The sequence below is a fragment of the Zea mays genome, chromosome 3 (genome assembly GCF_902167145.1).
Source record: "Zea mays cultivar B73 chromosome 3, Zm-B73-REFERENCE-NAM-5.0, whole genome shotgun sequence".
Taxonomy (NCBI): Eukaryota; Viridiplantae; Streptophyta; class Magnoliopsida; order Poales; family Poaceae; genus Zea; species Zea mays.
In genome coordinates, this window is record NC_050098.1 from 52,965,663 (window position 1) to 53,037,751 (window position 72,089).

The 72,089-nt window shown below is 43.0% G+C and overlaps 1 long non-coding RNA gene across 1 annotated transcript; it reads left to right on the forward strand.

The window, feature by feature from the left end:
- The first annotated feature begins 15,079 nt into the window (after positions 1-15,079).
- On the forward strand, positions 15,080-26,292 carry LOC118476660 (uncharacterized). The gene is made up of 2 exons (XR_004857135.1): positions 15,080-17,511; positions 18,628-26,292. It is a non-coding gene; the product is annotated as an uncharacterized lncRNA (long non-coding RNA).
- The last annotated feature ends 45,797 nt before the right edge of the window (positions 26,293-72,089 follow it).

Below are 72,089 nucleotides of genomic sequence, written 5' to 3' on the forward strand. Positions count from 1 at the left end.
GGTCTATCTTTTTCGAATTGCACGTTAGTCAAACCTATCACGTGTTCTCCCTTTAGAAGCTTGTGAAGGTTCTTCATCCCCACATGTGCTAAGCGGCGATGCCACAGCCAGCCCATGCTAGTCTTAGCTATTAAGCATGCACTAGACCGGCCTCTTCTTTTGCAAAATCAACTAAATAAAGTTTGCCGTCTAATACACCCTTAAAAGCTAGTGAACCATCACTTCTTCTAAAGACAGACACGTCTACATTTGTAAATAGACAGTTATATCCCATATGACATAATTGACTAACAGATAGCAAATTATATCCAAGACTCTCCACTAAAAGCACATTAGAGATAGAATGCTCATTAGAAATTGCAATTTTACCTAACTTTTTTACCTTGCCTTGATTCCCATCACCGAATATAATTGAATCTTGGGAATCCTTATTCTTGACGTAGGAGGTGAACATCTTCTTCTCCCCCGTCATATGGTTTGTGCATCCGCTGTCGATAATCCAGCTTGAACCCCCGGATGCATAAACCTGCAAGGCAAATTTAGGCTTGGGACTTAGGTACCCAACTCTTGTTGGGTCCTACAAGGTTAGTCACAATTGTCTTAGGGACCCAAATGCAAGTTTTATCATCCTTGCATTTTGCCCCTAATTTCCTAGCAATCACCTTTCTATCCTTTCTACAAATTGCAAAGGAAGCATTCAAAGCATGATATATTGTAGAAGGTTCATTTACTTTCCTAGGAACATTAACAACATTTCTTCTAGGCATATTATGAACAGCATTTCTCCTACCAACATTTCTATCATGCACATAAGAAGAGCTAGAAGCAAACATGGCATGAGAATCAAAGGCATTATATGCATAACAACTCCTATAAGCATTTCTAGGTTGTCTTCTATCATAGTACATAAAGGCATGGTTCTTTTGCACACTACTAGCCATAGAGGCCTTCCCTTTCTCCTTGGCGGAGATGGGAGCCTTATGGCTTGTCAAGTTCTTGGCTTCCCTTTTGTAGCCAAGTCCATCCTTAATTGAGGGATGTCTACCAATCGTATAGGCATCCCTTGCAAATTTTAGCTTATCAAATTCGCTTTTGCTAGCCTTAAGTTGAGCATTAAGACTAGCCACTTCATCATTCAATTTAGAAATTGAAACTAGATGTTTACTACAAGCATCAACATTAAGATCTTTACACCTAGTGCACGTTTCAACAATTTCTACACAAGATGTTGATTTACTAGCTACTTCTAGTTTAGCATTTAAGTCATCATTAACACTCTTTAAAGTAGCAATGTTTTCATGACAAGAAGATAATTCGCTAGAAAGCACTTCATTTCTTTTAACTTCTAAAGCATAGGATTTTTGTGCCTCTATAAACTTATCATGTTCATCATACAACAAATCCTCTTGCTTTTCTAAAAGCCTATCCTTTTCATTCAAGGCATCAATCAATTCATTGATTTTATCAATTTTATTTCTATCCAATCCCTTGAACAAACTAGAGTAATCTATTTCATCATCACTAGACTCATCGTCACTAGAAGAATCATAAGTGATATCATTACGAGTGATTACCTTCTTCTCTCTTGCCATGAGGCAAGTGTGACGCTCGTTGGGGAAGAGGGATGACTTGTTGAATGCAGTGGCGGCGAGTCCCTCATTGTCGGAGTCAGACGAGGAGCAGTCCGAATTCCACTCCTTGCCAAGATGAGCCTCGCCCTTTGCCTTCTTATAATTCTTCTTCTTCTCCCTCTTGTTCCCTTGGTCCTGATCACTATCATTGTCGGGACAGTTAGCAATAAAATGACCAAGCTTACCGCATTTGAAGCACGAACGCTTCCCCTTGGCTTTGGTCTTGCTTGGCTGTCCCTTGCGACCTTTAAGCGCCGTCTTGAATCTTTTGATGATGAGGGCCATCTCTTCATCATTAAGTCCGGCCGCCTCAATTTGTGCCACCCTGCTAGGTAGCGCCTCCTTGCTTCTTGTTGCCTTGAGAGCAAGGGGTTGAGGCTCGTTGATCGGTCCATTCAAGGCGTCGTCCACGTATCTTGCCTCCTTGATCATCATCCGCCCGCTTACGAATTTTCCGAGTACCTCCTCGGGCGTCATCTTCGTGTACCTGGGATTCTCACGAATATTGTTCACGAGATGAGGATCAAGAACGGTAAATGACCTTAGCATTAGGCGGACGACGTCGTGATCCGTCCATCGCGTGCTTCCGTAGATCCTTATTTTGTTGATAAGGATCTTGAGCCGGTTGTATGTTTGCGTCGGCTCCTCGCCCCTTATCATCGCGAATCGTCCGAGCTCGCCCTCCACCAACTCCATCTTGGTGAGTAAGGTGACATCATTCCCCTCATGAGAGATCTTGAGGGTGTCCCAAATTTGCTTGGCATTGTCCAAGCCGCTCACCTTGTGATACTCGTCCCTGCACAAAGAGGCTAGCAACACAGTAGTAGCTTATGCATTTTTATGGATCTGTTCATTAATAAACGAAGGACTATCCGAGCTATCAAATTTCATTCCACTTTCCACAATCTCCCAAATGCTTGGATGGAGAGAAAATAGGTGTGTACGCATTTTGTGACTCCAAAATCCGTAGTCCTCTCCATCAAAGTGAGGAGGCTTGCCAAGTGGAATGGGAGCAAATGAGCATTTGAGCTGTGCGGAATGCGCGAATAATCAAAAGAAAAGTTTGAGTTAACCGTCTTTTGTTTGTCGTAGTCGTCGTCCTTGTGGGAAGAAGTAGACTCGTCGCTGTCGTAGTAGACGATCTCCTTGATACGTCTTGTCTTCTTCTTCTTCCCATCTTTACGTATGTGGCCCGAGCCAGAGTCGTTGGATTTGTCATCTTTTGGCTCGTTGACGAAGGACTCCTTTTCCTTGTCGTTGATCACGATTCCCTTCCCCTTAGGATCCATCTCTTCAGGCGGTTAGTCCCTTTCTTGAAGAGAACGGCTCCGATACCAATTGAGAGCACCTAGAGGGGGGGTGAATAGGTGATCCTGTAAAACTTAAACTTATAGCCACAAAAACTTGTTAAGTGTTAGCACAATAAATGCCAAGTGGCTAGAAAGGAGTCTCAACAAAACACAATACCACAAGAGATCAATCACAGAGACGACATAGTGGTTTATCCCATGGTTCGGCCAAGACCAATGCTTGCCTACTCCACGTTGTGGCGTCCCAACGGACGAGGGTTGCAATCAACCCCTCTCAAGCGGTCCAAAGACCCACTTGAATACCACGGTGTTTTGCTTGCTTTTTCTCAATCCCGTTTGCGAGGAATCTCCACAACTTGGAGCCTCTCGCCCTTACAATTGAAGTTCACAAAGAACACAGAGCAAAGGGGGAATGAGCAACGCACACAAGACTTCAAAAGATCAGAGCAACAACACGCACACAAGTCGCAACAAGAGCTCGCAACACAACTCAAGGAGTTCGCAACTCAACAAGAGCTCTAGATGCTATCACAATGAAACGAATGCGTGAGATCGATGTCTTGGTGCTTAGGAATGTTGTAGGAATGCTTGGTGTCCTCCTCCATGCGCCTAGGGGTCCCTTTTATAGCCCCAAGGCAGCTAGGAGCCGTTGAGAACAAATCTGGAAGGCCATCCTTGCCTTCTGTCATCGGGCGCACCGGACAGTCCGGTGCACACCGGACAGTGTCCGGTGCCCGATTCCTTTCCTTAAATGGCGAAGCCGACCGTTGCAGATCTGGGAGCCGTTGGCGCACCGGACATGTCCGGTGCACACCGGACAGTCCGGTGCCCCCTTCCGACCGTTGGCTTGGCCACGTGTCGCGCGCAGAATCCACGGCGGACCGTTGGCTCGGCCGACCGTTGGCTCACCGGACAGTCCGGTGCACACCGGACAGTCCGGTGAATTTTAGCCGTACGCCGTCAGCAAATTCCCGAGAGCGGCCTCTTCGGCCGAGGCAGCCTGGCGCACCGGACACTGTCCGGTGCACCACCGGACAGTCCGGTGCTCCAGACCGAAGCAGCCTTCTGGCTGTACACAGCCAATTCTTTTCTTTTCTTTTTCTTCCTGTTTCCAATACTTAGACAAGTATATTAGTACACAAAACCAATGTACTAAGACATAGAAACATACCTTTGCTCTTGATTTGCACTTTATTCATCCATGGCATAAATTCACATTTAAGCACTTGAGTTGGCACTCAATCACCAAAATACTTAGAAATGGCCCAAGGGCACATTTCCCTTTCAGAGACCAGCGGGAGCGATCTTGTAACGAAATCCCATCGGAGGGAGGCATCGAGCCCTCGGACCCCGTCGCCAGGGGACCGGGTCCGGCAGATCACCCGCAGGTACTTTTGGGCGTGCCTCTGGGCCCCTAGCCGACCCCCAACGAACGGGGCACGGACGTCCACTCGGATTACCGCTTGCAGCTCACCGGAGACACCATGTTCGGTGCCCATCGAGGGTAACATGGCGCACTCCCCCCTCCTCCTTGCGGAAAGGCAACGTAGGGGCGTATGTAAAAAGTTGAGTCTATCCCTGATCGTCCTCTCGCCCTGTGCGGAGGCTCGGGGGCTGCTCTCGCAAACCCGGCTCCGGCCGAACCGTTGACAGCGTCAACATACCAGCCCGAGAACTTGGGCCCCGACCGTGCACCCGGGCTACGACCAGTTCGCATGAGGGAACGACCAGACCAGCCGAAGCGTTACGCAAGGCATTAAGACCTCGAAGGAGTGAAACCACTCCTCCGAGGCCTCGGGGGCTACACCCGGCGGGTGCGCTCGCGCGCACCCACCGAAATAAAATGCAACCGAGGAAGGCTGGTCCCCTTGCAAAAAAGTGCGACGAAAGCCTCCAATCGAGTGCTAACACTCCCTTCGAGGCTCGGGGGCTACTGTCGGGGACCATAATTAGGGGTACCCTCAAGACGCCTAATTCTCAGCTGGTAACCCCCATCAGCATAAAGCTGTAGAGGCCTGATGGGTGCGATTAAGTCAGGGATCAGTCCATACGAGTGACTCGATCACGCTTCACCCGAGCCTAGCCTCGGACTCGGGCAGCCGACGTCGAGGGACTTCCGTCTCACCCGAGGCCCCCCTTTTAACGGCGGACACATCTCCGGCTCGCCCGAGGCCTTGGCTTCGCTAAGAAGCAACCCTGACTAAATCGCCGCACCGACTGACCGAGTTGCAGGGGCATTTAACGCAAAGGTGGCCTGACACCTCTATCCTGACGCGCGCCCCCCGGCAGAGCCAAAGTGACCGCCGTCACTCCGCTGCTCCACTGACCGGTCTGATAGAAGGACAGCGCCGCCTGCGCCACTCCGACTGCAGTGCCACTCGATAGAGTGAGTCTGACAGGCAGTCAGGCCTCGCCAGGGGCGCCAAAGAGAACTCCGCTCCGCCCGACCCCAGGGCTCGGACTCGGGCTAAGACCCGGAAGACGGCGAACTCCGCTCCGCCCGACCCCAGGGCTCGGACTCGGGCTAAGACCCGGAAGACGGCGAACTCCGCTCCGCCCGACCCCAGGGCTCGGACTCGGGCTCGGCCCCGGAAGACGACGAACTCCGCTCCGCCCGACCCCAGGGCTCGGACTCGGGCTAAGACCCGGAAGACGGCGAACTCCGCTCCGCCCGACCCCAGGGCTCGGACTCGGGCTCGGCCCCGGAAGACGACGAACTCCGCCTCGCCCGACCCCAGGGCTCGGACTCCGCCCTGGCCTCTGCCGAACGACTTCCGCCTCGCCCGACCCTGGGGCTCGGACTCGGCCTCGGCAACGGAAGACAGATTCGACCCCAGCTTCGGAGGAGCCCCCACGTCGCCCGGCCTCGGGCGCGGGCCCGCCACGTCAACAGGGAGCGCCATCACCACTCTACCCCGGGCCGACTCGGGCCGCAGAGAACAAGACCGGTGTCCCATCTGACCAGCTCTGCCAGATAGGCAATGATGGCGCCTCCCAAGCTCCATGACGGCGGCGGCTCTCCGTTCTCTTACGGAAGCAGGTGGACGTCAGCAAGGGCTCGACCGCTCCGACAGCTGTCCTTCCGCCAAGCTCCGTTGCTCCTCCGACAGCCACGACATCACGCCAGCAGGGTGCCAAGATCTCTCCGGCTGCCACATTGGCATGTACTTAGGGCGCTAGCTCTCCCTCCGCTAGACACGTAGCACTCTGCTACACCCCTCATTGTACACCTGGATCCTCTCCTTACGACTATAAAAGGAAGGACCAGGGCCTTCTTAGAGAAGGTTGGCCGCGCGGGACCGAGGACGGGACAGGCGCTCTCTTGGGGCCGCTCGCTTCCCTCACCCGCATGGACGCTTGTAACCCCCCTACTGCAAGTGCACCCGACCTGGGCGCGGGACGAACACGAAGGCCGCGGGACTTCCACCTCTCTCACGCCCGTCTCCGGCCACCTCGCCTCTCCCCCCTTCGCGCTCGCCCACGCGCTCGACCCATCTGGGCTGGGGCACGCAGCACACTCACTCGTCGGCTTAGGGACCCCCCGGTCTCGAAACGCCGACAAATAATAAAGCATGATCATGAAGAATATTTATCTTAACACCCAAAACCACATAGAGCAATAGCAGAGACTACCCAAAAGTCCAGTGGTGATCAAGGCAATAAGTAAAGCAGACTAGAGTGACCTATTGGATCCCATCAAAATTAAGCCTAAAAATACCACTATGATTATACAGAACATTATTGGGTAAAGAAAAGTGGTCAAGGGCACAACTTGCCTTCAATGAGCTCCTGCTCATAATTTTCCACCTGCTGGGTACCAGGGTCCTCGGTCACTTGCTCGTCTACTCGCAATAATACAAACAAACATGGTACAAGAGAAATTAACATCACACCAAACAGAGGAATATAATGCATGATAATATTCTACGCATCGTAACGAGATCGTGGGTTCGAGAGTTACTAAATTTGGATTTACGGTTAAAAAGTTATGATTTTCCGAAGTTTCAAGTGTTTGGTACGGAATAAACTACGTGGTTAATTTTAATCTATGTTTCATGATAAATAATATTAATACAAAATTAGTACTACTGTAATGGGTCAAAAAGGAGTTAAAATGGTCAAGTTATGATTTTTCTAAACTCCTTAAATTTGTTTTTATACTAAAAATCAGTTTTCTCCATTTATTTTTATATATAAATGACTTTTGGACCGTGTGCATCAATTTCTGGGAATACAGGGGCACAACTGCAAATTCTAGGGCTCGTTTGTAATTTATTTCCAATGAGAAAGGACGGCGGGTTGATTTTTATTAAGCCCAGGGACTCTTTCGCAAGACTTGGACCAAAGAGGTATCCCACGCTCTGATCCGCACGATCCTATATAGACGGTTCAGATTAAATAAGCCCAGCACTGAAATGGTATGCACCCGTGGCCGTTAGATCGGTAACCAACAGACCAGATTTAAAACCCCAACGACTGAATCCCACGCGTATGATTCGAATCGGACGGTTCAGTTTACTCTAACCGAATCGGTACACTCGGGGAGATCCGAGCCGTCCATCCCGATCCTCCTATTCCGACCATCACATAGACTCTTCTAATCTTAACCGTTCATCGCAAAATCGATGGCCCAGAATGCGCCTCTACCACGCTACCCCAACGACGGTGGCGCCACCACCAACCTCGGCGGGGGATGGCCTGAGTTGGGCGAACCAGCACCGTAGCGCTACTATTCTATCGTGGTTCGGGGTTATATTGAGAACATCGTACGACGAACACAATGGTATGCTCCTTGCCGCGGATGGGTGCTTGGGTGGTGCTGGCCACGGCGATTGGCGGACCCGAGACTATGCGCGATCGTCAGTGAGCAATTGAAGTTGTCCCGATGACCGGCCCCGCCCGACCCCGCTATGAACGCCTGCCAGGAACAACGGCGAAGCTTCACTGCCTGACTCCGAGTCCTCAAGGGAGACGAGACCGAGGATCGACTACAGCGGCGTTTAGCCCGACTCTGCCCTCACCTGTGGCGAGGGAATTGAGTGCGACAAAAGAAGGCATGGGAAGTTAGGGTTCGACGCCACATTTTATAGTCACCAGGAAGGTTGGTCGAGGCGCCAGCTGCGGCCAATCGAGTGGCAAACTCGACGTAGGTTTGTTACAGGGGAGGAGGAAGATCTACAATGCTCGCGTGACATGTGGGGTTCGTGTGACAGCGTCCGATGACTTGAACACGCCCAGCACGACTAGTGAGACTGGCAAGAGGTCCCACACGTAAGTGCAAGGGCGGCACGACACTCGCGCGGTGTGTGGCTGCGCAGGTGGTCCCACTTGTTGGCGCGCAACGCAGTGGAGGCGTGGAGGCGCAGTGGCTGACCAGCGGGCCCCAATGATCAGCATAGACATCCAACTGGGCCACATCGCGGGGAGAAAGTTGGGCCGCGGTAAGGACTTTGGTCCTGGCACAAGGGTTCTTTTCTTTTTTTATTCTCTTTCTTTTCCAATTTTTCAAATGTTCAAACTAAATTCAAATATTCAAACTGACTTCAAGACCCTATTTCGAATTCTCAGATTTCCAATTAGGTTAAACCTCATTTCATCATTAATATACTTCTATTGTTATTATTATTATTAAATGCGCAAACCAATAAACTTCAACATGATGCGCTATTTCTTTTATTTAATGTAATTGTTAGTAGTTAATATGACCCCATGATTTAAGTATGCAAACATGAGGAAAAACAAACAAGTAATCAAATAAACCTTTTATAATTCCCAATCCTTATACATTTTATAAATCCATTTACTTGGGTATTACAAATCCTACCCCCTTAAAAATAATCTCGACATCGAGATTAAGAGGAACTAGGGAAGAGGTGGGGAAATTCTATTCGTAGCTCTTCTTCTCTCTCCCAGGTAGCCTCATCTTCTCCATGATGACTCCATTGCACTTTGCACATTTTTATCACTTTTCTCCCTATGACACGAGTCAAGGTGTCATTGATTTTAATAGGATACTCAGTGTAGGTTAGATCTCCTTGCACACTAAATTCTTCCATTGGCAACTGTTCTCTAGGACATGGAGACACTTCTTGAGTTGAGATACGTGGAATACATCATGCACATCAGATAGATGATCTGGTAGCTCGAGCTGGTAGGCCATCTCCCTAACTCGCTTAAGGATTTTGAACGGTCCTATAAAGCGAGGGGGATAACTTGCCTTTAACTTTAAACCTCCTCATTCCATGAATTGGTGACACCTTTAAGTATACATGATCACCCTCTTCAAACTCCAGTGGTCTTCTTCGATTATCAGCATAGCTCTTCTGTCGAGTCTATGCTATCCTCAAGTTCTCCCGGATCATACGAACTTGTTCTTCTGTGTCTTGAATAATTTCAGGCCCAAAGAACTGTCTTTCACCAGTCTGATCCCAATACAGATGGGTTCTACACTTTCTACCATATAAAGCTTCAAATGGAGACATCTTGAGACTTGCCCGATAACTATTGTTGTAAGAGAACTCTGCATATGATAGACTCTTGTCCCAACTGCCCCCATGCTTAAGGGCGTAGGCTCTTAACATATCCTCAAGTACTTGATTGGTTCTCTTAGTCTAGCCATCAGTTTGGGGATGATAGGCCGAGCTGAAATTCAACTTCGTATCCATATTTTCATGGAGGCTCTTCCAAAATCTTGAGGTAAACTGAGACCCTCGATCAGAAACAATCTTCTTCGGCACACCATGCAGGCACACAATTCGTTCCATGTATAGCTCTGCTAACTAGGAACCCTTATAGGTTGTCTTGACCGGGATAAAGAGAGCCACTTTGGTTAATCTATCCACGATCACCCATATGGAATCATAACCTTTTTGGGTGCGAGGCAACCCGACAATGAAATCCATACCAATTTCCACTCACTTCCATTCGGGTACCTTTAACGGGTGTAGCAATCCAGCTGGCCTCTGATGTTCGGCTTTGACTCTTTGACATACATCACATACAACCACATGTGCAGCTACATCCCTTTTCGGCCCATACCACCAGTACTTCTGCTTCAGATCTTGATACATCTTGGTGCTACCAGGATGAATAGAATAGTCTGAGTCATGGGCTTCCTTTAGTATGGTCTCACGGAGGCTATCAATCTCAAGAACACATATCATGTTCTTGAACCATATTGTGCCTTGTTTCTAGACCTCTGCCTTTTGCCATCAGATATTTGATTTCTTGAGTTTTAGCATCACCGATCTGACCCTTGCGTATTTCTTGCTCTAAGGTAGGTTCCACTTCTATGGTGATTCTTTCAGCATGTGCAACTATTCCCATGTTGAGCCTTTCAAAGTCTTCAACTAACTCATCAGGTAATTGGGTGACTATAGCTGCATGAACATGTTCTTTTCGGCTCAAGGCATCCACAACGAGATTCACCTTGCCCGGATGATAGTGGATCTCCAAGTCATAGTCTTTGATGAGCTCCAACCAACGACGTTGCCTAAGGTTGAGATCTTTCTAAGTGAAGATATACTTTAAGCTCTTATGATCAGTATAGACTTGGCACTTGGTCCCTATAATATAATGCCCCCAAATCTTGAGAGTTGGACTACGACTGCTAGTTCTAAGTCATGAGTGGGGTAGTTCAACTCATGTTTTCGCAACTAGCAAGACGCGTAGGAAATGAGATGTCCTTCTTGCATAAGAACACATCCCAAGCCCTAGCGGCATGCATCACAATATATGTCAAATCCCATATGCAGATCTGGCATAATCAACACTTGGGATGACATCAATCTAAACTTCAGTTGATTTAAACTCTCTTGGCATTCATGAGTCCACTTAAACTCTTTCCCCTTCTCCAATATTGAGGTTATAGGCTTTGCTATCTTGGACAATCCTTCGATAAAACGCCGGTAATAACCCGCGAGTCCCAGAAAACTCCGGACCTCTGTGACTGAACTTGGTATCTTCCATCCTACTATCTCCCTTACTTTAACCTGATCCACTAAGATTCCACCATTGGAGATGATATGCCCAAGGAATGGTACTTCATCAAGCCAGAACTCACACCTGCTAAACTTGGCATAGAGTTGATTATCCCTCAGCTTCTGTAGTAACAATCGCAGATGTTCCTCATGATCACTATCATTCTTGGAATAAATCAGAATGTCGTCGATGAACACCACGACGAACCTATCAAGATACTCCATGAACACCTTGTTCATCAGATTCATGAAGTAGGCTGGTGCATTAGTTAAGCCAAATGACATGACCGTGAACTCATATAGACCATATCGGGTAGAGAAAGCCATCTTGGGAATATCAGATGGCCTAATCTTCATTTGATGTTATCCCGATCTGAGATCAATTTTAGAGAATACATTGGCACCTCTCATTTGATCAAACAAATCTTCAATACGAGGTAAGTGATACTTATTTTTAATTGTGACATCATTAAGTGATCTGTAATCAACACACATCCTCTGTGAACCATCCTTCTTCTGTACAAACAGAACCGATGCTCCCTAAGGTGAGGAACTCGGACGAATGTACCCCGCCTCCTATAACTTCGTTAGTTGTTTCTTAAGTTCTTTTAATTCTTCCACTGACATTTTATATGGCCTTTTAGATATAGTAGCGGTTCCAGGTAAGAGATCAATAACAAACTCAACTTTCCTATCCGGTGGCATTCCAGGTAACTCCTCTTGAAAGACATCTGGGAACTCTCTAACAATTTTGATGTGATCCCCCATAAATTTACCGTTGATCATGTATACAACATGTGTGTTTGATGTGGGTTGTGCAACTGTGACCTCAAATCTATCCCCATTGGGACTAGAAAGTTCTACTATTCCTCTAGCACAATGTATTACTGCATTCCACTATTTTAACCAGTTCATGCCAAGGATTAAATCTATTGTACTCTCTTCTAGCACTATAGGCATAGCCCAAAACTTTCTTCCCAAAATTGTTACTTCTATTCTATGACTCATATATGTTGCCTCATAAGTCTCTTTAGGTGTAATGACTATCATAGGTCTACGTAGGGCTAGGTAAGGTAGACTATTTGCATGAACGTAACGAGCAGATATGAATGAATGCGAAGCTTCAGAATCAAAAAGTATAGTAGCTGGCATGGAATTAATGCAGAACGTACCAATGGCAATGTTAGGACCATCCTCAGTAGCTTCAACATTGATTTGATTAACCTTGGCGATGTTGTAACCACGGTTGCTGCTTGGAGTCTGTGTCTGCTTGCCCTAAGAATTACCATGAGCCGGTGTGTTGGGGTTCCTCTTTGGACAAGCATTAGCATAGTGACCAAACTCACCACACTTGAAGCATGTGGTGCCTGTAACAGTGCCCTGGCCAGCGGGTCTCACCAGGGTGCCAGTGGGGGCAACCTGATGAGTATGCAGAGTCTGCGGTGTCGCCTGTGGTGTCTGCTGAGCATGTAGTTGGTAGGACTGTTGCCCCCCTCTAGGACGAGCTAGTGTACCCTAGGGTGGAGCATAGCGAGGGTGGATGCTACTGCTCCCCTGTCCCTGGGTGATAGCCTTCCTCTTCATCTCGCCTAGCTGAACACATTTGTGTTCAACAACTATGGCCTTGTCCAGAAGCCTCTGAAAAGATGGGTAGGTGTGGGATACCAACTGGTACTGGAGTGGCCCAATTAGTCCCTCCATGAACTGCTCCTGCTTCCTTTCGTCATCAGCAACCTCCTCTGGAGCATACCTTCACAGCTGAATGAATTTATCATGGTGTTCACTCAGTGTCATATTGCCTTGCTTGAGTTATAAGAATTCCTTCTTCTTTATTTTCATCAGTCCAGCAAGAATATGATAGTTCCTGAATTGTGTAGAAAATTCTACCCAAGTAATAGTATTAGCAGCAACATGGGAAACACAGTAAGAGTCCCACCAATCAGCAGCGAGGCCAGTGAGACGACCCGACGCATGGAGCACCTTCCCTCGATCAGTACATTGAGCAATATCGAGCATTTTATCCATTGTCTTCAACCAGTCATCTACCTGAAGAGGATCTGGAGAGCTGGAGAATGTAGGTGGCTTGTGACTCATGAATTCTCGGTGCTTGTCCTGGGGTGGAACTGGTGGTGGTGGTCGAGGTAGTGGTGGTTGTTGTTGTCGTTCTAGTCGTTCTTGTCTCATCTCCTGTCGCATTTCTTGCTGCTCCTAGCACATCTCTTGACGTTCTTGTCGCATGTGAGCTTGCATTTCCGTCATAGTGTTTGCCATTTGCTGCAGCAGCTGCATCTGAGCGGCAGCCACAGGATCTATTCTAGCTGGTGGAGGGTTCAGTGGAGGATTCATCTCTAGTTGTGATTGGTTAACAATCCTCATGTGACAGTTGTTGGCGGGTAGATCGATACTGCCTCCCTTCCTGGTATTGACCATCTGGGCTAGAAACACATGGTAGATCTTTTGGGGGTCTTATTAGCTTAGTAGATTAGTGTGTCACCTATTAATACTAATATATTACCTTATGGTGGTACATGCTAGAATGTCCTACTATACTATTTCAGTCAATCAAAGAAGCAAATCAAGCATTTATCATCAGAACAAGCACCCAAACATTTTAGATAGAGAAAATATTCTTTTTTTTGTCTTAGGTCTCCTATCTCTTTAGGGAGTTCATATGTAGGATTCCAAGGTGAAATCCTTCTTGTCTTTCTAGAGTAGAAAAGATAAGAATAGTCAGAGTAGAACAACAAAAGGTGAGACAGGATCAAGAAAAGTATAGAAAGAATCATAGTAAAGGTAAGTAGGTAAGGGTTGTGTCCAGTTCTATCTAGGTTTCGTCCTACATCTAACATTTGCTCTGATACCACTTCTGTCACACCCGGATTTAAGGGATAAAGCCGGGTGCATCTCATATGTGCGCCAAAGAAGAACAACACATATAATGACCAAGTGTATAGAGATAAATGTCACAAATATTATTACATTGCGGAAGTATCTTAAAAAAATAAACGGTAACAATAAAACGAACTAATAATTATTCTTTGGCGCCATCAAGCTGACTGGGAGACGCCACCTAGATTAGCTCATACTCCTCGTTGTCGACCTCCTCTTGGACTACCTGCTCTTCACCTACGGGGGGTTTATATATCGCAAGGGTGAGCTCACAAAAGATCATAGCTCAACAAGTTGTGGGGAATAATGTGCATGAACTCACCAATGGTGGGAGTTCATGTGTAGTGTAAGGCTGATCAACAAATAAGTGTTAAAGCTGAGCATTGCTTTTAATAAGTTGGTCAAATTTTATTAGCGGTTACTAAATGTAAGTGTATACCAACCCAAAGTAATAGTAGATCAAAATTAATAATAAACCACAATGCGATGCAGATGACAAATTGAGTTTAATTCCATAAGTTAATCATGCGAGAGTCCTGAGCTGCTCATGACCGCGAGCACGACTAGTATACCAGTTTTACACTCTATAGAGGTTGTGCCCTTTACCCACAAGTCATGTTACCCAATTGCCAAGGGGTACATAAGTCCCATTCATCTCTACCGAGGAGACGAGGCAGGGTAACACTACGAGGCCTTTCCAAAGTTCCACTAGTTCGAGAAAACCCACTACAGATTCAGGAAGAAGGAAGCATAGGAATCCCCCGCCCGAAAAGCTAAACAAACAATCCGACCCGAGAACCTCCCTACACTCTACAACGACGCCTCCCTGCTTGCCCCTTTTAGGTAAGGTAATCTCTCCCCAGCTTTCCTAATTACTTGGCCTAGGACGTCCCATTCCACCCTTGTGGTGGCAATGTATTCTCAAGTTAAGCACCATGTTCCAACTAACACCATAGTATTATCATGAACATTAAAGATTAGAATAACAGTAATAAAGCATGATCATGAAGCATATTTATCTTAACACCCAAAACCACATAGAGCAATAGCAGAGACTACCCAAAAGTCCAGTGGTGATCAAGGTAATAAGTAAAGCAGACTAGAGTGACCTATTGGGTCCTATCAAAATTAAGCCTAAAAATGCCACAATGATTATAAAGAACATTATTGGGTAAAGAAAAGTGGTCAAAGTCACAACTTGCCTTCAATGAGCTCCTACTTAGAATTTTCCATCTACTGGGTACTGTAACACCCCTGGTGTTACGTAAACTAAAACTCTGACATGTCATCATAAGCATCTGCATTAATGTGCTTGTTACACCTAGAATGCATTCACTAGGTTAAACTTTTTCAAAAGTGTGATGTTGTGTGTTGGGTTTAGAGTTTAGTCTAAGGACTTGGCTTAAGCTAAACAGGGGTAGGTCATCTCTTAAGCAAGTAACAAGTTGACTTGGAGTCTTAAATGTTAAAGGTAAGTCTTAGAGCCTAGAGTAGACTTGTTTTGGAATGATGGTCAAGTGGAAGAAGCGCTTAAGAAGCTGGAATAACTCCAAACCTTAACTTGAGCTTTGCTTGGAATAGATGGTTAAGTAAAGGAAATTCTAAACCAGAACATTTTGGATATGAGCTATGTGTATCAAAGATTGGATCTTAGACTAGAGAGTAACCTTGTTTCTGATGGATGGATCAAAGGGATGAATCCCTGGAAGAAGCTGAAATACAAATGAAACTCATTTGAAATCCTAAAACTAGCCCAAAAGAAGAATTCAAAAATCTGGAAATAATTTGACAAAAGTCCATATATCAAAGTTGTGGAGCTTGGAAAAGTGGATATGTTTCTTATTTGGAGATTCCTAAGTTGTGTGGAAGAATTTGGAGTTAAGTACAAAAATTCAGTTTTGGGTTCATTTTAGAATTGCTGAAAATAATATAAACTAGACAACTTTGGACTCTTGTAACTTCTGATCTAGAACCATTTTGAAGATGATCATTATAACAAAGTTATAGAGCTACATGAGGAGTTTAAGTTTGGTTAAGTCATATAGCTCTAAAACTATATGGAACTTTGAGTAAAACTGGTCCAAAGTAAAGCTGTCAAAAATTGTGGATTTCAGACTTAGTGAAATTCAGATTCTGAATTTCAGCAATTGGAGCAAACTTTGGGCTATTGTAGTTTGGAATTTAAGAGGTTTTGGTTAATGGTCACTATATCAAACTTGTAGAGGAACTAGAGGAGTATAAACTTTATTAAGAAACTTGACCCTAAAAACATTTGGAACCCAGAAAAAAGAGTGGTTCCAAGTGGTGCTGCTTTACTTCTGAATTTTCAGATTGGAAACAGTAACTGAAACTGAGTTTCAGTGTTTTGATAGCAGTTTTGAAGCCTATTTGTGGCTACTCTATAAGGTTTTTTTGTTATGGTGTTTGTAAAATAAGTGAAGACCATATAATGTGGAACAACTTTCTTATAGGGTGGTGGACCTGATCCCATACAAAAAGTGCAGAAATAGTTGCTCAAAGATTGGATTGTCAGGTTGGTTAATAACTGAATTTTTATTCAGTTCTGAACCCTGAATGGCAGCAAGTTGCCCAGTTTGGAGCTCTATGATAATTAATCTACGGAGATTTTGGTTAAGCGTTCTGTAGTAAAGTCAAAGTCCATATGAAGGGGAACATGTCTCTTGAAGTGAGTGGGCCTGGTACTGTACAAGGTTGTGAGTGAAATTGCTCCCAAACTTGCCTTGTCAGAATTAGTGTATGCCGTTTCAGACCTCTGAAACTGAATTTTCAGTGTTTTTCTTTAGACTTTGGAGCTAGTTGATGGTTGATCCAAGGGGTAAAAGCTTAAGGGTTCTGTGGAGGAATCGTAGAGGGTTGTTTGGTGGACAAGTTTTATTTAACTTGCTCTCCCTGTTATTACGAGAAATTGAGAAGTTGAAGGGGGTTAACAGGGAGGTACGCAACAAGACAATAGAGCTGATGAGGCTGATTCAGAATTGGGTTCAGATTCTGTTCAAGTAACTGAAGAAGATCTGTCTTCCTTGTTGTGTTTATATTTGAGTGAAGGGGTAGAGATAAGGATTAAATGCACAGCTTAGAAGTTTGGGGCTCACTCTGTACTGAAGAATATCCAGTTTTGGACTGTTTGAAGGCAGTGAACAGGGAGACTTTATCTGTTAGCCTTGGATGGATTGAGCTAGGCAGCAAAGTAACTCTAGTGGCTACCCCATTAGAAATATCAAGTCTTGGACATCTTTGTGCTTAGCCACAAGTGGTGTTCTCAGCCACACGCCTGCCTGTCTGTGTTCACTGAATAAGGTTGATATTTTGGGCTGTTAGAGCATATCCACAAGGGATATTTGTGTGCTAGCTGTCCAGATTCAGTGTCTATATTGTGCCTGTCAGTTTGTGAGTATTTGATGCATGAAAGCCACGTATTGGAGCCCAGGTTGTGCTGGCATCTCTGGGAACTCTTCACCTCCATGCACTGCACAGGTTTAGTGACATCTGTCCTTCATCTGTGGCTATAAAACTTGGTCCAGGGAAGTTTTCCTCCCTATCCTCAAGCTCCAGCCAGGTTGCAGCGTGTGTGAGGGTGGTAAATCTTCTGTCCACACCAGTGTTCACCTCTCCCCTTCCCAAGTTTGCCCAGTCCCTAGGTGGTGACCATCGTCAGCAGTTAGTCCACCTCGCCGTGACCAGGTAACTTTCAAAGTTTCCTTAGCCGAGCTATACATGTTTTGTGCTCTACATCAGATAGTGAAGCTCATATGATGATGAACAAATCTCCTTAAGACAGTCTTGTTGGATGCTATATGAAAATTGGAGTAACAGCTGCTCAAATCTAGACTGTCTGGCGGCTGAAACTGAATTGTATTCAGTCCACTGTGACTGAAATTCAGCACAAGGGTGTCTAGTTTGGAGCCCTATGGTAATTAGTGCAAGGCAATTTGGGTTAGGAATTCTTTAGCAAACTGAAAGGACATATATAGGAGAACAAATTCCCTAAAGAGGGTTGGACTTGGTGCTACACAAAAAGAGGAGTTAAAGTGGCTCCAAGTTGTGCTGTCCGACTGGAGATATGTAAATTTAGTTAACTGTTGCTAGCAGTTTGAGTTAGTTTTTACCCAACTTTGGAGCCTTGTGGTAATTACTCCAAGGGGAAATGGGTTAGGGATTCCACATCCAGATAAAAGACCACATCAAGGACAACAAGTTTCATTCAAGGAATGGGCTTGCTACTGTATAAGTTGGCAGTAAAAAGGTGTCCCAAACTTCTCTGCCAGAGTGGGTGCAGTGCTGTTTCAGTTCACTGAAACTGAACTTTTTTGTGATTTTGCTCTATTTTGTGGCATCATAACTTTTGATTAGTATGGTTTCAGTCTGGGGATGCTATGCCAAAGTAGTAGAGCTATGTCTAGAGAATAACTTGGAGTAAATGAGTTGTGTTTGTTGTTGAGGGAATTTGTGAGTTACAAAGCACTGAACAGAGAGAGAGGAATGGAGCACTAAAAGATGAATTCAGAGAACTGAAAATAGGTTCAATGAATTGTGGCTGATTCTTGGACACTATAAATTGTAGTACATGCAGTTTGGATCCTTGCTTAATGCATAAATAAAGTACTTGGTTGGTTATGGAGGCAAGGTTTCCTAGTTTGGTTGGTGAATTGAGTTGTGATATTAGAGTATTTAGCTCTCTTAAGGTTTTGTTAGTTTTTGTATGCACCTTTAGAGAGGTGTAAGTCCTGTGATGCTTCTTAGTATTTTCTTTTCAAGTTGCATAAGCATAAACATCCATGATCATGTTATTTCATATAGAACTCCCAGCACAAGGACTGAAGCTTCAAGCTGAAGTGGTGACTGAAGAGGAATCTACTCCAGTGGCTGCTGATCAAGTGGAGGAGCCATCTAACTGGGTAGCTTGTAGAGGGATCTAGACCTCTTCACTGCAACAAAGGCAAGCCCCGGTGCATGCAACCCCTTCCTTGTGTTTTTAAATAATTTTTGCACACTTTAAGTCTAGTGAAATGTGCATTAGGTTTATAGGAGTTGCTGGAAACCCTTTGATGCATTGCCTTCCTTGATATCCATACCTTTATAGATACTTCTGGTGAAGTATCAAAATATGATTTTCAAAAATGCTTAGCCCTGCTTAGATCTTGTGGATAGAGGTTGTCTTTTGCAATACTGCCTAGCTCAGGGGTTATCCTGAGGAAAGATGACTTCTACCTGCAAGAATATTTTCATTGAGAGCGTGGTGGGATCTTACTGCAAAGTTCCCTTTGATGCTCTTTTCATCCTAGAAACATAAACAATCCTAAGGATGAAAGTACTTAAATCGGGACTTGGGCTAGGAACAGGTGATGTTCTACCCAGGTTAGTTAAGGATTGGATGCATATGTAGGCCTGTTGATCAAGGACTATCTTAACTAGCCACATGCCCTGGAAATGGGACAGGGTAAGCTTGAACCCGGCTATTCCATACATGAAAAGACAATCGCGCACTGGGAGTGGAGAGATGGCGAGAGTGGCACGTACCCTCCTGGCAAAGGATCGCCTAAAAGGGGTGGTGTGCTCTCGGGTGGCGTGGACCTGTTCATGTAGTGGAGGATCCGTGGGAACGGTTGACATATGCAAGGGTTAAGTGCTACATATGTCGTGTGGTTAGAGATCCTCGGCTGAGTAAATCGATTCGGATCGCCGTTATATCCCCGGAGAGTGGAGACTTGATCTCCGACCTACAACCTAAGTCAGGATGTAAACATTATGAATAAAAATGATGTTGTATTGATGAGATGGTGAAATTAGACCAGATGCAAATAGAGTCTATTAATATTTAATCTGGCGTTAAAATATTGAAAGTAAGGACTCACTTTAGTAAGCTATTTCTGCAAAAGTATCTAAGTTGATTCTTGCTAAAGCCTCTCCTTGATTCCCAAATCCAGCATATCCTTGAGAGTCTTTTCTTTAGTCGGGTAAGTCTTGCTGAGTAATTCCATACTCAGGGTTTTATTCCCTGTTGTTTTTCAGGTTATAGTTTTGTGCTGATGTTGATGGTGTTAAGTGCCGGTGGGCTCGGCCTTCTTATATAAGTATACCCCATCTTTATCTTCTTATTGAGGATGGTCACTTGAGCTAGCATATATTTTAAACTTATAAATAATTTATAACAGTTTAAAGTTATTTCTTTGAATCACCTTTGTAATCACCCCGGTCATGTACAATGTAAAATTTTTGTAACCTGTAAAATTTGGTACTAAGATTTCCGCTGCAAAAATGTTGTGTGTGTGATTTGTGTTACTTAATCCCGCGGTTCTGGTTGTAAGTGGTTTATCCGAGGTCCTTGGGGCACTCAGACGGATCCTGTTAAGTTATTTGGTACACATGCATAGCCGTCTGAGGTCTTTGAGACAAGGACAGGTGCATGTGGGCCCAATAGCTTGGGAGGTTCTGCCACAGCTGGTATCGGAGCTGGATTAAGTATATACGGTCACATACGTATTTTTAAAACAAAAGTTTTGGTTTTGAAAAACCTATTTTCAACTAAACACATTGTTTGGCTTTGAAAAACAGTTTTGAAAAACTATAATGCTAGCGACATCCTCTGTTAAGCCCTAAGTTAAGGACTATAAGGTGGCTTAGTTTAGGATGCTAACCACTAATCCACAACTATAATGCAACTTTCTGCAGGTACACTAACTAAACCCTAGGAAAGTACGACTAGTGTTCAATGACGGAGTGAGTAGGTATGCCACCGTCATAGAACGTGATAGCCACTATATGTTGGCAAGAATTATGAGGACGAATAGGACGAGCATGCATCATGACATACAATTTTAAGTTAAACCCCCTATGTAGTAGCTTAGTACATGTTTCATCCATCTTATTCATGCTATCTATCTTTGCTTTTCTATACTACCTTTTCCTATTCGTGAAGCCTTGAGACTCAGTTCATTTCGTGGACCTGTAGTTTATAAGGTACAGTTGCCAAAGAATTTGTCAACAGTGCACAACATGTTCTACGTGTCCTAGTTAAAGAAATGTTTTCGAGTCCTCAAGCATGTTATTGAGATTGCAGATGTTAACCTTGGACCAGATTTAACCTACTTGGAATATCACATAAAGGTGTTGGATCTAAAGGATCGGGTCACTCGAAGAAAATTTATCAAGTTTTGTAAGCTACAGTGGAACCAACACCCGGAAGATAAACCATATGGGAACCAGAGGAGTATTTAGAAAAACATTTTCCTGAGTTCCTAGGTTCTCGTAAGTCCTAGGATTTGTGTAGTTTGTCTTTGGTATGAACCAATAGGGGCACACCCCTGCTTTGTAGGAGTAATGGGGAAATAAGCCAGTGACGCATTTCCTTTTCCATTATCTAGCCTAGAGTTTTAAATCTCGGGACGAGATTTCTTTTTAGGGGGGAAGGCTGTAACACCTCTGGTGTTACGTAAACTAAAACTCTGACATGTCATCATAAGCATCTGCATTAATGTGCTTGTTACACCTAGAATGCATTCACTAGGTTAAACTTTTTCAAAAGTGTGATGTTGTGTGTTGGGTTTAGAGTTTAGTCTAAGGACTTGGCTTAAGCTAAACAGGGGTAGGTCATCTCTTAAGCAAGTAACAAGTTGACTTGGAGTCTTAAATGTTAAAGGTAAGTCTTATAGCCTAGAGTAGACTTGTTTTGGAATGATGGTCAAGTGGAAGAAGCGCTTAAGAAGCTGGAATAACTCCAAACCTTAACTTGAGCTTTGCTTGGAATAGATGGTTAAGTAAAGGAAATTCTAAACCAGAACATTTTGGATATGAGCTATGTGTATCAAAGATTGGATCTTAGACTAGAGAGTAACCTTGTTTCTGATGGATGGATCAAAGGGATGAATCCTTGGAAGAAGCTGAAATACAAATGAAACTCATTTGAAATCCTAAAACTAGCCCAAAAGAGGAATTCTAAAATCTGGAAATAATTTGACAAAAGTCCATATATCAAAGTTGTGGAGCTTGGAAAAGTGGATATGTTTCTTATTTGGAGATTCCTAAGTTGTGTGGAAGAATTTGGAGTTAAGTACAAAAATTCAGTTTTGGGTTCATTTTAGAATTGCTGAAAATAATATAAACTAGACAACTTTGGACTCTTGTAACTTCTGATCTAGAACCATTTTGAAGATGATCATTATAACAAAGTTATAGAGCTACATGAGGAGTTTAAGTTTGGTTAAGTCATATAGCTCTAAAACTATATGGAACTTTGAGTAAAACTGGTCCAAATAAAGCTGTCAAAAATTGTGGATTTCAGACTTAGTGAAATTCAGATTCTGAATTTCAGCAATTGGAGCAAACTTTGGGCTATTGTAGTTTGGAATTTAAGAGGTTTTGGTTAATGGTCACTATATCAAACTTGTAGAGGAACTAGAGGAGTATAAACTTTATTAAGAAACTTGACCCTAAAAACATTTGGAACCTAGAAAAAAGAGTGGTTCCAAGTGGTGCTGCTTTACTTCTGAATTTTCAGATTGAAAACAGTAACTGAAACTGAGTTTCAGTGTTTTGATAGCAGTTTTGAAGCCTATTTGTGGCTACTCTATAAGGTTTTGTGTTATGGTGTTTGTAAAATAAGTGAAGACCATATAATGTGGAACAACTTTCTTATAGGGTGGTGGACCTGATCCCATACAAAAAGTGCAGAAATAGTTGCTCAAAGATTGGATTGTCAGGTTGGTTAATAACTGAATTTTTATTCAGTTCTGAACCCTGAATGGCAGCAAGTTGCCCAGTTTGGAGCTCTATGATAATTAATCTACGGAGATTTTGGTTAAGCGTTTTGTAGTAAAGTCAAAGTCCATATGAAGGGGAACATGTCTCTTGAAGTGAGTGGGCCTGGTACTGTACAAGGTTGTGAGTAAAATTGCTCCCAAACTTGCCCTGTCAGAATTAGTGTATGCCGTTTCAGACCTCTAAAACTGAATTTTCAGTGTTTTTCTTTAGACTTTGGAGCTAGTTGATGGTTGATCCAAGGGGTAAAAGCTTAAGGGTTCTGTGGAGGAATCATAGAGGGTTGTTTGGTGGACAAGTTTTATTTAACTTGCTCTCCCTGTTATTACGAGAAATTGAGAAGTTGAAGGGGGTTAACAGGGAGGTACGCAACAAGACAATAGAGCTGATGAGGCTGATTCAGAATTGGGTTCAGATTCTGTTCAAGTAACTGAAGAAGATCTGTCTTCCTTGTTGTGTTTATATTTGAGTGAAGGGGTAGAGATAAGGATTAAATGCATAGCTTAGAAGTTTGGGGCTCACTCTGTACTGAAATATCCAGTTTTGGACTGTTTGAAGGCAGTGAACAGGGAGACTTTATCTGTTAGCCTTGGATGGATTGAGCTGGGCAGCAAAGTAACTCTAGTGGCTACCCCATTAGAAATATCAAGTCTTGGACATCTTTGTGCTTAGCCACAAGTGGTGTTCTCAGCCACACGCCTGCCTGTCTGTGTTCACTGAATAAGGTTGATATTTTGGGCTGTTAGAGCATATCCACAAGGGATATTTGTGTGCTAGCTGTCCAGATTCAGTGTCTATATTGTGCCTGTCAGTTTGTGAGTATTTGATGCATGAAAGCCACGTATTGGAGCCCAGGTTGTGCTGGCATCTCTGGGAACTCTTCACCTCCATGCACTGCACAGGTTTAGTGACATCTGTCCTTCATCTGTGGCTATAAAACTTGGTCCAGGGAAGTTTTCCTCCCTATCCTCAAGCTCCAGCCAGGTTGCAGCGTGTGTGAGGGTGGTAAATCTTCTGTCCACACCAGTGTTCACCTCTCCCCTTCCCAAGTTTGCCCAGTCCCTAGGTGGTGACCATCGTCAGTAGTTAGTCCACCTCGCCGTGACCAGGTAACTTTCAAAGTTTCCTTAGCCGAGCTATACATGTTTTGTGCTCTACATCAGATAGTGAAGCTCATATGATGATGAACAAATCTCCTTAAGACAGTCTTGTTGGATGCTATATGAAAATTGGAGTAACAGCTGCTCAAATCTAGACTGTCTGGCGGCTGAAACTGAATTGTATTCAGTCCACTGTGAACTGAAATTCAGCACAAGGGTGTCTAGTTTGGAGCCCTATGGTAATTAGTGCAAGGCAATTTGGGTTAGGAATTCTTTAGCAAACTGAAAGGACATATATAGGAGAACAAATTCCCTAAAGAGGGTTGGACTTGGTGCTACACAAAAAGAGGAGTTAAAGTGGCTCCAAGTTGTGCTGTCCGACTGGAGATATGTAAATTTAGTTAACTGTTGCTGGCAGTTTGAGTTAGTTTTTACCCAACTTTGGAGCCTTGTGGTAATTACTCCAAGGGGAAATGGGTTAGGGATTCCACATCCAGATAAAAGACCACATCAAGGACAACAAGTTTCATTCAAGGAATGGGCTTGCTACTGTATAAGTTGGCAGTAAAAAGGTGTCCCAAACTTCTCTGCCAGAGTGGGTGCAGTGCTGTTTCAGTTCACTGAAACTGAACTTTTTTGTGATTTTGCTCTATTTTGTGGCATCATAACTTTTGATTAGTATGGTTTCAGTCTGAGGATGCTATGCCAAAGTAGTAGAGCTATGTCTAGAGAATAACTTGGAGTAAATGAGTTGTGTTTGTTGTTGAGGGAATTTGTGAGTTACAAAGCACTGAACAGAGAGAGAGGAATGGAGCACTAAAAGATGAATTCAGAGAACTGAAAATAGGTTCAATGAATTGTGGCTGATTCTTGGACACTATAAATTGTAGTACATGCAGTTTGGATCCTTGCTTAATGCATAAATAAAGTACTTGATTGGTTATGGAGGCAAGGTTTCCTAGTTTGGTTGGTGAATTGAGTTGTGATATTAGAGTATTTAGCTCTCTTAAGGTTTTGTTAGTTTTTGTATGCACCTTTAGAGAGGTGTAAGTCCTGTGATGCTTCTTAGTATTTTCTTTTCAAGTTGCATAAGCATAAACATCCATGATCATGTTATTTCATATAGAACTCCCAGCACAAGGACTGAAGATTCAAGCTGAAGTGGTGACTGAAGAGGAATCTACTCCAGTGGCTGCTGATCAAGTGGAGGAGCCATCTAACTGGGTAGCTTGTAGAGGGATCTAGACCTCTTCACTGCAACAAAGGCAAGCCCCGGTGCATGCAACCCCTTCCTTGTGTTTTTAAATAATTTTTGCACACTTTAAGTCTAGTGAAATGTGCATTAGGTTTATAGGAGTTGCTTGAAACCCTTTGATGCATTGCCTTCCTTGATATCCATACCTTTATAGATACTTCTGGTGAAGTATCAAAATATGATTTTCAAAAATGCTTAGCCCTGCTTAGATCTTGTGGATAGAGGTTGTCTTTTGCAATACTGCCTAGCTCAGGGGTTATCCTGAGGAAAGATGACTTCTACCTGCAAGAATATTTTCATTGAGAGCGTGGTGGGATCTTACTACAAAGTTCCCTTTGATGCTCTTTTCATCCTAGGAACATAAACAATCCTAAGGATGAAAGTACTTAAATCGGGACTTGGGCTAGGAATAGGTGATGTTCTACCCAGGTTAGCTAAGGATTGGATGCGTATGTAGGCCTGTTGATCAAGGACTATCTTAACTAGCCACATGCCCTGGAAATGGGACAGGGTAAGCTTGAACCCGGCTATTCCATACATGAAAAGACAATCGCGCACTGGGAGTGGAGAGATGGCGAGAGTGGCACGTACCCTCCTGGCAAAGGATCGCCTAAAAGGGGTGGTGTGCTCTCGGGTGGCGTGGACCTGTTCATGTAGTGGAGGATCCGTGGGAACGGTTGACATATGCAAGGGTTAAGTGCTACATATGTCGTGTGGTTAGAGATCCTCAGCTGAGTAAATCGATTCGGATCGCCGTTATATCCCCGGAGAGTGGAGACTTGATCTCCGACCTACAACCTAAGTCAGGATGTAAACATTATGAATAAAAATGATGTTGTATTGATGAGATGGTGAAATTAGACCAGATGCAAATAGAGTCTATTAATATTTAATCTGGCGTTAAAATATTGAAAGTAAGGACTCACTTTAGTAAGCTATTTCTGCAAAAGTATCTAAGTTGATTCTTGCTAAAGCCTCTCCTTGATTCCCAAATCCAGCATATCCTTGAGAGTCTTTTCTTTAGTCGGGTAAGTCTTGCTGAGTAATTCCATACTCAGGGTTTTATTCCCTGTTGTTTTTCAGGTTATAGTTTTGTGCTGCTGTTGATGGTGTTAAGTGCCGGTGGGCTCGGCCTTCTTATATAAGTATACCCCATCTTTATCTTCTTATTGAGGATGGTCACTTGAGCTAGCATATATTTTAAACTTATAAATAATTTATAACAGTTTAAAGTTATTTCTTTGAATCACCTTTGTAATCACCCCGGTCATGTACAATGTAAAATTTTTGTAACCTGTAAAATTTGGTACTAAGATTTCCGCTGCAAAAATGTTGTGTGTGTGATTTGTGTTACTTAATCCCGCGGTTCTAGTTGTAAGTGGTTTATCCGAGGTCCTTGGGGCACTCAGACGGATCCTGTTAAGTTATTTGGTGCACATGCATAGCCGTCTGAGGTCTTTGAGACAAGGACAGGTGCATGTGGGCCCAATAGCTTGGGAGGTTCTGCCACAGGTACCGGGGTCCTCGGTCACTTGCTCGTCTACTCGCAACAATACAAACAAACATGGTATAGAAGAAATTAACATCACACCAAATAGAGGAATATAATGTATGATAATATTCTACGCACCATAACGAGATCGTGGGTTCGAGAATCACTAAATTTGGATTTACGGTTAAAAAGTTATGATTTTACGAAGTTTCAAGTTTTTGGTACGGAATAAACTACGTGGATAATTTTAATCTATGTTTCATGATAAAACAGGCTTATTAGATGATAAATAATATTAATACAAAATTAATGCAACTGGAATGGGTAAAAAAGGAGTTAAAATGGTCAAGTTATGAATTTTGTAAACTCCTTAAATTTGTTTTTTATACTAAAAACAATTTTCTCCATTTATTTTTATATAAAATGTCTTTTGGACCGTGGGCACAAATTCTAGGGAATACCGGGGCACAACTGCAAATTCTAGGGCTCGGGTGTAATTTATTTCCACTGAGAAAGGATGGTAGGTTGATTTTTATTAAGCCTAGGGACTCTTTCGCAAAACGATCGGGCCGAAGAGGTATCCCACGCTACGATCCCCACGATCCTATATAGATGGTTCAAATTAAATCAGCCCCGCACTGAAACGGTATGCGCCCGTGGCCGTTAGATCGGCAACCAACAGACCAGATTTAAAACCCCAACGATTGATTCCCACGCGTATGATTCGAATCGGACAGTTCAGTTTACTCTAACCGAATCGGTACGCTCGGGGAGATCCGGGCCGTTCATCCCGATCCTACTGTTCCGACCATCACACAGACTCTTCTAATCTTAACAGTTCATCGCAAAATCGATGGCCCAGAACGCGCCTCTACCACGCTACCCCCACGGCGGCGGCGCCGCCACCAACCACGGCGGGGGATGCCCGGAGTTGGGCGAACCGGCACCGCAGTGCTGCTATTCTATCGTGGTTTGGGGTTATACAGAGAACAAGGTACGATGAACACAATGGTACGCTCCTTACCGCGAATGGGTGCTTGGGTGGTGCTGGCCACGACGATAGGTGGACCCGAGACTATGCACGATTGTCGGTGAGCAATTGAAGCTGTCCCGATGACCGGTCTCGCCCGGCCCCGCTACGAACGCCCGCTAGGAACAACGGCGAAGCTTCACTGCCCGACTCCGAGTCCTCAACAGAGACGAGGTCGAGGATCGACTGCGGCGGCGTTCAGCCGAACCCTTCCCTCACTAGTGGCGATGGAATTGAGTGCGACAAAAGAAGGCATGGGGAGTTAGGGTTTGACGCTGCGTTTTATAGTCACCAGGAAGGTTGGTTGAGTTGCCAGCTGCGGTCCATCGAGCGGCGAACTTGGCGAAAGTTTGTTACAGGGGAGGAGGAAGATCTACATCGCTCGCCTAACATGTGGGTTTCGTGTGACAGCGTTCGACGACATGAACACGCCCATCGCAGCTAGTGAGACTGACAAGCAGGCCCATGCGTAAGTGCAAGGGTGGCATGGCACTTGCGCGGTGTGTGGCTGCGCAGGTGGTCCCACTTGTCGTCGTGCAACGCAGTGAAGGCGCATGGCTGACCAGCGGACCCAGTGGTCGGCGTAGACATCCAACTGGGCCACGTCGCGGGGAGAAAGTTGGGCCGCAGTAAGGACTTTGGGCCTGGCACGAGGGTTCTTTTCTTTTTTTTATTCTTTTTGTTTTCCAATTTTTCAAATGTTCAAACTGATTTCAAGACCCCGTTTTGAATTCTCAGGTTTCCAATTAGGTTAATCCTCATTTTCATCATTAATATACTTTTATTGTTATTATTATTATTACTATTATTATTAAATACACAAACCAATAAACTCCAACATGATGCACTATTTCTTTTATTTAATGTAATTGTTAGTAGTTAATATGACCCCATGATTTGAGTATGCAAACATGAGGAAAAACAAACAAGTAATCAAATAAACCTTTTATAATTCCCAATTCTTACACATTTTATAAATCCATTTACTTGGGTATTACATTTACACACTTACACTTAAAAATTGCTTGCACGATAGTCGTTGCCGATAGATGTCGTCCTCTTATATTAGGAGAAGATAACAAGGAGTAATAGAAATCCCCATTAGTCCCAGTAAAGAAAAAGATAACATTCAATCGATAGGAGATTCCTTGGCCAGGGAGGCATCAACATCAACTTAATTATTTGACTAGGTAGATGGCCGTGCATTGCAACGACATGCAAAATATTCAACAAAGCATTGTTTTGAGGATAGAGAGTACATATGAAACAAAACGTCAGTTAGTAGGAAGGGTGTGTCGTTAAATGTCACTGCGACATAGACTACTTAGCTACACAGGTCACAATGTCGTACAAGTATGTAACCTTGCATCTTCAATGACAAGCTGGCATGCCTCAGATCATCCAACATCCTAGGGGAAATGCACAATTGCAACCACAGGGTAAAGGCACGGTCATTTCACAATCCAACGTAGGAACATTGCCTCTTTGCGTGTTCTGGAATCCATTTTGCGACAATGTCCGCTAGGACTCCTTTAAATTCTGTAAAACAGAGGTAGCAAGCATCCAAGGTGGTGATATACAAAGAACAAACTTGGAAGTACACTGCTACCTGGTTGTAACAACTATGATAATGATGTTGAATTGTGTAGGTGTGAATGTAACGTCTCAAATTTCTATTTTAGGATTTATAAAAAGTTCTCCAAAGTTTTGAGAATAAAGTTACTTCCAGTAATAATTTCAATCCCTTATCGAGTATATCTTTCTAAATCCATATTGATAATTAAGAATTTGGTATTCAGAACTTAGATCCAAAACTTAAAACTGAAAGTTGAAGCAACAAATAAAAGAGAGACTTTCAACATATTTCTAGTTTCCTTTAAAGCACTCTTTAAAAATGTTTGAACAAAGAAAAAATAAATATTAAAACTAAGGGGATTTTTAAATAATGTGGTGAAATATTTTACATAAATTATTTCCATGGAATTATATAAGATTTTAGATAATTTTTAGAAAGAAAGATTTATTTGAATTTGGTTCCCTTATGGAAATTATATATGTGAAATCTATAAAAAAAGTACTAAACAAATTTTCTGCTTTTGCATATCATACTGGATTTCTATTTGTGCATTTGAACTTGAGTGTATAATTTAAAACCTAATTTGGATTTAAACAAATATAAATAGAAAAGAAAATAGAAAACAAAAAATAAAGAAAAAGGAAAAAGTGAAGCCCTTACCTGGGCTGAATCTCCTGTGTCCTCGGCCCACTCTCCCTTGCTCAGCCTGCCAGCATGACCAAGCCTGCCTTGATGCCGACATGTGGGCCCATCGCGTCATTCTCATGATCCCGACGTTGGCTTGTGGTGTCCCCATGTCAGGAGCTCCTTCCATCTCACGTCATGTTTGGAGCGATGCTACTACCGGTCCATGCCACGCGGAATCCGGGGCTCCCTAACCAAATCATCGGGATTCTCGGCCAATTGCGTTTCCCCGCAGCTATATAATTGTGCCCCCTTGGGCCATACTCCAGCAATGCTTTGGGCGCCGTTGCCGTGAAGTTGAAGAAGACCGCCGCCGCTGGGGAAATCGCCTATGCCGCTGTTCGGGGTTCGTGGGGGGATGAGGGTCCATCGCCGATACACACCGCACCTATCCGTGGCCTTCGCGGGCTAAGGCATCAACCGGAACACAACCAATTGCTCACCATGGATCCATCTCCGTTGTCGTCCACGTCACGTCGTTGTTGGGTTCCTTCATAGCTCAATCGGCTGGTAAGTACCCCACACACCAATCGCCCCGTTGCCCTCAACGTTTTGAACCTGTTCGGCCATGGGTTGGTGTAGCGGTGGGTCATTGCTCCTTCGCCAGCCATGGCCTCTGTCGTGGCTATGGGCGGCGCCGCCGAGGCTCGGCCGTGGGGAGGAGCCTCACGTGTGGACGTCTATCTATGCAGCAATGGTCCCGATTTGATCAAGCCGATACCCTTTCGCCTTTAATCGCGGGCCATAGATTCGACATCTGACGTGCCGGATCAGGCCGTGGCGTTGGCAATCGTGGTACGTGGATCTATGATCAAATGATTGGCATTGCATACCGATTTGATTTCAACGAGATACACTCTGTGTTGTTCAATGGTGATCCTGCGGTCCACGGGACCGGTACCGCTTTGGCTAGCGTATTTTGCAAAAGAGACCTTATGTTTTATACAATCATCCCACCATCCTAGTGATAGTGTAGAGGATTTAGAATAGGTCCCTGGAATTCACAAAATAGCCCCTGGGTTCTTGGGAATTTATGCCCTTAGCCCAGTGAGTGAGTAAATTGAAATAATCAATTTAGAAAATGATTTCTAGTATAGAAATAATTCTATAATCTTGTTTAATTCATAATTAATTCATTTAACTCCTTTTTGATCCATTCCAGTTACACTAAACTCATATTAATATTGTTCTTCATCTAGTAACCTTATTTTATCATGAAAGCTATGGTTAAAGTTATGCACTTAATTTATTTTTATATCTAACACTTAATTCTTCAGAAAATCATAACTCTTTAACCGTAACTCTGAATTTAGCGATTCTCGAACCTATGACCTCGCTGTTTGTTCTCATGTTTGGTGTAATGTTATTTTTATGTACTACTTGTTTATTTGTATGTATTGCTATGAATAGCAATGAGGTTACGAGAAACCCGAAGACCAATTTGGTGAAGTACCTCGGAATCTCAAGTCTAATAGTTATGCCAACTGAGCTCATGAGTATGTGGTCTACATAGGTATGAAGTGTGCAACCCTAGTTAACATGTCTACAATAACCCATATGGAATCATAACCATCACGTGTACGGGGTAGCCCGACTATAAATCCAGACCAATTTCTTTCCATTTCCATTCAGGCACTTTAAGAGGTTGTAGCAAACCTGCTGGTCTTTGATGTTCTGCCTTAACTCATTGACACACGTCACGTAGTGCAACATGAGTAGCAACATCTCTTTTCAAACCATACCACCAATATTTTTCTTTCAAATCCTGGTACATCTTAGTACTTCTAGGGTGTATAGAATGCGCTGAATCATGACCTTCTCCCAAAATAAGCTGGCGAAGGTGTTCAACTTCTGGTACACATATCCTCTTTTTAAACCAAACTGTGTCTTGCTCATCTTCAGTGAAATCTGGGGCTTTACCCAAACTAATCTGAGTCTTAATTTCCTTAATCTTCTCATCTGATTCTTGCCCTTTATGAATTTCTTGCTCCAATGTAGATTCCACTTCCATGATTGTTGCCTCTATATTATTAACCATACCAACGTTAAGTTGTTCCGTCTCCCAACATAACTCTTGCTGCAACAGATATGCACTAACACTATTCACTTGACCTTTACGGCTCAAAGCATCTACCATGATGTTCACTTTTCCTGGATGATATTGGTCCAAATCATAATCTTTTATTAACTCAAGCCATCTTTGATGTTTTAGATTGAGTTCCTTCTGAGTGAATATGTATTTTAAACTTTTGTGATCAGTGAAGATTTTGCACTTATTTCCAATCATGCAGTGCCTCCAAATCTTCAAAGCGTGAAATATCTGGCATTACCAAAACTGGTGCAGTGGTTAGCGTTTCCTTGAGTTCTTAAAAACATTTCTCACAAGCCTCAACCCATTTAAACTCTTTGCCTTTCTCCATCAGTGAAGTAAGAGGTTTCACTAACTTGGAGAAGCCTTCAATAAATCTTATATAATATCCTGCTAATCGAAGAAAACTCCTGATCTTTGACACATCCTTCGGTTGCTTCCAATTTAGTATTTCACTTCTCTTGCCTGGATCTACCTTTATTCCACCATCAGTTATAATATGTCCTAGTAAGGCAACTATCACACCCGGTTTTGGAAGGTAAACCGAATGCGAACCATGTACGTGCCAGGATAAAAAATTCACGTACACAACAATTACATAATTGGACATCATCACACATTGCTCAAAATAATAACGAAAATAAGTACTTTATTACATCACAATGTCCAAGACATCCACAAAGTCATTAACTTAAGTCATAATCAAAGTGCTGAACGAAACGCAGTAATATATGGCCTTCACAGGCAACTGACTAGGGGTTTGCCACTAATCTAATCTAGAACTCATCGAAGTCCTAAAACTCCTGAAAGTCCTCCAGGTTGCCTTCATCTTCTCCCGAGCACTGGTTGCAATGGAAACAACTTGGGGTTTGGTGTTTTTAAGCAAGGGTGAGTACACATCAGCGTACTCAACAAATGTCCCGTTTGATTAAAGTGGACTAGTTGTATGCGGGGTTAAGCTCAAAGTAGTTGCTTTTAGTTGGTCAGGTATTTATTACTAGTAGGAAAGCCAAGTTTTATCAATAATCTCAAGTTATTAACCCATGTAGTACTCCCTCCAAGAGAAAATTCCAAGTACCGTAAATATAACCATCATCATTAAGCATCACAATAAAAGTATCTAGAGTAACTCTAACCAAAGGAGCTCCCAAGGCTGCTCATGACCATGAGCATGACTAATGTACCAGTTCTAACACTATGCAGAGGTTGCACACTTTACCCATGAGTTGTGATCCCTTCCCAGCCTAGGTTGTACAGACCCGATCTTCACTACCGAGGTGAATGGCAAGGGATACACTACGTAGCCCTTACAAAGATTCCCCTGGTGTATAGTCGCCCGTTAGGTTTCACTAGTCGTACAAAACAGTACTTCTCCCTAAGGTGGGTGACTTACAAAACCAAAATCGAATGAACGTCGGCACCCACCCTTAGCAGAGCAAGCACTATGCCCTAGCCCCCATTTACTGTACGATGGCGAAGCAAACTACATCCCTAGATTCATCTGATTAATCAGCTAAGGGCGTCACATTCCACCCTCATGGTTGTACTATTTTCCCAGGTGATCATCCAACAAACAGATCCTTATAGAGAGGTACTCGGGAAACAGCCCAAGTCCCCTAAAGTATCACAAGTTCATCATCATAATCAAGATATCATCATCAACATATCATAAATATTCTCATCATGTTCATTGATTAAAGTAAAGCAGTAGCATAATACTAATCATAGCAACCAATTCCCAAAGGATAACCAAGGACAGGAAAAACAGAACACTAGTCAATCCTTAGGTTGATCCTGATATGCGGGACAGTGAATTATAAAGTAAGTAGGACATAATGGGTCAGAAGACACTTGCCTTCACCAGGTTGCTGGTCAGGGAAGTATCCTGCAACACGCTCGGGTACCTCAGACTACTCGTTGTCTATGCAAAGCAATCATTCATTCAGCACACTTGGACAATAACAAAAGAACATTACACCAAACATATACAATAGAGAGAACATAGGTTAAATAACAGGTAAAGACACACAGGTGCATTCTAGGTTTTAGGGTGGAGCACTATGCTTAAGGGCCTATTGCTCCCTAACTAAACCTATCTCAGTAGATTACTTACCTAACTAGGTCTATCTTAGTAAATTACTTATTTATATAAAGTTATTCCAGGGATGAGACCATACATTAAATAAGATTAAGTCTACAAAGTTAAGCACTTGAACATTCATTAGGATTTCACTTTTATTTTACCTCTAATAAATATTCGATAACCTATGTTGACATCACAAGTGTAATATATCAAAAGACAATGCAATAAAGGCATAAAAGAGATATAATAGTTTTATTATATTCATCTAGACTTAAGAGTCTTAAACAATATCATAATAAAAGTACAACATAAATAACATGGGTGATCTCCTACAGGAAGATGACTGGAGCGTCGCTAGACTCAGTACTTGTCAACGTCTTCGTCAATGTCTTCCTCATCAACTTCTGATAAAAAATTTAGCAAGGGTGAGCTCACTTACGGTGGGGGCTCAACAAATGGGAGGAATTATGCAAAGTTAACAAGGTAGGCTATGGTTATGCGGTAAGCATTTTAGTTGGTCAATATTTTATTAATAACACCTAATTTACTATTTATAAGTGTATCCTAAACCCAAATTAATCATGGCCATAATGATTATATCTGAAAAGAACTTAAGTGAAACCACTTAAGCAAACCATTTTAAACCAAGGGGCCATGATTTAGTCTCCATCTTTAAGTTCAATTATCATGTGAGGGTCCAGGCTGCTCTTAACCATGAGCACGACTGACATATCAGTTTTACACTCTACAGAGGTGGTACAACTTTACCACAAGCCATGTATCCCCTCTAGCGTGGGTTGTATGGACCCTTAAACACTGCCGAGTTGAATGGCTACGGATCCACTATGAGGCTTTCACAAAATATCCTTAGTATAAAGCCACCCGCTAAGGTTTCCACGTCAGTATTGGTGACCCTCTAGGTGAGACACCTTAGCCAAGACTACCACCCCATGTTAACGTGAGCTGCCACCAAACCACTGTCGCCCCCTCTTGCCCATCTGTCAGGTAAGGTTGCTAAGCACCAAGTCTATAAAGCTATTTACCAAAGCCAAAGCCATGATAGCATTCGTGGTTACACTGTTTTCCTAGGTGGTCACTCCATGTTCCGTTTAATACAAAATGATCTTGTTTAATTATTGAATTAACAACAATAGTATAAATTTCATCTCTGGAACAATAATATCTTAAAAGAGTGACATCATAATGATAAAGTTGAGCAATAGCATAATTACTAAGCATGGTGTTTAACCCAGGTTAATCAAGAAATAAGGTTTGTATTTCTAAGTAATCCTGTTTAAGCAAACCCATCAAATTATGCATATATCCAAAAGTAAATCTTGTTGATTGTATTATTTGGGTACAATAAGAAATACAGAGGGATAATCCATTTGCCTTGCTCAAAAGTGTCATGCGGATATTCCTCAAACGAATTCGGTTCCTTTACCACACAATTAGCTTCTAATAAAGTCGCACATCTCACATACAAAAAGAAAACATACACCAATAAATAAGCATGCACCATTCCACAAATAAAACATACATCATACAAATCATGATTATTAAAATAAAAACATCCATTCATGAAACTTCATTCGTAACTATATTTTCAACTGAAATACACTGGTGATCACTCTACTTGCTTATGACATGAAATAATATTTATTTTACTGCACTATTCCCTAGAAAAGATTATGTGACAAGTTAACTATGAATATGATACTATATAAATTCATTTAAAAATAATAGATGTAGCGCAAACCAAACTCTATGGAATTGGATTACTTACTAATTAATTATTTGTACCGGAAAGCACGAGTCACATTTTAGTTAAATTCTTGCTTTCTAAAAGGAAGTTATACTACTCTTGCATTGTTATTTACAAGTCACATATCCTTAGTATTAAGAAAACTAAATTAAACTACTAATTTAACTCTATTATTTAAATTATGTTGGCCACGGTTACAACTATATTGTTCTAACATCAACAGAAACTGTACTACCTCTTAGTGAATAACTAATACGCATATATTGCGCATGAACATATGAGTCCTATTTATAAATTTAAATCATAGAGAATGTAATTATATAGTAATTTTCCTTGTATATTTGATTCAAGAGGAGGTGGTCTACTATTCTTTTAATCTCTTGTTATATCAAATCTACATCCAAATAATGAGAACAATTATAATATACACTGATTTACAGAAATACAAACATTGCGGGAAAGAAATATTTTAACACATATAACACATAATCATAAAGGTAATAATACAAAACTCTACGTAACTTGTGCTAGAAATACATATTTTACAATGGAAGAACTAGTGTATGGATCTATACAAAATTAAACATAGTCTATAGGTGGCGGATTGTGAAATTTTATTCATCTTATACCTCTTGCTCACTGGTTCCTTGCGCAGAGAATACGAAGAGCAGGGGAGGGGCTCGGTCGGCTGTTAGGGGAGGCCGATGGGGCGTGCTCCAGTTCTTGTCGTCGGGGGCGCGGCGTCGGGCTCCGGGCGGTTCTCACCGACATCGAACGACGGCATTGGGGCTCTAGCAGTGGCGAGCTTCGGGCGGCGGTGGTCGGTGTGAGCAAAGAGGTGGGAGCGTTATGAGAAAGCTCGGGGAGGTCGGGATCGGATCCAACGGGGCGTGTGGCTCCATTTTATAGAGAAGAGGGAGGATAGAGGATGCCAAGGAAGGATAAGGAAGGTTAGCGGCTGGCCATCAAGCGCCATTGATGGCGTTGGTTTGGTGGGGAGAGAGTGGGGGAGAGGAAGAGGGACGACTGGCCGTTTTTGGCACAATGACACGAGGCGGTGAGGGAGGCGAGTGGCCGGGGAGAGGGAGAGGCATGGGGTAGGCTACGCAGCGGGGCGACGCTGCTACATGCTCACGCATGAGTGCCTAAGGCTGGGGTCAGGACCGAGGAGGGCACGAGGCCAGGGTGGGGCCCGCTAGCAGTGGGAGAAGGGGAGATGAAGGGAGGGAGTGGGAGCGTGGCTAGGCCTGGTGGGCCGAAATGGCCAACACGGCTAGGGTTTTACAATTTTTTATTTTTTAAAATTTTTTTCCTAGAATAGATTATTCATTAAAAATATAAACAAATATATTTTAAAATATTTAAGAAATTATAATAAATCTAATAATAATATTTATAATTAAAATACTAAATATTTATCTTTAGACCAAAGTCTAAAATTAATAAATTGGTTTCGAATAAAGGGATTCTATAAATAAAATCATCAATCAATTATTAGCAAACAAAAACCATGCTTCAAAAATAAATGAATAAAAAAGCACTTGATTCAAATTTTAGTATACTCAAAAAGATTAAATATTTATATTTTTATGTCATTACTTTCTTCTATTCTATTCATCCTCTCTACTAGTTTTAGCAACTAATATTATCTTATTTTTAATTGATGGATTTGAGGTGTTACAAAGGGAAAGTAGGAGGCTCGCCCGTGCGATCACTCTAGTTGGCACAAGGGCATGCGGGACAGAAGGCAAAGATCATGGAACGTGCCTTCCTCACCTCCCTGAGAACCCTTTACCACGACTCTGACGAGTCGGTCTCTTCTTTGAGCGACAAGGAGCTCGAGAGGTGTGTTGAGGACAAGCGCAATAGACTCTGCTTCATCATCGACACCGCTAGAGGCCTTTGTACCATGTCCCTTGCAGATGATGCGGTGGGCGGCGACGGCCAGGATCTCAATGACGACTCTGCTTCTAAGGTATCACACTCCATCGATGATCTTGTTGCTGAGGTAGAAGAGTTGAATGTTGCTTTGGCTAATCAGGATAAGTTGCTTAGGCTTGCTGCTTGTGAGAGGAAAGGTTTCAAGAGAAAGTACGAGAGCACACTTAGGGAGCTTGAGTCTACTAGAGCTTCAGTTGTGGTGTCTGACGAGACTGAATGTGGTGGATTTGCTCTACACATGTCGAACATCACAACTTTCTAGACCAAGTACTCCACCCTACTAGATGAGCGCGATGAGCTTCAGTCTAGGTCTAGCTTGTTGGGTGCATGTTAGACTTGTCCTGGTTTACAGACTGAGCTAGTGGAGAGAAATGCTAGAATAGACTTGCTTGAGAATGCTAGCTTAGTGAGTACACATGCACCTACGTAGTGTGCTCTTTGTGAGGGTTTGCAGTGTGCTCTAGAGTCCTGCAAGCATGACAGGATAATAGGCGAGGAAAAAACACATACCTTCGAATTGTCTTGAGCTGAGCGTCGTCCAGTGAGCCCCAATTGGGCATGATGGCCAGTCAGTTCAAGAGGGGAACTGGTGGATCGGGGTTAAGCTTTGCTTCTAAGGATGGGAGTGTCGCTTGTTTTGGTAAGGTTGGTGAGTGTAGTGGCCTGAAACCCTTCGTGAAACCTTCAGCCACCCCGAACTTGTCAAGCTCACTCATCCCAAATCTGTCGCCTCTATTGTGAGAGATGGAGTGCCTGAGGAGTTTATGAGAACTCCACTCAAAAACAAGTGTGGGTTCCAAAATCTAACAATCTCAGGAACCCACTTGACACCCCGTTAGATGCCTCTAGCGTTCCACCTCTGAAAGCCCCTCAGCCACCCAAAAAGCCTGAATCCCACAAACCAACTCCACCTAAGATAGAGGTGAAATTTCATTATGACTATTGTGAGAGGGAGGGTCATTTAGTTGCCTTTTGTTTTAGGAGGAAGAGAGATGAGCGGCGGGTTTCTGAGTCAAGCAGAAGGAACATGAACGACCCTTCTCATGGTGTTCATGATTTTCTTGCTCAGAAGCGTCCAACGAGGCCTAGAGGTGCTTTGCCTCTTGTTGTTAGGCCTTAGGCAGAGAGACCATAGGGTGGTCGTGCCTGACGAGGTGCTAGTTGTGTGTCATATGGCCAAGGACATCGTGCTAGTGGCTTTGGTTCCTACTTCCCTAGCGGACCATGGTTTCCTTCTCATGGTGATTGCTTCCCCCTTCGGGACCGATGATGTTTGGTGTTTTCCATAACACTTTTTAGGGGTAAATGCCGCATCAATGGTATTATTCTAAGTATCCTAACCCTAGTGTTGTGCCATTTGCTCACCATGTGTGTTTCTATTGATGCAGGATGGAAGCTTGGAAAACACGTGGCTCATGGATTCCGATTGTTCGCGCCACATGATCGAGAGCTCCAAATGGTTTTCCAACCTCGACCCCATGATTGGTAAGGAATACGTCACATTCGGGCATAAGTCGAGGGGTAAGTGAAAGGTGCCATAGGGCCATTTCTACATGTTTTGGTGATTAAATGCTCAACACGCAATCTTGGACTAACTACATCCATATGAGTATGAGCATAGGTTCATCAAAGGCGAAGTGAAGAGATCAAGTCCAAATGAGCCAAATGGAAGGCCAAAAGTGCAACTTTGTGTAAAACTACAAAAACATGAGGTTTAAGTATTTGAATAAGTTGCACATACATTATACCATGTTTCTTGCACCTTGGTTTGGCTACTAACTCATTTATGCAAGAAAAGTGACTTTTGGACTTAGTTTTGGGCATATTGCAAGTCCTGGTGAATCTGAGAAGAAAATGTATGTTTCCTACACTTAGTCAATTGGATTAAGTGCTAATTATGTTATATAAATCGTAGGGAAGCTATCCAAGAAAGCCAAAAGAAGTTGGAGGAATTTGGCTAAGGAAAGCCAAATCTGGGCAAGTCTCGGACTCACTGGACGATCCGATGGTGCATCGGACAGACCGGTTGCCCGAACGAACAAAGTCTTCAGTCTCAGGAATTTTACTAAAAAATCACCGAACGGTTCGGTGTGCACCGTACAGCCCCTCCAATGGCTAGTATGACATTCGCCCAACACTTCAACGACTAGATTGGGTCACTAGACAGTCCGGTGCCGTCACTAGACAGTATGGTGCCCCTAGAAAAGGAAGGGCGCCAATCAAGCTAATCTGTCGAACGTTATTATTCTCTATCTAGTGGCTCACAAGACAGTCCATTGCGCTCGGAGACAGGAAGGTTTTGGATCTTCCAAATGGAAAAGCAATGACTCCTAGGCCCCTTAGGGCTATAAAAGGGACTCCTTGGTGCCTTCAACGGGGCCCCAAGCATCTCAAGAGCACACCAACACTTCAAAACTCTGCGACCATGTATTCTAGTGATTTTAGTGAGATCTGAGCTCCATTTTTTGTTTGTAATTGTGATACTGTGTTCTTACGCTCATTTCATTAGATTTCTTGTGTGTGTTGCTGCATTGTGCTTTTGTGTGTGTATTCTGTATCCCTCCCTTACTCTATGTTTTGATTGTGATCATATTGTAAGGCTGTGAGAGACTCCAAGTTGTGGAGGTTCCTTAGAAATGGGAATACTGATATAAGGAAGAAACTGTGACACTCAAGTTTGATCTTTGGATCACTTGAGAGGGGTTGATTGCAACTCTTTTCCAAAGGAGGACACCACAATGTGGAGATAGGCTTTGGACGAACCACAGGATAAAATCGTTGTGCCTCATGTCTCTTTTATGTTATTGTGATTTTCCTTCTTCCTAAGTTCTCTATTCTCACTTATGGTATTGCTCTAAGTTTAATTCATATCTTGATAGAGCAATCAAGTGAAGTGAACCTCTCTCTCTCTCTTTTTCTCCTTTCAGACTTGGTTTAATTTGCACTAACTCTAACTTTTAGACCATGTTTGTGTTGTTTTTAGCTATTTTTTCAGGATCACCTATTCACTCCCACCCCTCTAAGTGCTCTCAATTGGCATTAGAGCCGGTCTCTTTCGTTGGGTCTAACAACCCAAAGAGATGGCTAGCGACGATGCTAAAGGGAAGGGCAAGGTGACCGGTGAGAAGGAGACGATCAACAACGAGCCCAAGGGAGACAAGCCCATTGACTTGGGTTCGAACAACAAGAAGAAGGATATGAAGAAGAAGAAGTGCATGAAGAAGATCGTCTACTACGACAGCGATGCTTCTTCATCTTCACCAAAGGACGATGATGACTCCTCTTCTTCAAAGAAAAAAGACGGTCAAACAAACTATACTAGAACGTCTTTTAATTACTCTCGCATTCCTTACAATGCCAATGCTCATTTATTATCTATTCCTCATGGCAAGCTTCCTCACTTTGATGGGGAGGATCATTCTTGGTGGAGTCACAAAATGCGTAGTCATTTATTTTCTCTTCATCCTAGCATTTGGGACATAGTAGAAAATGGAATGCATATTTTTGATAGTGATGATGAGAATTGCAATGTTATTTATATGCAAGAAATGATTCACAAAAATGCCCAAGTTACTACTGTGTTGTTAACTTCTCTATACAGGGAGGAATATAACAAAGTGAGTGGTCTTGACAATGCTAAATAGATTTGGACACTCTCAAGATCGTTCACGAGGGCAATGATATGACGACGATCACCAAGATGTAGCTCATTGAAGGTGAATTTGGAAGGTTCTCCATGAAGAGAGGTGAAGAGCCAACTAAGACGTATAATAGGATCAAGACCCTTCTAAACCAAATCCGCAACTATGGAAGTACAAGATGGATGGATCACAACATTGTGCGCCTAATGCTATGTTCATTTACCGTTCTTGATCCTAACATTGTAAATTTGATCCGTGAGAATCCCAGGTACACCAAGATGACGCCCGAGGAAATCCTTGAAAATTTTGTGAGCGGACGCATGATGGTTGTAACACCCGAAATCCTATTTTGAGATTTTAAAAGTTTCTCCAAAAGATTGGAGATAAAATGACTTCTAAAATAAATTAATTCCTTTGAAAAATATGTGTCTCCAAAGTAAATAGATAATAACAGTAAGAGATTAGTATTCAAAAGACAAAACTTAGATCCAAAACTAAAAGTTGAAGCAATAAATAAAAGAAAGAGTTTAATCTATTTATTATTTCCCTTTATAGACTATATAACTAAACCACTCCTTCAAAATATTTCAACAAAAATAACTCATGGTAAAGTTTATATATTAACCCCTCCTAAAACTAAATAAGAAGGATGTCAAATTATTTGTTTGAGTGAGATAATCCTTTCATGAACTACATATTAAAGAAGTATTTATCAAAATGAACAAAGTAATTAAAATATATCAAAATGTATGTATATGACTTTGCATAGCAAGTCAAGTTTCATTTGTTTGTGCATTTAGAAAGTTTTATATTCAAACTTTGGTTGAATTTGAACCTTGGTTTGAAAACTAAAATTTGAAAATAGAAAACAAAATAAAAACAAAAAAGAGAAAAGCTCCCCAGCGCTTTGGGCCCGATTCACACCACCATCCTAGCCAACCTTGTGTGCCGACTCGCTCCCACCTGAGGAAGCCTAGACAACAAGGCCCTGCCCATCGGAAAAAAGTTCTTTACATACCGGATGTGTTGGGACTATGCTTCGTCGCCGAAGGTCTTGTAGGAAGAAGCAGTTTTCGGCTGAAGCTGTTCGTATGAGATGGCCGAAGGTTCCTCTTCATGAAGCTTCGGAATTTACAAACCGACATAAAAGTAGAATGACCTTTTAGTCCATAAATGTTTGAGTCACCGTTGTAATCCCTTATGAGGGGCATAATTGTAATTCCTCACAGGCCACGCTCTGTGTCTATAAATAGGTGAACAGTACCCCTGTACTATTCACGCAATCTTGTAATCACTGGCACATTACGCTGGAATTATTGCTTTCTGCTAAAACGAAGCATTTGAGAACAAGTCCTCAACATTGGCGCCCACCTCCGGTGAACTCACTTCCACTTTTTTGAGCTGATGGCTTCGTTCAACGATCAAGTTGGAGCTGCTTCGGCCCCGAAGCTGGTGTTCCCGATAACAGGTGGTTCGTGCTCGGAGCCAGCCAACAAAAAGCAGAAGAAAGAGGCGCAGAGAAGGGTACAACATGTTGGAGTGCAGGGACCCTTTATCAAGTCAAGGTGGTCCCACATTCCAATCACCTTCTCCCAGGAGGACCTTCAGCTCAAGGATTTTCCTCATAACGATGCTATGGTTATTTCTTGCGTTATCAAAGGGTTTCTGGTCCACAATGTCTTGGTTGACACAGGCAGTGCAGCTGATATCATATTTGCTAAGGCCTTCAGACAAATGCAAGAGCGAGAAGATAAGATTCATGATGCTACACACCCTCTCTGTGGCTTCGGAGGAAGACAGATTGTAGCACTGGGCAAGATCACCATGCCAGTGACCTTCGGATTCATCAACAACACCAGAACTGAGCAAGTTGTGTTTGACATTGTTGACATGGAATACCCTTACAATGCAATTATTGGTCGTGGCACCCTCAATGCTTTCGAAGCAATTCTTCATCCTGCTTACCTTTGCATGAAGATACCTTCGGATCAAGGACCCATTGCTATTCATGGAAGTCAGGAAGCTGCCAGAAGGGCCGAGGGAAACTGGACTGACTCAAAAGCAATCCATAACATAGATGGAGCTGAAGCTTGTGAACAGTACAAATTCAGAAGGGAGAAAGCAGCTTCAGCAGATCAGCCGAAGCCCATGCTCTTATGTGAGGACATAGCAGAGCAGAAGGTACTGTTGGGCTCGCAATTATCCGAAGAACAGGAGAAAACCTTGATAAGGTTCTTGTTTAACAACAAAGATGTTTTTGCATGGTCAGCCAATGATCTTTGCGGAGTTAACAGGGATGTTATTGAACACTCGCTCAATGTTGACCCATCCTTCAGACCCAAAAAGCAGAGGCTTCGAAAAATGTCTGATGACAAGGCCGAAGGTGCTCGTAATGAAGTCAAAAGACTCCTCAGTGCAGGAGTTATCAGAGAAGTAAAGTACCCAGAATGGCTAGCTAACACTGTTATGGTAAAAAAGGCCAATGGCAAATGGCGAATGTGTATCGATTTTACAGATCTCAACAAGGCCTGTCCGAAGGACGAATTCCCATTGCCAAGGATAGACTCCTTAGTTGATGCCGCAGCTTCGTCAGAGCTTATGAGTCTTCTCGATTGTTATTCAGGCTATCATCAAATTTGGATGAAAAAGGAGGATGAGCCAAAGACCAGTTTCATAACCCCTAGTGGAACATATTGTTACCTTCGGATGCCTGAGGGGCTCAAGAACGTTGGAGGAAGTTTCAGCAGAATGACTGCGAAGGTTCTCCAATCTCAGATAGGCAGAAATGTGCTAACTTATGTTGACGATATCATTGTAAAAAGCACGAAACAGGAAAATCACATTGCTGATTTGCAGGAGACCTTCGCCAGTTTTAGACAAGCTGGTCTAAAGTTGAATCCAGAAAAATGTGTCTTCGGAGTAAAGAAGGGGAAATTTCTTGGATGCTTGGTTTCAACAAAGGGAATTGAAGCTAATCCAAGTAAAATTGAAGCTATACTTCGAATGGAGCCACCAACTACAAAAAAGGGGGCCCAAAGATTGACAGGGAGGCTGGCATCTCTCAATAGATTTATATCCAAATCAGCAGAAAGAAATTTACCATTCTTCGAAGTGCTGAAATCAGCCAAAGTCTTTCAATGGGGACCAAGCCAACAAAAAGCCTTCGAGGAACTGAAGCAATATTTGATAGATTTAACAACATTAACTCCACCAACGCCAGGGGCTCCTTTGTTATTATATGTGGCAGCTTCGCACTCAGCAGTAAGTGCAGCACTTGTTCAGGAGAAGCTTGATGGCCAAGTCAAGAAGCAGGTCCCAGTGTATTTTGTATCTGAAGTTCTTAGCATATCAAAGAAAAACTATACAGAATTGGAGAAGGTGTTATATGCTGTTTTGATGGCATCTAGGAAGCTTCAGCATTACTTTCAAGCATACAATATTGTTGTTCCTTCTTCGCAGCCGTTGAAGGATATTATGAGAAATAGAGAAGCTACTGGGCGGATTGGAAAATGGGCTGCAGAGCTCAATGAATTTTGCATTGATTATGTGCATAGATCTTCGATCCAGTCTCAAGCGTTGGCAGATTTTATCGCCGATTGGACGCCAGGGGCTCAGGATGAAGAAACAAATAAGATGCCGAAGTATGGACAGTGTTTTGCGATGGGTCTTGGGGAACTTTCGGAGCAGGAGCAGCCGCTGTGTTGGTCTCACCATCCAAAGTTAAAACTTGTTATGCGGCAAGACTCGATTTTAGTTGTACAAACAATATTACTGAGTACGAAGCCCTGCTTTTGGGTCTTCGGAAGTTAAAAGCAATGGGAATCAGAAGGGCCATTCTTAAAACTGATTCTCAGGTTGTTTCGGGTCATATCGACAAGAGTTGCAAGGCTAAAGATCCGAAGCTTGAAAAATATCTAGACACGGTCCGAAGAGTCGAAGCTTCCTTCGAAGGATTTTCTGTCAAAAATATCCCTCGAGGACAAAATGAGCATGCTGATTTGCTAGCTAGGTCAGCAGCACAGGGGCTGCCCTTACCTTCGGATGTGTTCTTCGAAACAATAAAAGCACCTTCAGTGGAACTTCTTGAAAGAGCAGTCCTCAATATATCTCCTGTTTATAGCGAAGACTGGAGAACTGAGATCATCTCTTACCTTCAGGGTAAATTCCTTTCAGATGACGAAGCTTATAACAGGAGGATAGAGGCAAGAGCTCGTCCATATGTCATGATAGAAGGGGAGTTGTACAAGCACGGAGTTTGTGCTCCACTACTTAAGTGTTTATCTAGAACCGAAGGCATAGAATTGATGAAAGAAATACATGCAGGCCTATGTGGATCTCACATTGGATCTAGGCCGTTACTCGGAAAAGTTTTCCGTCAAGTGTTTTATTGGCCGAAGGCAGCTTTGGATGCAGCAGAATTAGTTCAAAAGTGCGAAGGTTGTCAGAAATGTGCAAGAGATCAAAAACAACCTTCGTCCTTAACCCAGCTCATACAACCCATCTGGCCATTGCAAAGGTGGGGCCTTGACTTGTTAGGTCCGTTACCACCGGCCCAAGGGAACTTAAGATATGTTGTAGTGGCTGTGGAATATTTTTCTAAATGGATTGAGGCAAAGCCTTTAGCCACAATAACTTCGGCCACCATTCAAAAGTTTTTCTGGCAGAATATTGTTTGTCGTTTCAGGGTACCAAAGGCCATCACTGTAGATAATGGAACACAGTTCGACTCCGAAGCTTTCAGAGATTTCTGTGATCAAATTGGTGCGAAGATCCATTTTGCATCAGTCAGGCATCCGGAGTCAAACGGACTCGTTGAAAGAGCCAATGGCATTATAATGACAGGAATAATGAAGTTAATCTTCAATCAACCCAGAGGAAAGTGGCCAGATCAATTAATCAAAGTGGTATGGAGCCACAACACAACAATTTCAAGGTCAACAGGCTTTACTCCATTCAAACTATTGTTTGGTGATGAAGCAATAACTCCGGAGGAAGCCAAAACTGGATCAATAAGAGTAGTAGCTTCGGCAGAATCAGATTCTGAAGCTGTTTATTCTGTGGAAAAAGATGCTATAGAAGGGATCAGGCTTCAAGCTGTGGAGAACATCAATAAGTATCAAGCCGAAACAATCAAATGGCGTGATAGAAAGGTTCGGCTAAAGAATATTGAGCCAGGACATTTGGTGCTTCGGCGAGTGGCTAACCCAGATACAGTGGGCAAGTTGCAGTTGAAATGGGAAGGACCTTTTTTGGTAGCATCTTCGTCAAGACCCAGTTCATACAGATTGAAGGATATGGACGGCAACGACATTCCTAGATCTTGGAATGCGGATGAGCTTCGGCGATATTATGTGTAACTTGATGTAATTTTTTCTTTCATGGCACCCTTTTTCTTTCTGAAGGGGGAGAAAGGTTTTTAATGGGGCCATCACATGTAATTTCCTTTTTTAGTTCTATAAGAGCAAAATCCCCCAAAGATGTAAATGTAAAAGCTGAGAATGCACCATCGAGTGCCGGAAAGTAAAAGGCGAAGAAGCTCCAAAGTCGTTCCTAAGGGAATGCAGAGCTTACAGCGAAAAGTCAACGCTGATTCCGCCGAAAGTAAAAGGCGAAGAAGCTCCAAAGTCGTTCCTAAGGGAATGCAGAGCTTACAGCGAAAAGTCAACGCTGATTCCGCCGAAAGTAAAAGGCGAAGAAGCTCCAAAGTCGTTCCTAAGGGAATGCAGAGCTTACAGCGAAAAGTCAGCGCTGATATGTGTTTGTTTCTAAGGAAATAATGGTTGTGATTATGGCTTCAGATATGTGTTTGGACATTCGTTTGCACATCACATTACATCATAGCATTTGCATTCATAAACATTCATCCAGGCATATGTAGGATAACCAGCATCATAGCATAAGTGGTTGCTTCGGCAGAAAGAAAAAACTGTTTTTTGAACTTCTTCGTGTACGAAGAGAAGAGCTTCGGAAGAAAGGGAAATGTTGTTTTTTATGCTTCGCTGTGTACGAAAAGAAGGGAAGGTGTTTTTTCGCCTTCGGCTCAAAAAGATAATTTCGTCCACATCAAAGCACCTCTCATACATTAATGGAAGGGTAAGAGCATATTACAAGGTATGAACAGAATTCATTAAAGACAAGTTTAGTCACATTTACAAAAGTTATCTCAAAAGTTTCTTGAGTCTGTCTACAGTCTACTCCTATTTAATCTTCAAGGGACCTAAGCTTCGGCGTCATTCTCTTTAACCATTGGCCTCGGCTTCGTCATCCTACATGAATTAAGTTGTTGTAAGTCGAAATCGAGCTTGAAGGAAGAAGTAAGCACAAGGTATGATTTCTTACTGGTTCAAAATGACTCCGAGCTTCGTCTCCAGCCTTTTCTCGCCCGCCTTTTGTCCATATCATCTTTACAAATCTATTAGAAATGCTTCGGGCGAGATCAGGAATGTCATCTAGAATTGATGGTGATAAAGTGAAATTGGGCCTATTAACAATTTTTCCATGATCGCAGCCAGCTTTTAGGAAAGCTGCAGCAGTGCCCCGAGAAGCCACCCAGGCGCAGAAGTCACCGTGCCCAGCTATAACTTCGTCAAGCTCGTCAATTTCACCCTCAATATGTTCGAAGGTCTTTGGTAAATCTTCAGCTGACGGGGTGAATTTCTCACTGCTAGCTCCAACTGAGTGGAAAATTTTTCTCAGTCGTTGAATACATTTGTTGCTAAATTCCAAACATTTGTCTTGAAGCCCCGCCAATAGTCTTTTCAAATCTGAATTTTGTTGGACTTCGGCTTCAAGTTTTGCATTAAGTTCTTGCTTTTCTTGTTCAAACTGTTCAGATTGGCAGAGAAGCTTCGCGTTCAGTTCTGTTATTTTAGCTTCGGCTTCCGCCAATAGGCCTTCGGTTGCTTGAAGCTCGAAGTTCTTCTTTTCAATAGTAGTTGATTGCTCTTTTATTTTACCTTCTAAATTTTCAATTATAATTTCATGTTTCTTGTCTTCCAGATCTTGTTGCATTTTCAAAGCTTTGCTCAACAGCATACTCTGCACGAAAACAACCTTCGTTAGACATGTCTTCATTATTAAAAACAATAAAAGTCAAGGGAAAAGTAGTTCACCTTGAAATTGGAATAAAATAAACTACCAACGATATGTTGTCGTCGGTAGCGGCTAATGTCCGTTTCTAGCTTCGGGAAGCCGATACTCCTTGACAGAGTACCGATAACCTTAGCTCCAGTTTGATCCCGGATACAGTCTAATTTTTCATCATCAATACCTCCGAAGAGGAGTGCTCCTGGTTTATATCCGCAAGATTTGGCATACTCTTTAAGATCTTCTATTTCGGTTTTTGACAATTTTTCTCCAACTAAATTTTGAAACATGAAGGCTTCGTCCTCTGAAGCTTCGTCAGCAATTTCCTTTCCTTTCCCCGAGACTGCGGCCATGGCCTCTTTGGCGGCAGTAGTAGCTTCTTATGTGGCCATGTCTAGCAGTATTTTGTCGATGTGTTCGATTGTGCTTTCCAAGTTCAAATCTTCAATTGAGGTAGCTTCGGCAGCCGCGACCTCCGAAGGTGTGATTTCAATATTTGTTATTCCCTCAGCCGCCGGTATCTTCTGAGCTGAAGCTCTCGGTGGTGTCTTGTCAATGACCTCTGTCACAGCGATGATTCTTTGTCTCTTTGCTTTAGTCGTTTTCTTCGTTTTTTCGGGCTCCTTTTCCTTCTGAAAAAACTTTGTCAGTTGAGGCCCCAATGGACTTAGCTTCGCAGGCAGGGATTCAGTCATTACCTTCAAAATTTCCTCCACGTCAGTGGCAGAGTGTGATGCGGGAGTTTCTTCTTCGTTGGATACTTTTTGCTTCGGAGAAGACGCTTTCCTCTTCTTCGGAATTTTCTTCTTTGATGGTTCTTTCTCATCTTCATTTAAGGCTTCGGTTATCCTTTTCCTTTTCCGGCCTCCGACACCTTTATTCAGATTCTCGTAGTCAGGGTATTCAAAACCCAAGGCGTCCAGCACTCGATTCAGTCTTCGCTTCGGACGGGTGCCGAAGGCCGCAGTCATCAACTGATCTTCTTTTTTGGAGTAATTGCCAAGTATTTCATTGCACATTATTTCAATTGTTTCCAACCACTCTTGGCAAGGTGTTTTAAAGTATTTCTTAAACTTGTAATAGTAAGGTAACCGCACAAGTTCCCCTTCTTTCTTCTCCCCCTCTAGCTTCGGCATTTCCCATTCTTTTAAACTAGGAAAAACTCTGAAAGCCAAAAACTCCTGAACCATGTCTCTTGTACTGATATGTTCTGCAATAATTCTGAATTCATCCAACGCTTGTTGGGTTGGACCTTCTGGTGTCATGTTGCAGCGAGGTCGGGTTTCTCCGAAGATTAGTTCAAGTGGACTTTGCACAAGCTTCTCCTTGTCGTCATCAACCTTGACATAGAACCACTCCGATTTCCAGCCTGCTGCCCATTTGCTTCGGTAGCTGATTACAAGGAACTTTGTGGTTTTCCGATAAGCAAAATTATAGCAACCAAAATTGTCATGCAATTCATCTTTTCTAGCCTTCGTCTGATAGTGCAGCTCGTGAACTCGACAAAAGTTGTCCGCAAACGGCTCCACCGCTTGGCTTCGGAGGGCCCAGATATAAACACTAAGCCTAACGATAGCGTTAGGAGTCAACTGATGAAAGTAGATACCAAACCTCTTCAGTACCTCTGCAATAATCCCATGTAGGGGGAATCTTAATCCAGCCTTTAGAAAACTCTTGAAAATGACTATTTCATCCTTCTCCGGCTTTGGGGTAGTTTCTTCCCCCCCGAAGCGTAGTAGCTTCTTCTGACTTTCACTGAAATAAACCGACTTTACCATCTTGGAGAGATCAGCCTTTGAAACAGTAGACTTTCCGAAGTCCAAGTGGCTGGGTTTACTTGGCATAGCAATACGATAATCATCTTCGGGATCAGTTTCCTCAATGATTTCTTCTTCTGCTTCGGCAGTTGTTTGTTCTGCTTGTTCTGCATCAGCACTGGGGATCTTTTCCGAAGTTACCAGCCCGGATCGTTGCATCGCTACGGAGATGGGAATAGTCTCCGAACCTTCAACTTCGCCTCCCTCACGCTCAACCCTAGCGGTAGAACGCACTCTGGCCATTTAATTCTGAATTTGTGGGAATTAAATAATTTTTCTTTCGAAGTTTTTTCTTCTGACGAAGCAGGCTTCAAGCTGGAGCTTCGTTCGATTCCGAGAGTCAAGCTTCGGCTATGGTTAAAAATTTTGGCAGCAAAACAGTGCAAATAGCAATGAATGCTGTGGTAACTTCACACCTACTCGTCTGTTTATATAGTACTGCAGGTAAGAAGGCGAAGCGCCAGGATTTTTACACCAGGCGGACAGCCGCTTGCACTCGCTGCACGGTGGACCGCAGAGACCAAACAGTAACTCTGCAAGGTGGGACCGCTATGCGCTGGGAAATTGAATCGTTTCTCGACAACGAGCTCAGGGAAGGTGTTTTTTGGACCTTCGGCTTCCTGAAGCTTAGGAGACTTTTTTCACGGATCAAGCTCGTTACGAAAAACGATCTAGCACCGCGAAAGGGGCTACTGTTGGGACTATGCTTCGTCGCCGAAGGTCTTGTAGGAAGAAGCAGTTTTCGGCTGAAGCTGTTCGTATGAGATGGCCGAAGGTTCCTCTTCATGAAGCTTCGGAATTTACAAACCGACATAAAAGTAGAATGACCTTTTAGTCCATAAATGTTTGAGTCACCGTTGTAATCCCTTATGAGGGGCATAATTGTAATTCCTCACAGGCCACGCTCTGTGTCTATAAATAGGTGAACAGTACCCCTGTACTATTCACGCAATCTTGTAATCACTGGCACATTACGCTAGAATTATTGCTTTCTGCTAAAACAAAGCATTTGAGAACAAGTCCTCAACAGGATGTAAAGAATCATTTTTACAGTCCCTCACATATTCCAGCTACTGGTCCATATAAATAAAAGAAAAACAAATAATTAAAGGGTTTTTTGTAAATTTTGATATGTGTTTGTGGGCCTCCGAGTGGTGGATGTGAGGGGCTGTAAAAGATAAGGTTTACATCCGGTATGTACAAAATTTTCTTCCCTGCCCGTCAGCCCTTCACCACACATGCGTAGTCTCGCCTCCCATCGCTGCACTATGGGCCTGACGCGTCAGCGTCGTCCTCTTCATGGCTTCCAAACAACTCTAGCTCTTAACCGTCGTAGAGTTTGTTGCGATCCATGTCATGGTTGTTGGGATCCTGGCAATCCCTCAAACCATGTCGCACCCGAGTATTTAGGCTGGGCGCTTGGGCCCTTGCGCTTATAATTTGTTATCTGGAGCCCTTATCACCGGAGAGAGAGAGAGATCTGGTGAGGAAGCCGTCGCCAACGAACCGCGAGCAGCAGTGCTAAATGGACCTCGGCATGGGGTCGAGGAGGGTCTCCTATGCTCGTGGATCGCGTGCAAGCTAGTATGTGGGCGCAATGTTCCTCGGAGTATTCAGAATTGCTAACCGAAGCAAGGCCGCCGCCATGGTGCCGCTGCTCAACGGAGGCAGGTAGCGACCACTACCACATAAACCCCCGGTATGTAACCTTCATATGCTTTGCTACAGTCACAGCTACGTACATATAATTGATCGAGGTAGGTTTTGGTGAAGCTAAGCGCTGGGGCAAGTGTCTCCGGTGAGCTGTGCCACCACGAGGCTTCTGCTCTGCCGCCTGGCGACGCCGGAGAAAGGTGACGGGCTTGGACCGGTTGATCCCAAAGAGATGGATAGGATTAGAATGCAAGGTAGCAGTTCGGTGATGGAATCAGGAGCGTTGGATCAAAATGTCGTGGCCCTAATTAAATTTGGCATACCCCTTCACGGAGTTTGATTTGGGCCATAGGATCGGTGATGGAGGGCGTAGGTTAGTGCAAGATGTGGCTGCCTCTCGACCGTTGATCTGAGATTTGGCGGTTGAAGTTACGTACCAGTTCATAAAAAGCACTAATCTAATCTAGGCCATCTATCAAAGACTAAACTATTGTGATCGACTGATACCCCTTCGCCGGGAGCATTTTGCATAGGATACTTACAAAATCAACCCACCATCCATTTGTCAATTAAAGTGAATGAAAACAAATCGGGATTTTGCGGTTTAGCCTATAGAAGTTAATTTTAGGCATAAAATCAATACCAAATAAACTAGAAACTTGTATAATCTATATCTTACATATTTTAACTTTGATTTAATCCGTTCAAGTTGCCTTAGCTTCATAAAAAAAATTATCTATGCAATAACAACACTATTTGTATCATATCACATACGTGTATAATTAGATATTTTTAACCTATGTTTAGTTGATTAATCTTACAAAACAAAGTTAATATGTCTATAGTAATAAGCGGACTAAAATATAAACCTCTAATCAAGTTATAAATTATATTACCATGAATTAGTTATCATATGGGTTGGGGTCTTCTTCTCCGCTGAAGGTCCTCAAGACGAAGATATCGTTTGTAAAGTGATGTTGAGGATCTTCTTCCCCGCCGAAGGTCCTCGAGACGAAGACATTGTCTGAAAGCGATAACGATGAATGCCGAAGCTACAGCCGAAGGACGACAGCTTCAGCTTAAGGTGGCGACGAAGGTCAAGCATGATGCCGAGCCGAAGAGGAAAAGACTAGTTAATCTCTGATGATTTATGTTACGATTATGAGTACATGTTAAGGTCATAAATGTATTTTTACTCGGACTGCGTCCTGTGCCAATAAATAGTTGAACAGTACCCCCGTACTGTTCACGCTGGATTGTAATTGCTGTCGCATCAACACCTTCAAACAAACCGAAGGTATTAATGTAATATAAATTTTATTAATGTTCATATGTTTATCATGAAATAAATGTATGGATGGATGAATGAATAGCATATATTGTCTCTATGAACTCTCATTCCTATAAATGATAAAGGTGTGTCCTTCATGACCTTCGTCCAAAGATCATTATATCTAAAAGGAAATAATGCTTCGAAGGACAAAGTTCTTTAATCTTTAACAATTGTGTTGCCTTGTTCTTGATTCACAACATTTGAGAACAAGTGACCAACATTGGCGCCCACCTTCAGTGAACTCACTTCCACGACCACGACAATGGCTTCGCAAGGTGATCAAGCTGTGACACTTTTGGCTACGAAGTTGGTGCTCCCAATCATAGGCAGCTCAAGTTCCAAACCAGCCAATAAGAAGCAGAAGAACGAAGCACAAAGAAGGATACAACATGTCGGAGTGGCCCCTTCATCAATTCCAAATGGTCTCATGTACCAATCACATTTTCTCGGGAAGAGCTTCCGCTCAAGGATTACCCCCATAATGATGCCATGGTCATATCATGTGTTATCAAATGGTTCCTGGTTCACAATATCCTTGTAGACATGGGCAATGCAACAGATATTGTCTTCGCAAAAGCCTTCAGACAAATGCAAGAGCAGGATGACAAAATAAATGATGCAACACATCCCCTGTGTGGCTTCGGAGGAAGGCAGATAGTGGCACTTGGGAAAATAATAATGTCAATCACCTTTGGTTATGTTCACAACACAAGAACAGAGCAAATTGTATTTGACATTATAGACATGGACTATCCTTATAATGCAATCATTAGACGAGGGGCATTGAATGCTTTCGAAGCAACACTCCATCCAGCATATCTATGTATGAAGATACCATCTGACCAAGGTCCTATTGTTGTGCATGGAAGCCAAGAGGCTACTAGAAGGGCCAAAGAAAATTGGACGGATTCAAGGGCCATTCACAACATAGATGAAGCCGAAGCTCATCAGCAGCATAAGTATATAAGAGATAAAGTTGCTTCAGTAGATCAACCAAAGTCTATGCTTCTGTGCAAAGACATAGCTGAGCAGAAGGTGTTGTTTGGGTCTCAATTGTCTGATGAACAAGAAAAAGCTCTGTTAAAGTTCTTATTCAATAACAAGGATGTTTTTGCTTGGTCAGCCAATTATCTTTGTGGTGTCAACAGAGATGTTATTGAACACTCACTCAATGTAGACCCAGCTGTCAGACCGAGGAAGCAGAAGCATCGGAAGATGTCCGATGATAAAGCCAAAGGGGCAAGAAATGAAGTTAAAAGGCTTCTCAGTGTCGGAGTGATCAGAGAAGTAACATATCCAGAATGGCTAGCCAACACTGTTATGGTAAAGAAGGCCAATGGAAAGTGGAGAATGTGTATTGATTTCACGGATCTCAACAAGTCGTGCCCGAAGGATGAATTCCGTTTGCTAAGAATAGACTCCCCCGTAGATGTGGCAGCCACTTCAGAGCTCATGAGCTTGCTAGACTGCTATTCAGGTTATCATCAAATCTGGATGAATAAGGAGGATGAGCCTAATACAAGCTTCATAACTCCTACTGGAACTTATTGCTACCTTCGGATGCCCGAAGGGCTCAAGAATGCTAGAGGAAGCTTTAGTAGGATGACTTCCAAATTTCTCAGCACTTAGATCGGCAAGAATGTTTTGACATATGTTGATGATATCATAGTCAAAAGCACGAAGCAAAAAAACAACATTGCTGATTCGCAAGAAACATTTGCCAACTTCAGGAAGGCTGGCCTCAAGCTAAATCTAGAGAAATGTGTCTTCAGGGTGAAGAAGGAAAAATTTCTTGGGTGCCTAGTATCAACAAAAGGGATTGAAGCCAACCCAAGAAAAATAGAAGATATACTTCGGATGGAGCCACCAAAGACAAGAAAAGGTGCTCAGAGACTAACAGGAACGCTGGCATCTTTGAATAGATTCATCTCAAGATAAGCAGAAAGAAATTTACCATTCTTTGAAGTTCTAAAGTCAGACGAAGTCTTCCAATGGGGACCAGTTCAACAAAAGGCCTTCAAAGATATTAAACAATATATTATACAGCTAATAACATTGACTCCACCTTCATCAGGAGCTCTGTTGCTACTGTATGTGGCTGTGTCCCACGCTGCAGTAGTGCAACGCTGGTGCAAGAGAAACAAGATGAACAAGCAAAGAAGCAAGTCCCAATATACTTCGTCTCTGAAGTACTAAGTGTAACACCCCTGGTGTTACTAGAACTAAAATTTGAGCATGACATCATATGCAATGACATGTCATTATGTTTCTTACACCTAGAATGCATCCACTAGGCAAAAACTTCAAAACAAGCGTGATGTGGTGACTTGAAGTGTTCTTAACCCTAGAATAGGGTACTTAACCATGGGTTTGGGGTATATGGATGAATGTGAGGCCAAATTGAGTATTACCTCAAAAGTTATTGGAAATGGTCACAAGGGACTAAGTTTTATGAATATGAGTGGCACACAAACCCTAGAGTACTCACAACCCTAAAGAGAACCCTTGAAACCCTAATTTGTGCCCTATATGGTGATTTTGATTTCTAGGCACTTTTGGACCAAAATGCATATATCAAAGTGCTAAAGTATCACAAACTAAACAACTTTTGCATTGTAGGATTTTCAAGTAGTGTGGAACAATTTGGACTTAATTGCAAAAAGCCTCAAGAGCATCCATGTGGCTTAACTCTGAAAAATCAATGTGCTTAGGCCAAGTTTGGGGCCTTGTATTTCTTAATCCATAAAGATTTTGCCCTAGGTCACTACAACAAGTTTGTAGAGGTACTATAGGTGTACAAGTTCATTAAGAGACTAAGCATTGATGCTTTATGAAAATGGGAGATAAATGGACTTAAAGTCAGGCTGTCAGTCAACCCTAAAGCTGAATTTCGACTGACAGTGAACTGGGACAAGCTTTTAGAGCAATTTTGAGTAAGATCCAGTGGATGTTTGATTAAGGTTGCTATAACAAAATCAAAGCTGGTTTGTAGGAGATCAAATTTTCTACACACAGATTAGTAGGTTGTCACATGAAAAATTGAGAACAAAGCTCTTCAATTCGCTCTGTTAGAACGTCTGATGAAGAACGTGATGGTACAGTAACTGAACCAGATCGCTGATTCAGTGAACCTGTCGCTGCCGGTGGGCGTGCTCCGCGATCCTCGCCGGCGTTGTGATTCGTGCGCTCTGGTGTGCGGATAATGGCCGACGGTGAAAAGATCTTGACCGCGGATGAGGCTGTGAGCTGGCCGCTGTACCCACTTGCCCTGCGGCCGGTCGAGATGACCCATGCCGGAGTTTGCCGCTTGCCGCCTGGACACCACGTATTCATAAGTGTTACCACATCGCAATAGACCGCCGTAGGTAGCCTGTCCATCGCCTGAGACATTGCCCCGGTGAACGCCACAGTAGTTCACGCCCGTGACTCACCACCTCTCCGGCCACGAGCTTCCCTTTTCCAAATTCAAATCCACCACTGGCGGGTGCTATAAATTGAGTGCACAACCAGCTCCATTAGCTTATTACGAACCCAGAGCACCCACTCTTGCCTCTGATTAACCGCCATAGACCGTGAATTTTGGTTTTGCCCCAAATCAGCCAAACTCGCCGCCGAGAAGAGCTCTTCTGTGGCCAGCGTCGCCCAAGGTAGTTCTAGCCCAATTGCGATATGTTCTAGCTTCCTTTCAGTGTGACGATGCTCCCCATACTTAGAATTCGAACGCTACTGCACCTCATCGCCGGGAACGGCTCGGCCTGCCCTCAGTTTTCGCCATCGTCGTAGGTAAGAGAATCTAGGGTCGGGTTAGCTCGATTAGAGCATGGTCTAGGCTCGCCTGGGTTTGGGGATTTCGATCGAGTGCTCGGTTTCATCAGGCATCGCCATTTGGAGCGAGTTCCCGCGAGAGATGGCCGACGGGTGAGCTCGACGTCGTCAGAGGTTGAATTGGAGAAGGAATAGAAGTGCAGGGGTGTATGCGCAAATGTCAGCGAGACAGAGAAACAATGTCGCGGGCTCTTTTCCGGTTTTTCAAAACACCGAGGGTCTCTGCGCATGATGGCCAATGCGGGCGCGCGCGCAGGCGCGCTTTGCCTTTTTGTGGGCCGGTTTGGGCCAGAGTCAGCCCAGTACTATTCATGGTTTTCCTTTTTCTGCTAGACTTGGAAAATTATAGGAAATTCTAGAAAATGGTAAAATTATAGGACCAATTTTGCTAGACTTCTAAATTCATCTATTATTTAATAAAATTAGTTCCAAAATTTTTAGTCCAAACCTAGAGATTTTTTAGCATTTAAAGATGCCTAAACCTAGCCTTTTAAAATTTTAGAATTAATTTGGTAGCTCCAAAAATAATAAAACTTTTTGGGTAAGCTTAGTTTCATGAGTAAAGCCCTTGGGTAGAGTTTGACATGCTTATGACATTGTTTGGTCCCAAACCCAATACACTAGCTTTCTAGGGTATAATTGTCTAACCCTAAAAGAATACTAACTCAGGAAACCCTAGTGACTAGTGTGTACCATGAAGGAAAGTTGTATTCAAGATACAACTTAGTGTGTTTCTAGTATAACTGCATATTCATAGCATCACATAAGCATTCATGTATATGTATTGTTATGTATAGAAAACGAAGAAGAAGTTGTAGTCGAAGAAGAAGTTGCCCTGCAAGCTGAGAATCCACCTGTTGAGAACAACTTCTATTTTGACATCTATGGGACAGACCCAGAACCTCCTGCAACACAAGGCAAGCCCTAGTGCATTTACCCCCTTTCCTTGTTGTTTTAAACTCTTTATCACTTGAGATGATGCTTTAGGTGATAGGAGTTGTGTGCTAAACAAATTGCTGCATTTCCTTCCTTGGAACTGATTACCATTCCTTGATACCTGTTTTACTTAAAGTTTTCTGATGCTTAGCCTTGCTTTAGAAAAACAAAATGCTTTGTTTTAAACAAAGATGAAGTTTCATACGGGATGGGAAGTTTTAAAAGAAAAGACTTGATGGTGAATCCATCATGGCCATGATGGGTTCAGCATCTAAAAAGATGTACCTCTGTCAGGTACCAAACTTTGGGTTGTAAATGATAAAGACGAGACCGCGCGGGTGAGTTGCACGAGAAGAGAGTCTCGGTGTTGTGTCTCCATCTGAGTCGATTAAGGACCGAACCGATGTAGGCTTGATGATCGAGGACCTTTTAACTGGCCACATGCCTCATCATGAGTAAGCTTTGCCTCGGTCAGACCAACACCAGAAGGCCACCACCCAATGGGAGTGGAGAGATGGCGAGAGTAGCATGTACCCTCCGTGGCAAGAGGCTGGACGGTGGCGTATCTCTGCTCTTGGTTGGCGTGAACCTATTCTGGTCTTGAGAAACCCGGTGGCGAGTTGACATATGCAAGGGTTAAGTGCTACATATGTCGTGTGGTTGGAGATCCCCAGCTGGGTATTAATCTATTCGGATCGCCGTTACTTCTTGGACATGAAGACTTGGTCACTGACTTACATGTAGCAATCCAGTGAACTCAAGGGGTGATAAAAGATGGCTAGTGTAGGTTAAGTGCCTGAACTAGGATAGAAAGAACTCTAGATATAGGTAATGACTTAACCTGATAATAAAACTGGATTTTTTAAGGATCCACTGTTATTAAGCTTTTCTGCAAACAGAGTCTTTAATTCTTGATCAATTTTACCTTGAATCCCACAAGCGAGCATATCCTTGAGAAGTCTTTTTTTTCTTTGTCGGGTAAGACTTGCGAAAGTACACTCCGTACTCAGGGTTTTCGAACCCATGTTGTTGTAGGTGATGAAACAACCAAGTTTTGCTGTTTCTGCTCGAAGGTGGTGCCAAAGAAGGAGGAAAATCAGTAAACTTGTTGGCGAGAGGATGTTTGCCTCCCGGTTATGTAATATGCAGTGCTGCACTCGAACACCCGTTTTGTAATAAATACTCTCTCTATATTTTATATGAATGTAAATTATGTTATTGTAATCCTTCCGCTTATTCTTTACTCCGATTATGTGTGTAATGTCTACGTGATGGGTGAAGCGCTCTTGGGCAAAATGATGAAGATACAGATAACCGAACCTGCCAAGTGATTGCGCGCACCTGCATGACTGTCTGAGGTCCTTAGGACAAGGACATCTGTAGGTGGGCCTAATACCATGAGAGGTTTCGTGACAGCTGGTATCGGAGCGAAGCCCATCTCTTCGAACATTACGTAGTACATCAAAAGAATTTTAAAAATACTTATCTTGAAAATTCTTTCATTCTTATGTTACCACTTTCTAGTAGTAACTTACCTTTTAAAATCGAGTAACAGAGTGCTAAATAATAGTATGTGTAGGAAATAAGGGATCAATGAAAAGTTGATCCCATGATTATTAGGTTATGCATGCATCATGATTATACTACACTAAATAAATTTGTCCCATCTTATGGAGATATGGCGCGAACCAAGACCACTCAACGCAAATCAACAGGGCCTCATGGTGTACCCCAGCATCAGCTGGCCTCTAGACATGAAGGAAGCAGCAGTGGAAGCAACGACCCCGTAGGGAATTTGGAAGCCAGAGTGGAGCGACTCAGGTCTGAACTACGCCACAGGTGTAGGGAGCGTGCGCGCGATAGCCGCCGCATTGATGAACTATCAGCAGAAGTTACTCGCCTGCAACAGGAAATTATGGAACGCGATACGGCCATTGACTGGGTCGTAAACTCGCGCTCTTTCGCCTGGGATTGTGAAGCCAAAGCTCTAGCTCGAGTAGCAAAACTTAGTGCATCCCTGGAAAACCTGCAAGCATATTGCAACACTCTGCATGAAGAGGTGCACGTGTTGTATGACCGGTTGCATCCGAGCATGCCACCAGAAGTTGCAGCAGTGGGAGCTAGACCATCTGGAATAGCTGATGGAGGATCTAATGGGGGGTTGGACCTTTTTAAAGCCCCTCCTTTCATGAACCTTGCAGATGAACGGTCTCCTGAAGCGGGCAGTGGAGCAGCTAAGGACGAAGAGAATTATAGTAGTATAGTTTGAGAAATGTACTCATGTAAAATAAATAAGAAAGTCGAGTTGTAATACTGAGTATGTATAATTATTACTGTTCAGCAATGTAATAAAGATGGTGTGTGTTTGGCATGTAATAATTCTGGATGTTTTTCTTCCTCAGATGTCATCGCGAACTCGTGCTCATGATGGGGCGGGAACTTCCTGCGGCGGGGAGGACACTCCCAACCCGCCACCTGTACCTCCTACACTGGCTGAGGCTATCGCTGCCTTGGTCAACGCTACCACCGACAACACGCGCTACTTGCGTGAAATGGCGGGAAATCAATTTCAGCAACACGGAGGAAGAGGTCAACCCCAAGGACCACGAGACACCACATATCTAGAGTTCTCCAAGACCCGTCCACCGATCCTTGTCAAGGCGGAGGAACCCCTAGAAGCTGATGAATGGGTGCGGGTGATGGAACAAAAGTTCGGGCTAATCCGATGCACTGAGACACAGAAGCCCCTATTTGCCGCTCAATAGTTGTGAGGCCCTGCCAGCACCTGGTGGGCAAACTTCTCCGCCATTCAACCTGTGGGACATCAGGTCATGTGGGAAGAGTTCAAACTGGCATTTAGAGAACATTATGTTCCGGAAGGAGTGCTGTAGATGAACCTGGGAGAATTCATACGTCTGAAGCAAGGGGGAGATTTTGTGATGCAGTATCTCAACAAATTTAATAACCTCAACCCATACGCCATCGATCAAGTGGACACAGACTTGAAAAATAAAAATTGCTTCATGAGGGGACTAAATGACAGACTCAAGCGCAAAATGGCTACGTGTCTGGATCTCACATATAGCAGGGCTGTCAACACAGCACTATCAGTTGAAGCCAATAATGCGGGACAAGGAAAGTCAAAAGGATATGCGGGTGAAAGATCAACTCAGGGACCTGAAAAGAGGACAAGGTTGGTAATCCAACCTTTCAATTTCAAATTGTTTTTCTCCTCGTCTGCCTACATAACCCTTCAGACAACCTGTGTTCATTCGTCCCACTCCTGCCCCCGCCTAGAACAATCAGTCAAGTGCCCCTAGTGCTCGTTTCCCTGCCCTTCCCAGTTCCTCGAGTGGTTGCTTCAATTGTGGCAAGTCTGGACATTTCACCAAAGACTGCCCCTACCCGAAGCAGAACAAATCAAACTTTCAACAGACTTCCGGGAACACAAATCAAGGAAAGGGAAACATGGCCAACCCTCCAGCATGCAAAAATCTAAAGAAAACTAGGTGAGTTTATTATACCCAGGTGGCTACTACACCAGAAGGCGAACCGGTGATGATGGGTACGTTCCTCTTTGCCAACCACCCAGCAGTTATCCTTTTCGATACTGGTGCATCGCATACCTTTATGAGCAAGACTTTTGTGGATAAGCATTGCATACATAGCACTGAATCAAGGGAGGGATTTGTTATCCACTCACCTGGGGGTCAGATATTTACTAAGGAAGTAGTCTTCCACGTACCTGTAACCTTGGCCGGACGTGAGTTCCCTACAAGCATGATTGTTATAAAGGGACAAGATATAGATGTGATTCTGTGCATGAACTAGTTAGCCTAGAATAAAGCCATCATCAATGCGAAGCAAAGGACCATTAAATTGAGTTATGGTCATGAAGAAGTCCAATTGTCCATCCCTTTAGCTCTCCCAGTCAAAGCATCTGGACAAGTTTTTGAGGCCATAGTACAAGAAATCCAGGATATTCCAGTTGTATGTGAGTTTCCGTATGTATTTCCCAAAGACTTGCCCAGATTGCCTCTAGAAAGGGACGTGGAATTTGTGATCGAGTTGAAGCCCGTACAACTCCTATTTCCAGAAGGTCGTACCGTATGCCACCTAATGAACTGGCGGAACTCAAGACACAACTACAAGACTTGTTGGAGAAAGGGTTCATTAGACCAAGTTCATCGTTGTGGGGATGTCCAGCAATCTTCGTCAAGAAGAAGGATCAAACTCTTCGAATGTGCGTGGACTATAGACCCCTCAATGAAGTTACTATCAAGAACAAGTATCCTCTCCCTCGGATCGATATTTTATTCGATCAACTCACTGGAGCTCGGGTGTTTTCTAAAATTGATCTCAGATTGGGCTATCATCAGATCCGTATTCGACCCGAGGATATACCCAAGACCGCATTTACCACGCGGTATGGATTATTTGAATATTTGGTCATGTCTTTTGGATTAACAAATTCTCTAGTCCACTTCACATACTTGATGAATTCGGTATTCATGCCCAAGTTAGACAAGTTTGTGGTGGTCTTCATTGACGACATTTTGATCTATTCTAAGGATGAGGAGGAGCATGCAAAACACATGCGGATTGTGTTAACGCGCTTAAGGGAACATCAGTTGTATGCCAAATTTAGCAAATGCGCGTTCTGGTTGGAGGAAATCCAATTCCTTGGACATGTTTTATCTTCCAAAGGGATTGCGGTCGATCCTAGCAAAGTCAAGTATATTCTAGAATGGAATTCACCTACTATAGTGCATCAAGTTCGGAGTTTCCTTGGATTGGCTGGTTATTACCGCAGATTCATTCCAGATTTCTCCAAAATTGTTAAACCCGTTACTGGGTTATTGAAGAATGATACTAAGTTCGATTGGTCGTCTAAATGCAACGAGGCTTTTGAGCAGCTGAAAGTGTTGTTGACCACTGCACCAGTTTTGGCTCAACCGGAAATTGAAAAGTCTTTTGATGTGTATTGTGACGCGTCAGGCAGTGGACTTGGATGTGTCCTGATGCAAGAAGGACGAGTGATAGCCTATGTTTCAAGGCAGCTGCGCTGGCATGAAGAACATTATCCAACTCATGATTTGGAATTAGCTATAGTGGTTCATGCCCTTAAGATTTGGCGTCATTATCTGTTGGGGTAGATATGCCATTTGTATACGGATCACAAAAGTTTGAAGTATATATTTACCCAGTCAGAACTAAACATGAGACAAAGAAGGTGGCTTGAGCTAATCAAAGATTATGACTTCAAAATTCATTATCACCTAGGAAAAGCTAATGTGGTGGCAGATGCTTTAAGTCGCAAGATTTTTTGTCATTGTCTTACAGTAAGAACACCTGACACCACTTTATGTCAGGAAATGGAAAGGTTGAATCTGGGGATAATCCAACAAGGAACTTTGACGAATTTGAAGCTTGAGTCAGTTCTTCTACAAAGAATTATTGATGCTCAAAGAACAGATAAGGGTATGAAGTATATTCATGAGAAAATGGAAGCCGACAAGGCAAATTGTTTCAGGAAAGATAATCAAGGAGTAATGTGGTTTAAAGATCGCATAGTAGTGCCAAAAGATGTTGAAGTCCGCCAACAAATCTTGGACGAAGCTCATCTTAGTCGATATTCCATTCATCCTGGAAGCACTAAGATGTATCAAGACTTGAAGCAACATTATTGCTGGACTAAAATGAAGATTGAAATCGTAGGCTATGTGGCAATGTGTGACACTTGCAAACGGGTCAAAGCGATACATATGAAGGTTGTTGGACCATTGCAATCTCTACCAATCCCAACCTGGAAATGGGAAGATATTATTATGGATTTCATTGCGGGATTACCCAGGACAGCTAAAGGATTTGACTCTATCTGGGTCATAATTGACTGGCTTACAAAGACAGCTCATTTTCTACCAGTCAAAACATATTACCTGGTCATTACTTATGCTCAGATATATATGGCTCGTATTCTCAGTTTACATGGAATTCCAAAAACGATAGTGTCGGACCGGGGACCACAATTTCTATCCAAGTTTTGGGAGGAGTTGCACAAATCCTTGGGTACTAAATTACTCCATAATTCGGCCTATCATCCCCAGACTAGTGGACAAATTGAGAGGCTAAATCAGATACTTGAAGATATGCTACGAGCATGTGTCCTGGAATTTCCACAGAAATGGGATGATTATCTGCCATTGGCAGAAGTTTATTATAATAATAGTTACCAAGAAAGTATTAAGATGGCACCGTTTGAAGCACTGTACGGGCGACGATGCCAAACACCCTTAAATTGGTCAGAACCTAGAGAATGGTGGTTTTTCAGGCATGACTTGGTTAAAGAAATGGAGGAAAAAGTTCAACGGATAAGACACAACTTGAAAGAAGCTCAAGCTCGGTAGAAAAACTATGCGGATAAACGACGTCGACCTTTGGTCTTTCAAGTCGAGGATCATGTATACTTGAAAGTATCACCGATGAAGGGTGTTAACCGGTTTGGGGTAAAAGGAAAATTGGCACCCCGGTATATTGGCCCGTTTCCTATTCTTGAACGATGCGGACCAGTGGCGTACAGACTTCAACTGCCCGAATCATTGTCTACGGTACATAAAGTGTTCCATGTATCCCAATTAAAGAAATGCCTTCGGATTCCTAATCAAACCATAGATGTGGTGGATGTTACTTTGGAACCAGACTTGACTTATTCGGAACATCCCATTCGAGTTCTGGATCAAAAGGACAGAATCACTCGAAAAAGGACTCTCAAGTTTTAAAAGGTGCAATGGAACTAACATACAGAACACGAAGCTACCTGAGAGACTCAAGATTTCTTGGAGAAAAATTTTCCTAGGTTTTTAGCTTCATGTAACCTGTAAGATTTGTATACCTTATTATAAAGTTGGAACAAGCCCCATACCACCCCCTGCTCTGTAAGATAAATAAGGAAATAAAGTGGTGATGTGTTTCCTTTTCCATTACTTACCCTAGGACCTTAAATCTCGGGACGAGATTCTTTTATGGGGGGGATGTAACACCCCTGGTGTTACCAGAACTAAAATTTGAGCATGACATCATATGCATTGACATGTCATTATGTTTCTTACACCTTGAATGCATCCACTAGGCAAAAACTTCAAAACAAGTGTGATGTGGTGACTTGAAGTGTTCTTAACCCTAGAATAGGGTACTTAACCATGGGTTTGGGGTATATGGGTGAATGTGAGGCCAAATTGAGTATTACCTCAAAAGTTATTGGAAATTGTCACAAGGGACTAAGTTTGATGAATTTGGGTGGCACACAAACCCTAGAGTACTCAAAACCCTAAAGAGAATCCTGGAAACCCTAATTTGTGCCGTATATGGTGATTTTGATTTCTAGGCACTTTTGGACCAAAATGCATATATCAAAGTGGTAAAGTATCAAAAACTAAAAACTTTTGCATTGGAGGATTTTCAAGTACTGTGGAACAATTTGGACTTAATTGCAAAAGCCTCAAGAGCATCCATGTGGCTTAACTCTACAAAATCAGTGTGCTTAGGCCAAGTTTGGGGCCTTGTATTTCTTAATCCATAAAGATTTTGCCCTAGGTCACTACAACAAGTTTGTAGAGGTACTATAGGGTACAAGTTTGATTAAGAGACTAAGCATTGGTGTTGTATGAAAATGGGAGATAAATGGACTTAAAGTCAGGATGTCAATCAACCCTGAAGCTGAATTTTGACTGGCAGTGAAATGGGACAAACTTTGAGAGCAATTTTGAGTAAGATCCAATGGATGTGTTGATTAAGGTTGCTATAACAAAATCAAAGCTAGTTTGTAGGAGATCAACTTTGCTACAGACAGATTAGTAGGTTGTCACATGAAAAATTGAGGACCTTTTAACTAGCCACATGCCTCATCATGGGTAAGCTTTGCCTCGGTCGGACCAATACCATAAAGGCCACTAAGCAATGTGAGTGGAGACATAGCGAGAGTAGCGTGTACCCTCCGTGGCAAGAGGCTGGACGGTGGCGTACCTGTGCTCTCGGTTGGCATGAACCCGTTCTAGTCTTGAGAAACCCGGTGGCGAGTTGACATATGCAAGGGTTAAGTGCTACATATGTCATGTGGTTGGAGATCCCCAACTGGGTATTAATCGATTCAGATTGTCGTTACTTCTCGAACATGAAGACTTGGTCACTAACTTACATGTAGCAATCCAGTGAACTCAAGGGGTGATAAAAGATGGCTAGTGTAGGTTAAGTGTCTGAACTAGGATAGAAAGAACTCTAGATACAGGTAATGTCTTAACCTGATAATAAAACTGGATTTTTTTAAGGATCCAATGTTAGTAATGAAAGGGAAATTGGGTTAACCATTTCCTATAACTAATTTTGGTGGTTGATAGTGAACACAAACACATGGACTAACTAGTTTGTCTAGAATTCATGTATTATAGGTGCATATGGTTCAACACAAACCAATAAAAGAATCAAGTTAGGGACACAATTTTAAAGGAGCAAAAGGACTTAAGTGTGTTGAAGAATGGCACACCGGACTGTTCGATGTGCCACCAGACAGTGTCCGGTGCACTAGGACCGTACAGGTGTCAACCAGCCACTCTCAGGAAAATGGAGGCGCGCTCCGCTATAATTCACCAGACTGTCCGGTGTGCCGCCAGACTGTCCGGTGAACCAACGGAGCAACGACTATCTGTGCGCAACGGTCGACTCTAACAGATCAACAGTGCTACGCAGAAGTCAGAGTAGTAAGTCAGAGGGGCATTGGACTGTCCGGTGCCGCAAGAGGACAAAGCTCCAACGGTCGACTGAGCTCCAAACCCTAACAGTTGGGTGACGTGGCGGCGCACCAGACAAGGAACAGTGCATGTCCAGTGGCGCACCAGACTGTCCGGTGCGCCCATCGCCAACAGCCTCCCCAATGGCTATGGAAGTGGTTGAGGGCTATAAATACCCCCCAACCACCTCATTCATAACCATCCAAGCATTCCAAACATCTCATTCAATACAAGAGCAAAAGACTCCACTCCAAGACCACGTCAAATAGATTGAATCCTCTCTAAGCCTCCAAATCAACTCAATTCCATTAGGGACTTGAGAGAGGGTGTATTTGTGTTCTTTGTTGCTTGGCTTGGACTTTTTCTTTTCCCATTCTTATTCTCAAGTGCTTTGTAAGCGAAGCAAGAGACAACAAGTGTGTGGTGGTCCTTGCGGAGTCTTAGTGACCCATGAGATTAAGGAAGAAGGCTCACTCAGTCTAAGTGACCGTTTGAGAGAGGGAAAGGGTTGAAATAGACCCGGTCTTTGTGACCTCCTTAACGGAAACTAGGTTCTTTGTAACTGAACCTCGGTAAAACAAATCATCGTGTTCACTCGCCTTGATTCTTGTTCGATTTGTTTTCCTCTCTCTTTCGGACTTGAATTTAACTCTAACGCTAACCCCGGCTTGTAGTGTGTGTTTAAAGTTATAAATTTCAGGTTTCGCATATTCACCCCCCCCCCCCTCTAGGAGACTTTCAATTGGTATTAGAGTCAGTGCTTCATTAAGAGTCTAACCAACTCAAAGTGATGTCTGGAGATCACGCCAAGTGGGAGATCATGACCGGCGACAAGTCCGCACGCTCAGGGATGACTCTTTCAAGGGAGTCTAGCAACAAACACAAGGAGGAATCCTCTTCCTCCATCAAGTCGCTTCGAAAAGGTGACAAGAAGAAGAAGATGAAAAAAGTGGTCTACTACGAGACCGACTCTTCGCACCCTCCACATCAAGCTCCGAGTCATCTGTCGCTTCTAAGCGCCATGAGCACAAGAAGTATAGTAAGATGCCTCTTCGCTATCCCCGTATTTCAAAAGCGTGCTCTATTACTTTTTGTTCCCCTAGGCAAACCACCATATTTTGATGGTGAAGATTATTGTATGTGGAGTGATAAAATGAGGCATCATCTAACCTCACTCCACGAAAGCATATGGGACATAGTTGAATTTGGAGCACGGGTACCACAAGTGGGGGACAAGGATTACGACTCGGACGAGGCCGCCCAAATTAGGCACTTTAACTCCCAAGCCACATCTATACTCCTCACCTCCTTGTGTCGAGAGGAGTATAACAAGGTGCAAGGGTTAAAGAGCGCCAAAGAAATTTGGGACGTCCTCAAAACCACGCACGAAGGGGACGAGGTGACCAAGATCACCAAGCGCGAAACGATCGAGGGAGAACTCGGTCGATTCATCCTCAACAAAGGAGAAGAGCCGCAAGCCATGTACAACCGGCTTAAGACGATGGTCAACCAAGTGCGCAACCTTGGGAGCACCAAGTGGGATGACCATGAAATGGTCAAGGTTATTCTTAGATCACTTGTTTTTCGTAATCCCACTCAAGTGCAACTAATCCGTGGAGACCCTAGATATAAACAGATGTCTCCCGAGGAAGTGATTGGCAAGTTTGTGAGCTTTGAACTTATGATCAAAGACTCCAAACACATTGTCAACTTGGAGCAAGGCGTCACCTCCACACCCGAGGTGCAACCCGTCGCATTCAAAGTGATGGAAGAAAAGGAGGAGTCTACATCAAGTAGGCTTCCAATTGACACCTCTAAGCTCGACAATGACGAAATGGCGCTCATCATCAAGAGCTTCCGCCAAATCCTCAAGCAAAGGAGGGGGAAGGATTACAAATCCCGCTCCAAGAAGGTGTGCTACTGGTGTGGTAAGTCCGGTCATTTCATAGCAAAATGTCCAATTTCTAGTGGAAGTGACAGGGACAACGACAAGAAAGGGAACAAGAAGGAAAAGAATAGGTACTACAAGAAGAAGGGCGGCGATGCCCACATATGCAGGGAATGGGACTCCGACGAGAGTTCCACCGACTCCTCCTCCGACAAGGATGCCGCCAACATCGCCATCAACAAGGGCCTCCTCTTCCCCAACATCGGCCACAAATGTCTTATGGCTAAGGACGACAAGAAAAAGAAGGTACACTCTAGAGCCACCCCCAAATATACAACATCTAGGGATGAGGGTAACTCTAGTGATGATGAGGATAATTTAATGTCCCTCTTTGCCAACCTTAGCATGGACCAAAAGAAAAAATTAAATGAATTAATTGAATCCATTAATGAGAAGGATGAACTCTTGGATAGCCAAGAGGACTTTCTCATTAAAGAAAACAAAAAAATTGTTAAACTAAAAATGTTTATGCTCAGAAAGTAGAAAAATGTGAAAACTTAACTAAAGAGCTTAGCACTTGTCATGATTCAATTTCTAGTCTTAGAAATGAAAATGCTAGTTTAGTTTCTAAGATTAAAGAATTGAATGTTTGCAATGATTCTATTTCATGTCTTAGAGATGAGAATGTTAGATTAAATGCTAAGGTAGAAGAATTAAATGCTTGCAAACAATCTACATCTATTGTTGAGCATGTTTTTATATGTACTAGATGTAGAGATGTTAATGTAGAAGCTATGGATGATCACCTTGCCATGATTAAACAACAAAATGATCACATAGCTAATTTAACTGCTAAAATTGCCGAGCATGAGCTCGAAAATGAAAAATTTTAATTTGCTCATAGTATGCTTTATAATGGGAGAAGCCCTAGCTTTAAGGATGGCATTGGTTTCCAACAGGGGAGCAATGTCAAGCTTAATGCCCCTAAAAGATTGTCTAATTTTATTAAGGGCAAGGCTCTCATGGTTCAGGATAATGAGGGCTACATTTTATATCCTGCTAACTATCCTGAGCACAAAATTAGGAAGATTCATGCTAGAAAACCTCGCAATTTTCTCACCATGCATTCATGTATAAAAATGAGGCTTCTAGCTCTAGGCATACCACACATATTAAAATGCCTAGAAAGAAAATTACTGCTGCATCAAATGAACATAATGTTTCTTTTAAAACTTTTGATGCTTCATATGTTTTAACTAACAAATCAGGCAAAATAGTTACCAAATATGTTGGGGGGCAAACACAAGAGTGCAAAGACTTGTGTTTGGGTACCCAAGGTGCTAGTTTCTAATGTAAAAGGACCCAAAACCGTTTGGGTACCTAAGAACAAGGTCTAAAATGTTTTGTAGGTTTATGCATCCGGTGGTTCAAGTTGGATAATCGATAGCGGGTGCACAAACCACATGACAGGGGAGAAAAAATGTTCTCCTCCTATGAGAAAAATGAAGATCCCCAACGAGCTATCACATTCGGGGATGAAAATCAAGGTTTGGTCAAAGGTTTGGGAAAAAATGCTATATCACCTAATCATTCTATTTCCAATGTTTTTCTTGTAGATTCTTTAGATTACAACTTGCTTTCTGTTTCTCAATTATGTAAAATGGACTACAACTGTCTATTTACAGATATAGGTGTTACTGTCTTTAGAAGAAGTGATGATTCAGTAGCATTTAAGGGAGTGTTAGAGGGTCAGCTATATTTAGTTGATTTTAATGATAATCAAGCTGAACTTGACACTTGCTTAATTGCTAAGACCAATATGGGTTGGCTCTAGCATCACCGACTTGCCCATGTTGGAATGAAGAATCTTCACAAACTTCTAAAGGGAGAGCACATTTTAGGACTAACAAATGTTCATTTTGAGAAAGACAGGTTTCGTAGCGCATGCCAAGCAAGAAAGCAGGTTGGAGCCCATCATCCACACAAGAACATCATAACTACTGATAGACCGCTCGAGCTACTCCACATGGATCTATTCGGTTCGATAGCTTACATAAGCATCGGCGGGAGTAAGTACTGTCTAGTTATTGTGGATGATTTTTCTCGCTTCACTTGGGTGTTCTTTTTGCAGGAAAAATCACAAACCCAAGATACATTAAAAGGATTCTTAAGATGGGCTCAAAATGAGTTTGGATTAAGGATCAAAAAGATAAGAAGCGATAATGGGACGGAGTTCAAGAATTCACAAATTGAAGGTTTTCTTGAGGAAGAGGGGATCAAGCATGAGTTCTCTTCTCCCTACACACCTCAACAAAATGGTGTAGTGGAGAGGAAGAGTAGAACTCTACTGGATATGGCAAGAACCATGCTTGATGAGTACAAGGCACTGGACCGGTTTTGGGCCGAGGCGATTAACACCGCCTGCTACTCCATCAACCGGTTATATCTTCACCGAATCCTCAAGAAGACATCATATGAACTCCTCACTGGTAAAAAGCCCAATGTTTCATATTTTAGAGTCTTTGGGAGTAAATGCTTTATTCTTATTAAGAGAGGTAGAAAATCTAAATTTGCTCCTAATGTTGTAGAAGGCTTTTTACTTGGTTTTGACTCAAACACAAGGGCATATAGAGTCTTCAACGAGTCCACTAGATTAGTTGAAGTTTCTTGTGACATTGTGTTTGATGAGACTAATGGCTCCCAAGTGGAGCAAGTTGATCTTGATGAATTAGATAATGAAGAGGATCCATGCATCGCAGTAAGGAACAAGTCAATTGGAGATGTGTGTCCTAAGGAATCCGAAGAGCCTCCACAAACACAAGATCAACCGTCATCTTCCATGCAAGCATCTCCACTCAAGATGAGGATCAGGCTCAAGATGATGAAAATGAAGATCAAGAGGATAAGCCACCTCAAGAGGAGGACAATGATCAAGGGGGAGATGAAGATAATGAAGACAAGGAAGATGATCAAGAAATTCAGGGTCAAAGACCGCCACACCCAAGAGTCCACGAAGCAATTCAAAGAGATCACCCCGTCAACTCCATCCTTGGTGACATCCATAAGGGGGTAACCACTAGATCTTGAGTTGCTCATTTCTGTGAACATTACTCTTTTGTTTCCTCTATTGAGCCATACAGGGTAGAGGATGCACTAAGAGATCCGGATTGGGTGTTGGCTATGCAAGAGGAGCTCAACAACATCACGAGGAATGCAGTATGGCATTTAGTTCCACGTCCTAACCAAAATGTTGTAGGTACCAAGTGGGTATTCCGCAACAAGCAAGATGAGCATGGTGTGGTGACAAGAAACAAAGCCCGACTTGTAGCCAAAGGTTATTCACAAGTCGAAGGTTTGGACTTTGATGAAACTTATGCACCCGTAGCTAGGCTTGAGTCAATTCGTATATTACTTGCCTATGCTACTTACCATGGCTTTAAGCTCTATCAAATGGACGTGAAAAGTGCCTTCCTCAATGGACCTATCAAGGAAGAGGTCTATGTTGAGCAACCTTCCGGCTTTGAAGAT